General features: G+C 40.7%; 1 protein-coding gene across 2 annotated transcripts; it reads right to left on the bottom strand.

The window, feature by feature from the left end:
* Positions 1 to 21,144: 21,144 nt before the first annotated feature.
* On the bottom strand, positions 21,145 to 46,267 carry PRDM1 (PR/SET domain 1). 2 transcript variants are annotated; one of them, XM_065401738.1, is made up of 6 exons: positions 46,016 to 46,267; positions 38,808 to 38,927; positions 33,761 to 34,010; positions 22,521 to 23,623; positions 21,992 to 22,120; positions 21,145 to 21,720 (listed from the first exon to the last, which is right to left on the bottom strand). In XM_065401738.1, exons 1-6 carry the CDS (start codon positions 46,196 to 46,198, stop codon positions 21,145 to 21,147), a joined length of 2,361 nt encoding a protein of 786 aa, XP_065257810.1. In that variant the 5' UTR covers positions 46,199 to 46,267. The 2 variants fall into 2 exon arrangements, with proteins under 2 accessions (XP_065257810.1, XP_065257809.1); XM_065401737.1 differs by lacking the exons at positions 38,808 to 38,927; positions 46,016 to 46,267 and adding an exon at positions 34,229 to 34,237.
* Positions 46,268 to 60,948: the final 14,681 nt, after the last annotated feature.

Here is a 60,948-nt window from a genome sequence, read left to right as displayed (position 1 = left end):
CTGTCTCTCAGGGGTGCTTTACATCCCTCCTTGCTGGGACAAGGGACAGTCCTGGAAAATACCCCAAAGCCCAGCAGAGGAAGCACTGAGCCTCCCCTGATGAGTAATGCACTCAGTAAAGGGAGCCCTGATAGATACCCCTCGATAGTCCTCCCGCCACACACCGCCGTTGGCAGTTGGATGGTGACTTGCTGGTGGAATGAGAGGACATGACATGATGAAGGGGTCTTTACGGCTGATGGTGGAGGCCAGTTTCTCCAAGCTGGACAGGGGAAGCAGCAGGGCAGTGTAAGGGAGGAAGTGTAAGAGAGATAAGTACAACCCATAGGCCCAAGTCCTCCAGGAAGTCGAGGGGGAGAAAGAGGCCCCCCATCGAGATGCCCTTCTCCACTTCCTCCTGGGTAGTGGCCTCCAATGCCAGGAAGATGACAAACTTCCCGTACATCTTGGAGGGCCCCACTACCCGCACCAACACCTGCATGTAGTTTTATATTGGGGCAAAGTGGCTATAGGGTTTCCAGGTGTCCGGTTTTCAACTAGAATGCCCGGTTGAAAAGGGACCCTGGCAGCTCTGGTCAGCACTGTCAACCAGGCCGTTAAAAGTCTGGTCGGCAGAGCAGCGGGGGCCCGGGGCTAAGGCAGGCTCCCTACCTGCCCTGGCTCCGCACTGCTCCCAGAAGCAGTCACCAGGTCCCTGCAACCCCTTGGGGCGGCCAGGGACTGGAAGGCTCCGCGTGCTGCCCTCCACCCCCACCCCAGTGCTAGCTCCGCAGCTTCTGTTGGTCGGGAACTGCAACCAATGGGAGCTGCGGGAGGTGGCACCTTCAGGTGCAAAGGCAGCGCGCACCGCACAGAGCCGCCTGGCTGCCCATGCGCATAGAGGCTGCAGGGACCTGGCAGCCGCTTCCTCAGAGCCGCAGTAAGCGCTGCAAGGACTCCGCACCCCAACCCCCTGCCCCAGCCTGGAGTCCCCTCTCGCACCCCAAGCCCCTCATCCCCAACCCCACCCCGGAGCCCACACCCTCAAAACCCCTCATCCCCAGCCCGGAGCTCCCTCCTGCACCCCAAACCCCTCATCCCTGGCTGGCCCCACCGCAGAGCACACTCCTCCAGCCAGAGCCCACACCCTCTCCTGCACTCCGAACCCCTCATCCCCAGCCCATAGCTCCCTCCTGCACCCCAAACCCCTTATCCCTGACCAGCCTCACCCCAGAGCCAGCATCCCCGGCCCAGAGTGCATACCCCCTCCCACTGCCCAACTCCCTGCCCCAGCCCAGTGAAAGTGAGTGAGGGTGGGGAAGAGCGAGCGATGGAGGGAGGGGAGATGGAGCAAGCAAGGGCAGGGCCTAGGCAAAGGTGTGGGAGTATGGGTGGGGCCTCAGAGAAGGGGCGGGGCATAGGAAGGGGCATGGGTGTTCGGTTTTGTGTGATTAGAAAGTTGGCAACCCTGGGTGGCTACCAGGAGGCAACAGACATCATGTCTCTGGTCAGAGCGGGGAAGAAACCCCAGCTGCTGTTTATATTACACGAGGAGGAGGCAGTGGCTGGAGGGGCTACAGCAGATGGTGAAGGGGAAGCAGGTAGAGATGTGGCCACATGCCCTGGGGACTGACATGCAGGCACCCTGCAGAGCTTGTGGCAGGGACAGCAGAAGGAGCATTATGGGCAGGGCTCTTGCCCTTTTTCCTGCCTTGGCCCTTTTTGCTGACTGTGGGGGGCACGTTGGCGGTGGTAGGAGACTTGGCAGCAGAGTCCCTACCTGTGCCTTTTGCTACCACCCTAGTGGGGCGCTGAGATGCTGGTAGAGGTGTTGAGGGAGAAAGCTGAGGTGGGATGATGACAGTTGCTGGAGATCCTTCTCCCTCAGTGTCCCTTCTCTTTTCCTCATGGAAAAAGCTGCTGGAGAAGAAGCTTAGCAAGTGGCTGGGTTGGGGGTCTGCCATCGAGGGCTGGTGATGGGAACAGCTACCAGAGGAGCCAGGTGTAGGGGATAGAAATGATAAAGGGGTTGGGGTAGGGGAAAAACAGAGGCTAACCATTCTTACCTTCTGGGCTGTGTGTGGGGGGAAGAGGGTGCAAACAGAAATTGAGGAGGATTAATGGAGCAAATAAAGAAAGGTGGGGAGTCACAGGAGGCAGTTTTTTGGGGGAAACCACCTCCTTCACTTGCACTGGGATTGCAAACTGCACTGATATAAATGTGTGTGGGGGCGGGGAGGTGCACTGAACAGTGGATCAGACAAAATGGTGGGATCAAAAGTGCAAGAAGTATGTAGGTGCACAGGGCAAGTGGGGCCAGGCAGGGCAGAGGAGGCAAGCAACAAGCAGTGAAGGGGGGGCCCTGACTGGGCAGGAGATGCAGGCAACAAACAGCAAGGTGGAGGGCAGGGGAATCTCAGGCAACGAACAATGAGGGAGGGCAGGGAGAGGAAGCAAGGCAGGCAACAAATACAAAGGCAGGGGTCACTGGGAGGGGCAGAGGAGGCAGGTAACAAACAACAAGGGGGAAGCTCTGCTGCAGCAAGAGAAGCAGGTGACAAATTATAGGAATGAGGATAATGAGGGGACCACATGAAATGGGGGAAGGGCAATAACCTGCAAGGGAGTGGGGGACCACATGAAATGTGGGAAGCAGTGAACTGCAAAAGAGAGGCAGACCATGCAAAACTGGTGGTGGGGGGGTTAGGAGTGGTGAACTGTAAGGGAGAGGGGGACCATGCAAAGCTGTGAGGGGCAGCAAACTGCAAGGATGGGAGGCAGGCAAGGGAAAGAGAAGGAGGTCTACCAGTCCAATGCAAACTGAGGGGAAGAGGAAGGAAAGCCCAAGGCCCAGGGGCATATGCATCCACATGCACTTGTGGTAGAATGTAGCAGCAATCCCCAGGGGGGTGGGTGGAGGCAGGCAGCCTAGCAGGCCAAAGGCAGGTGAATAGTTAGAGCAACAAGAAGTCCTGGCAACAGAGTCACAGATGTCAGGGAAGGGAATTATAGGAAGTAAAAAGCCGGGTCTTATGGTTAAGGCAGTTGAACGCTGTCCTGGAGGATTGGATTCTGTCCCTGCTTCTGTTGAAGAGTTCCTATGTGATATTCTGAAAATTACTTAAACCAAACTTTTCATGGGTGTTTGCTAATTTTCTGGATGCCTGAGTTAAGATGCGGGGGTCTGATTTGCACCAGTTGAGCACCTGTAACTGAAGTCAGTGGGAGCTGTGCTTTGAGCATAAAAAGTGCTGCATAATAATAAATATTTATTCTTAATCTCTGGACTTCAGTTCCCCAAATGTGAAATGTGGATAATACCACCACTTCATCCCCCGGGGTTTTGGAAAGATAAATTAATTCATATCTGTGAAGCATTCAGGCAAGGTGGATAGATTTTAATCACCAATTTTAATCATGATTTAAATTGGCAGGCAGGAAACCTTGATTTAAATAATTGATTTTTATCTTGTTGTGGGTTTGTATTTTTTAGTCCTTTTCCTAAAGAAAGGTTGATTGTCATTGGTCAGTGACCATTAAAACATGTTGGTTTGCAACTAAATGTAGCTTTTACATTGTTTGGTTAGTCTTTTTGCTAGCCAGGAGGATACACTATATCTATTCATTTATTTTAGCAATTATTATATATCTTAATTTACATTTATTCAGATTCCTGATCTTTATATTTTTATTGTTAGAAAATGAATGATGCATTTCTTATTTACTAGATTACATTTTTTACTTCTGATTTGTGTCAAGGTCTATGTCAGGGGTCGGCAACGTTCGGCACGCGGCTCGCCAGAGTAAGCACCCTAGCGGGCCGGGCCAGTTTATTTACCTGCTGATGTGGCAGGTTCGGCCGATCGCGGCCCCCACTGGCCGTGGTTCACCGTCCCGGGCCAATGGGGGCGGCGGGAAGCGGCGCGGGCCGAGGGATGTGCTGGCCGCAGCTTCCCGCCACCCCCATTGGCCCGGGACAGCGAACCTGCCATGTCAGCAGGTAAATAAACTGGCCCGGCCCGCTAGGGTGCTTACCCTGGCGAGCCGCGTGCCGAACATTGCCGTCCCCTGGTCTATGTGGATGGAAATTCAAATTTAGTTAAAAATGCACAAAACCATCACATTAAAATAGTTAAATAAAACCTAATAAAAACATCTTAACTATGCTGGATACATAAGGGAAAATTATCTGAAAGTTTATCACAACACGTATTGCATTTAAAACTCACAGATTTATTAAATAGAGGAAGTATTATCTGTAGTTAGTGAATTGAACTGATTGTTTCTGGTTACCATGTCCTTCAAGATTTTAGAACTAGTAGATCTCACTCTCTCGCACCTCTTTTTTTATTCTGCAATTGGAAGAGAAAAACAAGCTTTTTTTGCCTTTTCAACTCCTGTTGGCTTCTTAACTTTAAATGAACTAGTCATTGAACTGAACTAGTTGAATAAACTCAAATGAAGAAAATATCTCTCTGCACCTGCAGAAGAAGCTATTGCTATCCAAAGCTGATTTAGCATTTCAGCAAACTCTGGTTCCAGGTGCTTAGCCAGTGACTTCCACTGGGTGAGTGGTTTCAATTTCCTTTAAACTTGGCAGCAAACATGTAGTGCTTAATATTATTTTTTTATTTAAGTCAAATGATTTTAATAGATAATAAATTTAGGACTTAACATAGGTTGTCATCTTTTCAAATTTAATTTGTTTTAAATAAACCTGTGTTTAATTTAAATTTAAAAAATTCAATTTAGATAAAAAATGTGATATAAATATTTTTTTTTAAAGTCAACATTCTTTTTATCTATATTTATCCATCCTGCATTCAGATACTATAATGATGAATGGGCCATAGAAAAGCTCAAGAGGAAATGAATAATTCTGTCTTCAAAAAGGGTTTAAATAGTGTGCCGTAAATAAGGCTTAAGGCCAAGCACTGAACAATGAGGATAAAAAAAAAATATTGAATAGCTTCTCATTAAGTGAGCTCCCTCTGTTCTGTGCACTGAATGAGGCAGGGATCCTGGGTGGGAAATAGTATTTGTTCATATAATTAAAGACTGTATCATAATGCATATGCACAGGCAACCTTAACTCTGAATTTTCTGATTATTGAGTGCTTGATTTTTCAACCTTATGTTCTTTTAACTCTGTGTGTGTGTGTGTGTGTGTGTGTGTGTAATAATTTTCGCTCTCTGCACTAGATATCTAGAGAGGAACATCTTTTCCAGCGTCAGTTTACTTCTAAGCTAAGTGAAGTGACATCCCACTCGGTTTTAGCACATTTTATGGGGGCCCAGCCTTTCAATAGTGTATAATATTTCTGGCAACAGATGAGAGATAATATATTATGTTTAAAGCTGGGATTAGTTGTTGACCAGCTGTAGTTTATATGAAAAGATATTGAACGCTTTTCTTTAGATAATGTCAGTTTTTGCCTGGAACCCACATGTAGATCAGACTAAAGAAGATGAACACTATACTATCAGTCCAGTCCCATAAAACTATAAATCTCTTCTAATGTTTGTTACTATCATCCTCTAACAGGAGACTGTATTTAAAAGGTTCAAAATATTCTAGTGGAGGTTGTTCAGTACTGAGCTTTCATTGTTTTTATAAAAAGATAAAAACTGAACTGCCATTTCTAACCTTCTATCTGCATTTAAGTGGTAGATTAGTTAAGCTCCTGCAGAAGTTATTGCATGCAGCCTAAGTGGTAAATGTTGTTTGAGCTGCAGAAAAGGAAACAGCTCTCCACAACTTATTAGTTTCTGCAAAGCAAAGATATCTCTTCAGCTTCCCACACCATCAACCTGAGTCCTAAGTAGATATGGGCAAATACCACAAAAAAAAAAAAAAAAAAAAAAAGTCCTGTAAGTATTCGTTTGAAATTTAAATTAATCTCCATGAACTGGATTTATGTCCCTCCTATGTTTCAAAACTGCAGGCCAGAACAATTAATTAATCAGGCAAGATCTGACTATCCTTTGCAACTGGAAGTGTTATCTCTTACATAATTACTTTTTGGGAATGTGAGGAGAGAAAATTGATATTTAAGCTCTGCACCCAGCCAATGGATTTTTCAGTACCCTATTTTTGTTAGGAATAGTAAAAATATTTTGCAGTTATGTGGCGTGTTACATCAGAGGATCTCAAAGTCTGGTTAGTTTAGCCTCACACTAGAACTTGCATGAGTCTTTATACCCATGCTACAGAGGAGTACAGTAATGCACAGGGAGATTAACTGACTTGTTCAAGGCCACACCGCAAGTTAATGGTGTTGCTGATGATAGAACCTAGCAGTCATGACTGTTTCCTCCTGACCCCTGTCTTACCTCTAATTATTGAATTTTCCATTAAAATATTTAAGCCTATAAGTCCACAATATTGTACATATTTTGACTACAGGTATGCTCAAATGTAATCAGTAAATTACTGCATAAATGTTCAGGTTCAGTGGAGATGTGAACTAGAGATAGCGCTGATTGAAAATCCCAGATCTGAACTCTCTAAGCTTTGGGGAAATTCAGATCTGGATCTGAACTTTGTGGCTTGGGGCTGTGCCTACTAGTGTTTATGGATTTAAAGTTCTCACATGTTTGAGATGTTCCCTTTTTAATGTTTAGAACCTTTTACAAAGTGTGAGTGTGTGGGAGGGAGGCTGATCCTGTTAACAAGGTACCAAAGTAGGACTTGGGACAGCTATGTTTAACTGGAGGCTTTACCACAGCCTTCTTGTGTGAATTCAGGCAAGTGATTTAGGCTGGTATTTTCAAAGGAGCTGAAAGGTGTTAGGTGGCTGGGGCTCTGTGAATTTGAATGTGTTTTGGGGATCAAACTCCATGAGCTTTTCTCAAAATCCCAGCCTTAACCTCTGCCTGAGTTCCTCCTCTGCAAAGCTGGGGATATTTGTCCCCTACTTAACAAGGGTGTTGTGAGGGTAAATTCATTTCTATATCTGAAGAGCTCAGATGGTATACTGACAGAGCCCACTGTGTTCATTGGGGGAAAAGGGCTCTAAACAATAACTGAATGCTCGATACAATTCTCCAGGAAGCACAAGCAACAAAAGCGATTGTTCAGCAAATCATATAGTCAGTTCTGACTTTTTTTTTTTTTTGGCAGCAGGCTGGGGGAACATCAACCAATTTGGACAGAGATACTCTATCTAAATATTGCTGTTAGCTGTTGATTTTTATTTCTATGAAGTGTGCGTTTTTACTTGAGAAATAACACATTTATTAGTGAGACTCCTGATGTATTACAATATCTGGCATTAAAGACCTAAAGTAAAGTCAGGTAGAATATGGGAGGAAAAATCCTCATAGATTTTGGTTAAATCCCCTTAGTCTGCTGCAGATTGTGGAGGAAATTCCCTGCAGATTTCCATCATCCCTACATAAAAGTGCTCTGGGCCCTCCTTCAATGTGGCACTTACTTCCCATTAAAGTTAATGGGACTACAGATGGAAGTAATGGTTTCCAGTCTCGAGCTCTTTTACTGTAAACACTTCAGGGTAGGGACCTTTCATTTCAAGAGTCAAGCTCATAAATGCAGGAGACAGCTTTCTCAAGGGTGACTGGAACCAAGTCCCACAGGAACCAAGGACCAGACCAAACCTCACCACCTTCTGCTCCAAGTGCAAGACATGTGTCTTCCTCCTTGCCTTCTCTAACCTAAACATGTACACTTAAAAACCCCCAAACCCTACCATAAAAAAACAGTCCATTACACACACAGTTCTCCCCCTGGGGAGAGCATGAGTGAATGAACTGCTTTTGACAGATGCTAGTCACACCACATAATGCACTGCTGGAAGGCACTCTGTGATGTGCCTGTGGTGTGAGGGTGGTATAATAGTTTACACAGAAGAGATTAGTATTTCCATAAAGCACCATGCATACCTCTAGTGCTATATTTTAAAAATGTAGTTTATTTTGGATACAAATATATAAGCAGGGAGTTAACGTTTGGGATAATAAACCCCTGGAGACAGATTGTGCCAGGCCTTGAAGAGAGTGGAAGTGTGTGCAAAAGCCCGTCTCCCCCTCCCCTCTGCATCTGAAGAAGTGAGGTTTTTCCCCACGAAAGCTTATGCCCAAATAAATCTGTTAGTCTTTAAGGTGCCACCAGACTCCTTGTTGTTTTTGTAGATACAGACTAACACGGCTACCCCCTGATACTTGTCCCCCTCCCCTGACATTCCCCACACAGGGGCCAGATATCATTTCAGTTCCTGTAAGCTCCCAAGTGCCAGAACTGCTCCAGGCTAGCACCCCAAGGTGGAGCGACTCTCTCACAAGGGGGTGAGGAGATGCATGAGCCTTCCTCCTCTTGTTCTCGTCTACAGGGTTTCCTCTCCTTGCAAATGGCACGGCACTTGAGCTCCTCAGGTCTAATGTCTCCTGGAGAACCCATTGCACCCACGCAAAGCTATGGCTTAAAGCCACAATTTATCCCTTGATTGCTCTGGGGCTTCATGACAGGAAAGTATCTGGTTTCCCTTGCCATTGGCTTAGAGTGGCCTGCAGGGAAATTTCTTGGGAGGCCCACAAACCCCACCTAGCAGTGGCAGTCCAAACAAAGATCCTATTTCTCTGTGGATCCGCATCCTAACTGGCAGGGGCTAAAATGCTCAACAGACCACAGATCCCCACTGCTGGGAAAAAAATAGCTCAGGAGGAGGTGGGGCTGGTGTCCTCTTTCCCCTCTTGTGTTTGAATTTAGCAAACTACTGTGCTATGCGTCATGAGGTGGTATCTGAGACACTGTACTACATTCAAATCCAAACCGCAGCAAACAGTTGGAAGGCAGCATGCCAAACATTGAGGGTATGTCTACACTTCGCCTGGTGCCTTCCAACTGTTTGCTGTGGTTTGGGTTTGAATGTACGGAGATCCCACCTCATGATGCATAGCACCGGCCCAGGAGAATCACGGTGAGAAGCAGCAGTAATGCATTTCTAATTCCTTTATCTGAAGGGAGAAAAGACCAATTCTGCCTCCAGGGGAATGGTGGTGGGGAGTTAAAGCATAGGTCACTGCTGCCTTGCCCTCCCTTGATGTGTCCTCTTCTCTGCTCTTCCTGGAGCTCTTCCCTCCCAGTGCAGCATTGCTGACCTATCTTTTACGTTTAGGTGCCTCTTCTCCTCAGATGTACACATAGCGCATTGTGAGGCTTCCTGTGGGGATGTAAAGTAGAACTGAAATGTCATTGGTGGAGACAGAAGGATCTTTCAGGTCCTGAGCGGAGAAATTGGAGGGAAGACCTCTTTAAGTATTGGTAAGTGTAAGTTATAATTTCTGATCCCCTGGGTGGGAGAGGTGGAGGGGGCGTGGGGAAGAGAAACAGTTTGGTTGTTACTTGGGTCACTTTTATGTTTAAAGAGCGTTGTATCTGTTTTGCAGTGTCAATAGGCCGGGTACGTTATAAAGTCATGCTATTTGTGTTCCGAAGTGATAAGACAAGTGCAAAATGCCCCCACAACTTTCTGAAAGAGAATCAAATTGAAACTTACCAGTAAAGTAGAAAATACATAACACCCACAGCTACAGACGTGCACTAATTGTTGCAATATAGGTTAGATGAGGAGTCTCATTCTGCAGCTCTTGGGTCCCATGAACAAAAAGATTTCTCTAAATGACTTGAAGCCCATGCGCTTTTTCCCTCTTGAACACTCAACTAATTTTTAACAGCTTAGTTAAAACACGAATTTTCACTTTTCATGTATCTGTGCCCCTTTCACACCTGGTTACAGTTTCCACAAAATGTTTAACTTTTTTTTTTATTATTATCAAATGCAAATAAAGTGAAAAACACCACCATCATTAGGAAGCCCCCTGCCTTAAATGACTTCCCCCAATGTACCCAGAACACAATGAACAGAAATTTTACTTTTTACTTACTAAATGATTTTACTTATTAATGATTATTAATTGTATTATGGTTGGAGCCTCACGGCCCCAACTGAGATCGGGGCCCCTTTATGCTAGTCCCTGTGAACACACAGAGTGAGAGAGAGAATCTGTCCCAAAGAGCGTATAGTCTAAGTCCACAAGACAGGCAAAGGGCAGGAGACGACAAGTATTCTCCCTATTTTAAAGCTGGGGAATCGAGGCACAGAATGCTTTGGTGACTTGCTTAAAGTCATACAGAAAGTCTGTGGTAAAGTTGGGAACTGAACCCAGCTCTCTAGAGTCCGGTGCACAGCCTTAACCACCACCTTCTCTCTGCTAAGAAACTGCTTTCTGTTAGTCCCTTGAATGCTCATTTAAGCAAGGTTTCGGTAAACTTAAATATATCATCATATCTGGCAAATGCACTGCATACTGCAAAGATTAAAGGCATAACCTTTCCGAGCTAAATTTTGTGCTCTAACTATTTCTAAACCTCGTGTCCCATTGCTACAACTAATTCCCAGCCCTGTAGCCACTAATGGGTTGGAATGCTGTAAGGAATCTCACTCAGTACTTGGATGAGGAAATTAAGCAAGGCTATTCACAATTAATGGAAAAAGACACAGAGGCCTAGGTTCAGATTCCATAGTGGGATGCGTTTTCTATTCATTGCACAATAAGGAAGTCATACTGGTTTGGCTTCCTTAGGTATGGTTATTTGGTCACACCTAGTTAGGTGGCCTGGAATCCCAACTATCTTCCCAAGTCCGACAAAAGAATGAGGGGAAGAGAGACTGTGCTCCTTGCTTGAGGTCTTCCTGCCTCTGTCCTAGAGGCAAAGACTCCTACCACAAGTGTGAAGTTGCAATACCCAGCTTCCTTGTAAAAAGGGCCAGTCCAGACATAATCACCTTGATCCTCAAATCAAAACAATTTAGGAAAGGAAGTGAGGAAGAATGGTGTACCCAACTGAAATTACAGGCAGGTACTTAGGGAGGCAGAATTATAGACACTGGGATTTAGCCAGAACCCTGGGAGTAACAGCTCTACTCCTGAAGCAAGTGCCACAAGACTTGTATAGTTATGATCCCAAGTGCTCAGGAGCTTGATTTGACAGACAGAACCTTCAACAGCACAGTGACCCAAACACTAGCCTAGGGCTTTAATTTAGTGGGCAGTGAGGTACTGTATCTACCAGTGAATACTGCAGGCAGATGTGGTCGCCCCATCTCAAAAAAGATATATTGGAATTGGAAAAGGTTCAGAAAAGTGCAACAAAAATGATTAGGGGTATGGAACGGCTGCCATATGAGGATTAATAAGACTGGGACTTTTCAGCTTGGAAAAAAAGACGATTAAGGGCAGATATGATTGAGGTCTATAAAATCATGACTGGTGTGGAGAAAGTAAATGAGGAAGTGTTATTTACTCCTTCTCATAACATGAGAACTAGGGGCCACCAAATGAAATTAATAGGCAGAAGGTTTAAAACAAACAAAAGGAAGTTTTTTTTCACACAATGCACAGTCAACCTGTGGAACTACTTGCCAGAGGATGTTGTGAAGGCCAAGACTATAACAGGTTTCAAAAAAGAACTAGATAAGTTCATGGAGGATAGGTCCATCGATGGCTATTAACCAGGATGGGCAGGAATGATGTCCCTAGCCTCTGTTTGCTAGACGCTGGGAATAGGCAACAGGGAATGGATCACCCGATGATTACCTGTTCTGTTCATTCTCTCTGGGGCACCTGGCATTGGCCACTGTCGGCAGACAGGATACTGGGCTAGATGGACCTTTGGTCTGACCCAGTATGGCCATTCTTATGCTCTTACCAAATGAACACCATCACTTCCTGAAGTTCACAGAGTTTCCCATCCAAACACTGACCAGCCCTGACCCTGCTCAAATTCTGTTAAGTCATAGGCCCAAGTGGCATTACTAAGACCATTTACAGCAGCACAGATGTACCGATACAGCTGTGCTGCTGTCAGAGCGCTCGTGTAGCTGCGGTATGTCTCCCGTGGACATAATAAAACCAGCTCAACAAGCAGTGGTGCACATGAGTTCTTATGCTGGCAAAACTTATGTTGCTCAGAGGGGTGTTTTTTCACACCGCTGAGTGACAAAAGTTTTGCCGACATAAGTGCTGGTGTAGACATGGCCTTATTCTCTTTGGAGAAATAAACATGCAGAAAGTTTCAATTTTTTCCTACTTCCTTTTAAAACTCACCCAACAAAGGTTTATTACATATCAGAAAACCATAGACTAGGGCTTCTATTGTTTTTTCCAATAACTAGATTCCATAATTGCTGAGTCATTTTGCTTTCATGTTATTTTTTAATCCAGTTTATCATTTCCTCATTCCATAATCTTGATAAATACAATTGGAAAGGAACTAATGCCTTTGCCCTTTGCACCACAGGCACAATAACATGCAATACTCAGTCACCCTTATATAAACATAACAAAATATTTTTATTGATGTTTTCTCTCTTATTTTTAAGAGATTTTAATGGTACTGAAAGCAGATAGACAGCCCTGGAAAATGAAGTCTTCTCCTAATCCAGGGGCAGCAGTAATGCAAGATTCCTACCACATTCTACCTCTAGGTGACAGGGTAGTTTATGTTCTGTGCCACTTAGGTCACTTGCCTCTCTGCTGAGCCCAGGTATAACAATTTGTGGATGGCCTTCCCCAAGCAAAATTGGGAGTGGTCCCTTCCCCATCCTTAGAACACACAACTTTAAGGTGCCCTTTCCTACATTCTGCTCTCTCTCAGTGAAGATGTGTGTTTTATTTCTTTAATTCTGTCACAGGAAGCCAGGCAGGAGAAGGGCAAGGTTCTAGGCTGAAGCTCTACATCTAAATGGAAAGAGAGAGTTTTAGGGATAATCTTTTCCTTATTGTAAGTGGAACGGGCAGCAACACCTATAGCTAAGGATGTTTTCCAATATAAGACCCGGTTTTCAGTTTAACCAATTGGACTGATATGTTCCGTGCTGGGTGTCTGTCTCAGGCTGAATTTTTTATGGAAAGTTTCAGCTAAAATAGTTCTGGGAATGAGGTTTGTGAAAAATACACTATTTTGCCCATTTTAATGAGAAGCTCTAGCAACTCTGTGCTATAAAGCAGGGGCTTGAAATTTGGCAGCGGGTTCCCCTGGTGTCAGGGATCTGCCTTTTTAACATTGCCATGGAAAACCACCCACATTTTGCCAAGTTATATGCCTTTGAAAAATCTCAGTTTGTACAAGCTCAGTACAGACTCGTTAGAGATCAGCAGCTAAATTCTCTGAAGATTCCATTTACACTGAGCATGCTGCACTCAGGACTTTCCCTGTGGTTGCCCCTCCTGATAACCAAGGGCTGTTGTGGCAGGGAGACTGACTCTCCTGTGCCCTCAATATTCCCACTACTGGTGGCCAGGCAGCAAAGAGGAGGTGGAAAAAACAGTCTGATCGGAGTGCAGAGGAGTGAGGCGCAGAGGTGGGCGAGGGAGATGATAGGTGCAGAAGATAGCTGCGGCAGGCGATGCGGTAGGGTCAGGGTGTGTGGGTAGTATTTCATTGAATGAGGCGATCCTGTGGAAAATATAGTATGTGATCATTTAAATAAACCCTGTATCAATATTCATATGCACAAGAGGGCTGAATTAAGGTCACACAGGCAACCTTAATAACGGCATTTCTTAACTTCAGTGCTTGACTTTGCAACCTTAACATTCTTTTAACCTAGTTTCTATTCATGTCATTCTAATAAAAGTGCCTTCCTTGTTCAGTGACTGAAGGAAAGTGACTTTCTGAGATTGCCATTATCATCATCATCATCACAGTGATACTTCCTGTTATCCCAAAGGCCATCCTGCCCCTCTTCAGAATTAAAAATGGGTACATTACATTAAAGGCTGAAAGGAGGGGCACACGTGGTACCTCTTCATGCCTGCTTACTGTTTTGCCCAGTCCTTTTGTTGTATCTTCTTGTGGGCCACCTACTTTCTTTTAAAAGAAAATCTTCTCTGTCCCATACCGCCATCCTTTCCGCTTCTAACTTTGCCTTGGGGGAGAGAAAATAACCCCAAAATGAAAACATCAACTCCCTAGCCTCAGCAACCAAATCAAGATCCCATTATCTAAGCTATGTCCTAATTGCTGGTCACTAGTCCCAGAAGAAGCTCTGTTTTGCTCTCTCTTGGGCTTCCCTGAGCTTCTAGGTTTCACTTCTCACCTCCTTGCCCCCCAGCTGCAGGTTTTTCTCTGATTTTCTCACTTGGTTGATGGCTCAAGGGATATTTTCCTTCTCTCTTTCCACACTCCCTGCTGTATGTCTGGCTCTTTTATAGGTGGGAGGTGCTCAGATGACATGCAGAGAGGTAACGTGTAGCTCCTTACATAGAGGGAGACTGCAGTATTGGGTGGCAGCAGTTCTTCCTAAGAATGGCTTGGCTCCAACTTTGTCTTCTGTCAAAAGCACTAACTAGTAATCCTCCCTAGCTGTAATGTCATTCTAATGGCTCTTGTTGCCCAGCAGCCAATCCAGTTTCTTCTTCCCAGTTGGTTGGTAAAGTTAACAGAGGCAGGCACTCAGTGCCTTTTATAAAGTCACCAGTTTGAGCCAGCAGCCTTCTGAGTAGCAGAAACACGAGGCATGGCTGAGTATTTAGAACTGTGCTTAGAGTTTGACACCTGGCTTCTATTCCATTCTGCCTCTGATTTGCAGTTTAACCATGGGCAAGTCACTTCACCTCTCAGGGCTTCCGTTCCCCATCTGTAAAATGAGTATAATTACGCTAACCAGCTATGCTGAAGGAACTGCTAACAACATCCAGTATGCTCTTTTGAAGAACTTTTCTCTTAGCCTGGTGTTTGTATTGCTTTTCAGGCCAGGTTCTTTTGAAACTGTTAATACTTTTGCTTAATTCCTAGTTCCTCAATGCGCTGGCCCTTATATTTGTCCAAACTCCGGTCAAGGGAAATGGCTTATGTAAAATTCCAGGCAAAATTGTAGCACACAGCTGCACAATTGCTCCCCTCTTTAAAATGGCTTCAGTTCCTCTTTCAGCTAGGTCCTTCATAGGCCCCACTATGGCTACCAAAAAATGGTTCTCTCCACCCTCAGTTGCTGAGTAGGCAAGTGTTTATAGTAACCTGACTCTTCAGCAGAGAGCATGCTTGGGCCTCACTAGGGTGACCAGATGTCCTGATTTTATAGGGACAGTCCTGATATTCAGGGCTTTTTCTTATATAGGCGCCTATTGCCTGCCACCTCCTGTCCTGATTTGTCACTAAGGTTGCCAACTTTATACTCGCACAAAACCGAACACCCTAGCTCTGCCCGTTCTCTGCCCCTTGTCCGAGGCCACGCCCCTTCTCTGAGCCCCCGCCCCCGCTCACTCAATCCCCCCTCCCTCTGTCGCTCGCTCTCCCCACCCTTACTCACTCGCTCATTTTCACTAGGCTGGGGCAGGGGGTTGGGGTGCAGGAGGGAGTGAGGGCTTCAGGCTCTGGGCTGGAGTGTGGGCTCTGGGGTGTGGCTGGGGATGAGGGGTTTGGGGTGTAGGAGGGGGCTGAGGCTGAGAGGTTCGAGGTGCAGGGGGGGCAGTGTGAGGGCTCCGGCTGGAGGTGCAGGCTCTGGGGTGGGGGCTGAGGGGTTTGGAGTGTAGGAGGGTGCTCTGGGCTGGGATTGAGAGGTTTGGAGAGTGGGAGGAGGATTAGGGCTGGGGCAGGAGTTTGGGGTTCAGGAGTGGGTCAGGGATGCAGGCTCCAGGTGGCGCTTACCTCAAGCTGCTCCTGGAAGCAGTGGCATGCCCCCCCCCCCCCAGGCCAGTGGGGGCGGCGGGAAGTGGCAAAGGCCGAGGGATGTGCTGGCTGCCCTTCCCGCAGCCCCCATTGGCCTGGAGCGGCGAACCACGGACAGTGGGAGCCGCGATCGGCCGAACCTGCGGACGCAGCAGGTAAACAAACCGGCCCGGCCCGCCAGGGGCTTTCCCTGAACAAGCGGCGGACCGGCTTTGAGAACCACTTAGCTAGAGTTCCTCACAGCCTTCAGTTAGAACCGTGTCATCGCTGTATTTTGCTACTTAGCAATTCACTGCATCTTGCAAGTTGTAAAATATTGAACCTCACCCCTCCCTTCTTTCCACATTGAGAATTAGCCTGTCATTCTTTATATTTTCCCCATCTCCTAATCATTTTAAGAGCCATCACTAGACCTTATCACAGCACAGTTGTATTTCCCTCATTGTCTCTTGTGCTTTGTATTATAATTATTTTATTAAAATTCTTTTGCAATTCTAAATAAATTATACCAATGTATTGTCCTTGCTCCATGATTATGTTTTCGATTTTTTTAAAGCATTCTAGCAAATTATAGGGACACAATTTACCTTAATGCCTCCATTCTGGTTAATCATACGCTGAGTGTTTAATGGCTAACACTAATTAGATAGTTTTATATACATAAAAAAACCATTTTCCACTTTAATGCCTCTGAATGACAAGTCTTAGGCCCCAATCCTGGAATGAGCACTGTGCCAGTGGACCCCCTATATCTGCATGGTGGCCCACTGACTTCAAACTAGTTACCTACACCTGAAAGGCTTTATAGCCTAATGAGAACTCATGGGGTCACTCTTTCCTTTTTCTTTTCTCTAGTTCAGCATTGCCAGCAGTAGAGGATGAATTCATTTCTGTACTAGAGTCTAGCCATAAGCTACAAGTCTCTACAACTCAGTAGTGATGGAAAATACTTTTTAAGGCTTTATTTAGATTGATCTTAGATATAGTTTGCTCTTGTCAAGCATTATGGAGTTAGGCACCTAAATCTAACATTTAGGCATGTCTGAAATCCTTAAAATCACTGTTCAACTGCTGCCTAACTGTAGGCTTCTGAAGCACCTTGGCATCTAAATTTTTGCCATCAGGGTCCCTAAGCACCTATGTTTTGGTGGTTGGATATGTGCACAGCTGCCTCAGTCCTGCTTCTACCCAGCAGCTCAGAGCCTGCCTTATTGCTTTGCCCCAGCAGCCCCTCCAACTACCTTGCCTACAGGGCATGAGCTAGTGGGTGTGCTCAGAGCAAGCTTAACTCCACACACAGGAGGAGAAGGTGACTTCCTCCCTTATAGCCTTTAACCCAGTAGCTTGGTTACTTACCTCAGATGTGGGAGACCCTGGTTCAATTCTTTCCTCTGATTGATGTGGAGCAGGCATTTGAACATGGGTTTCCCCTCTCCCAGGTTGCAATGCCTATGTTCTTTGGTGGTGTTAGCCCAAGAGCAGCTGGCAAAACCATTGGAAATCAGAGTTTTTTCCCCTCTAGAATATTTAAAATTGAATTTAAAATTAAGCCTTCTGTAAGGACTTTAACTGAGAATGTACAGTAAACAAGCCTCCCACTTCTTCAGTGGGAGTTGTATGTACTTAGCATTTTGCTAGGAAACACTAAATACCTCACAGGACTGGGTCCCTATGAAGCAAGAGGAAGGAAAAATCTGTTACCTGTACAGTTTGTTTCTTACACAGTTAATAACCCTTTTTTTTTTTTTAAGCCCGCTGTATTTCTGGTCACAATATGCTCTCTTTAATGCCTGCTAACTAGCTTCAGTTTCACCAAAACCAAATGCAACAGCTGCTGACTTCAGGCTAATGAGGCTGCGAGGTATAATGTGCATTGTCTTTTTATGTAATGTGGTTTATTAAACATCTTCTAAAGCTTACCAGTGTCCCCAGGACATAACTCTCCTGCACAAAGCAATGCCTTGCCAAGTAATGAACTATGATTTATGGTGGTAACGGTTATCCTACTTAAAAAAAAAAAAAATATTACAGCAATTGCTCTGTAGAATAAAAGAGTATAACATGCACCATTTGGCACATTTATGACAACAGTGCTCTGGTTTTCTTAACTCCACAGTTCACTGTTGGCAATATTTCAAATTCTTGAGACAGATGTTTAAATGAATTTAAAGAGGACAGTGAAATACTTTTAAAACATCATATTGTGTTGAGTGTAAGGAACATTATTTCTTTAACGTTCAGGTAAGAAAGGGCGCCACATGGCCTATTCTGTTTTAGATCTAGTAGTGGATGATGGAAGTAGCAAACATGGAATTAACTTTGTGAAGGATCCCCATGCTGTTATTCAGTTTTGGCTGAGCGAGCTCAAACTTTTTCTAGAATTAGCTCATAAGCGCATCTATTTTGTGAGATCCGCATTTGTTTTGAATGTAGTTCCCACCATGTTAATACAGGATTAAGTGGTCTCACGCTAACATTGTGATTGTCTCATTGTGGTCCCAGTGGTTACAGTTTCAGGCCAGAAATGATAAGCATTTGGAAAAAAATGTAATATTAAAACCCTGGTCCTGTCTCCGAAAGGCAGATATTGTAAAAATGCTTTCATCATAACTTGTGAAATTCTAAAGAAAAGAAAGAAAGTGTTATAGGCTAAAAACCAAGAGAGTGATTTAGTCAAGAAAATACTGTACTCAACCCTAGCATTGTTATATGTTGCATTTGAATTATAGAAAGAATCAGACTCTCACAAAAGGCAGAAGTCAGTATTATTCATGACATGATAGTTGTCAGTATGCAATGTGTTTGTGGCTAAGGGTGGGAATGTAGTCTGAAAATCAGTTGCGTGTGCAGACAGTGTAAGACATCGAAGACAAGTGAAGCATTAATAAAGCAATGAACATTTATATTTAATTTACATTTTGACAATTCGCACATAAATAACGATGTAAACCAGTACGTAAACATAAGATAGTTTGTTGTTCTAGCAAAGTAAAAAGCTTGTTAACTTTGGTCAGAGTCTTTCTTAAAAGAGAAAAAACACTGTTGATTGTTGCTACATTCACATGTAAAAGTTCTAAGGGAAGTGGAAAAAACAGTAAAGAGGAGTAACAATTCTTAAAGCTGATGCATATAAATCTTTGTAAAATTTGTAACAAATACAAAGAAAGCACTACAGGCAAATAAAAGGAGAAGTGTGTGCCCAGTGACAGTAGTGATACTTTGGTTTATCCTACAGTTAAGTACTATTTTTGAGAACCATTGCTACATTAAAAGATGTCAGCCTCACGATTTATAGGAACAGAAATGTAATGAACGTACAACTGTAGTCCTTCAAAAGCTATATTTAGAGACTTCCTCGGTTTGGGGTTTATTTATTTATTTATTAGTAGAAGGCATTAGAATGACATTTTAAAAAAAATCCCCAAACCCTGGCTTTATGAAGTGGTCTATTTAAATCTATAGTTTAATAAGAATATAAGTAGATAGAAAGATAGAATGTATACAGTGGTAAAGGGTGTAATAATGCTATTTATTTTTCTGCAAGTTGCATGTGACCATATCACTCTTAAGGGGCAGAGAAAAATGAGACGTTAGGGTCATTCTAAATAACCCAAATTACTTTAAATAGTTCATTCCACTCTTCACCATTGTGTATTATATTTATACCATACATGGTTGAGATTTTGATTTCTTTTGGTTTATTTTCAGGCTTTTTTTCAGTTAAGTTTTCTTGTTGTTTGGTTATTCAAAAAACAAACAAACAATCCAGCAAAGATATGAGGAGATCCAAGACCCAGTCCTGCAAACACTATGAAGTGTGTAATCCCACTGAATTCTGTGAGACTGCACATCAGTAAAGTTATTAATGTAAGTGTTTGGCAAGATCAGGCCCCAAATGAGCAACTGTGCATGTGAACCAGCAAGTGATAAATGCCTTAACGCAGCATTCTGATGTTGGGGTCATCAGACGATATGCAAAGTTGGATAACATTTGATCTTCACACTTAGATGAAAAATAGGTTTTATTACATGGTTTGGCTCACAAGTTAAGTGGTATAAATATATATCTATATACATATATGGTATAGTGATATAAATATATCTATAAATATACATGTGTTCTTTGCTACACCTCCAATGCCAACATGATATCTTTGGGCTTAGCAAAACAAAAAGATAAGAAAACGTGCATTCTATCTTTTCTGTGAACATTTGGTTTCTTCTCTAAAGTAGCAAAGCATTAGATAAAACAGCATTTTCTGCACCACTGGACACACGCAATGAGGTAATTGTTGTTCAACAACTTTGCCAATGCCCTTTTCATCTTTAATTAAATTAACCACAAAATGTACAAACACAAATACTGAAGAAACTCTGAATCGTACAGGAAGCAAAATAAAATTTAAAAAAAAAAGGTGCCAGGAAAGGACTTCATTATCTCCTTCTGCCCAAGGAAAGTGTGTGTGTGTGTGGGGGAAATAAAAACAAAAAAACCCTATTTCTCAAGGAATCTGACCGTCTTTTGATCCCCAGAAGACTCTGGCAATAAAATCTCAGCCAAATGCTCCTTGTAGGCAGCACATTTGGGATATCTCTATGTTTGACTTTTAAACTGCTTTTGCAAAAAGTTTAATAGTCGTTTTTAAAAACAGCCACTTTTTCACAATCATGCATTGCTTTGGGTTACAAAGTCACAGAATGTAACATGTGTCTACTATTGTTTTCTAAAAGCCTCTCTGTTGTATTATTTATGTGAGGCTGGGTGTTTGTTATTCCACATCTGTTATGGGTAGTGCTGCAGGTAGAAGAATCTCTCTACAACTCACAGAAAGGCAGGTACGGTTTTCTTTCCCCTGTTTACTGCTAGTCACATTTTGGGGGGGGGGGGGGGGGGGAGGAATGATTTTGTACATCTACCTGCTCCATGAAAGTACACAGCACTTTTCAACCCATTCAACATGTCAAATACCTACCTTTGGCAATAAAAAAAAACCTCATTTTCAAAAACACTGGTACATAGACACATTTACTGAAGTAATGTTTCCCCCCTAATCTTAGGTTTTTAAAACAGATGTGCAGAGAAAAAAATTATCTACAAAGAATGGCCATAAGACAAAAATATAAAGATTTATATTCAAAATTACAACGAATTTTCTGGTCATTGTAAACGTTTGCTAATTATTGCTTTTAGAATGGTAAATTGCATAATAAATTATGAAGTACTGTCATTGAAAAGGTAATTATGGATTGATGATTGTCTTTAGTAAGTGGGGAGGCAATACATAGTCCTTGCCTCTTTTCATGCCCTGAGAATACAGTAACTTTGGAGTTCCTTCTTTCAACTGGAGGATGAGGGAAACTACTGTAAGCCAAGATTGCTTTGCAGCATAGAAACTATGTACAAGCAATTGCTACAGGCATCCTGACTTGCCAAGTCATAAATAAAAATCACTTTCCCCTCCCCCAAAGAAGTCTTAAGGGTCCATTGGTTCAACTGTTTCTTGCTTGACCTTTATAGGTAACAGAGGTAGTGGATGACCATGAGGCAACTTCATAATTGACATGTCTGAAGATTCGTAAAGGTTACATCCTGAGGAGATAAGTCCATTTCCCATGTTCCTCTGCAAAGATACTTTAAGACTAGCTCCTTCTATCTCTCTTCTGAGCATGGTCAGTATTTCTTTTTCGACAACAGATGCCATATCGATATTGTCCTCCACATCTTCCAACCTGTCAGCACTGTCACTGATGTCGAACTTCTCAATCTCTTCATTGATACGATTCAGGTCCTCCATTGAGAGGCCAGAGGCAGGGGCTACAGGGCAATTGCCTTTCAGATGGACTTTGAGGCTGCAGAGGTGAATATAGCTCTTGTGGCAGTGGACACACTTGTGTGGCCGTTCCCTGGTATGGAGACGCTTGTGCAGCTTCAGGTGTACAAACTGGGTGAATTTAGCAGGGCACAGCTTGCACTGATAAGGCTTTTCTCCAGAGTGGAGTCGCAGATGGGTCTTTAGATTGCTAGTGCTGCTGAATCGTTTATGGCAAACCTAATTTTGGAGGCGACAGGAAAAAAAAATGAGTGAGTGAGTGGGAGGGTTGTTTTTGTTTGTTTGTAATTGCAGATAAATAGGAAAGCCTGGCGTGTTGAAAAAGCCGCTTGCCACCACTGCATCTTTGTTTTAAATGTGAAAGTCTAAACACCCCCAAATTAACTTTTTAATCTTGTTGAGTAGCATTTGGCCTACAGCTTGTCTGGCAGATGCTGTAGCAGGCAAAAAGTGAAGCTGATGATTTCGCCGTGCATGGAACACTACATACCTGACACTCATGAGGCTTTTCTCCTGTGTGTACCAGATAGTGCTTCTGGAGATGAGCCAGCTGAGTGAACCCTTTATTGCAAGTCTGACATTTGAATGGTCTCTCTCCACTATGTACTCTGAGGTGGACCTAATGAGAAACAAAACATTTACTGTAGTTTCCAGTAACTACAAACATAGTACTTTAAAAACAAAAACCCTCAAACATTTGCAAAGTTACTAGAGGCATCCCACAGGCAGAACACATTGCATGGAAATCATCAAGTTACTTTTTTTAGGCCACTTCAACGTTAAAAAAATAAATATATTTAAAAAAAAATGAAAACCATCACGTTTACTACCATGATATCATGGTGATAAGTATAGCATGAAACCTAGATGAATTGGTTGTCTCTTAAAAGAAGGAAAGCATGGGTGCTAGGTAAGTTACAGGGGAAAAAATAAGCTTTCCAACCATGATGAAAATGTAATATATTTTGTTAAAGATGGGAATGTTTTCCTTATAATTAGGCTGTTGCCTTAATGCCTACCTTCAGATTGGAGAGCTGGCCAAAGGTCTTGGAGCAAACATTGCATTCATACTTGATCTTCCCATTCTGCTTCTTCAGTGGATATGGAAGGGTTTTGTAACCAGTCACATTCCTCTTACTTTTAATGAGATTCATGGCTTCTTCACTGGTGGCAGCCAACACTGCTGAGGTAGGTTTAGGTTGCATTATGTGTTCTGAAGTGGCTGCTGTGCCAGCTGTGGGGGACCCACTGGTGGGGCTGCATGGTTTGTCTTTCATGCTGGCAGCAGCGCCTGTGATGGAAAAGGCACTGTTAGGTGCTGGTATGAGAAAGTCTCTTGGATGATCGGGTTGTAGCAATCTACGGCCTCCTTCAGGTGGCAATGAACTTGGAAGAGGAGCTGGGTTCAGCATGTGATGGGAAAGGCTTCCTCCGTTGAGTAGGTTGCTATAGAGAGGATACATCCTTGGGAACAGATTGAAATTGTTGATGCTATTAATATTGTTTAAAGCGCTCAGATTATTACAGCTCATACTGTACGGAGGTAACAGGAATTTTTGAACGTGGGAATTATAAGAGGATAAAAACGGTGAGAGATGGCTAGGGGGTGCATATCTAGGATAAGACCCCAATCCTTCTGAGCCATAGGGTCCATTCAAGTATGGGTAAGATTCTCTGTGTTCTTGAGAAGTAGGTGCCAGAGGAGAAACTGTAACCCCTGGACTGCTGTGTGGGCTTGAGCTTTTTAAGCTTTGGTCTGGGCTGCTCCTTGCTGAAGGACTTGGTGTGGTAGAAGACTGGATGGGTGAGTGAGTAATGTAGCTAGGTCTTTCCATCCCATAAACTAGGGAAGTTTTCAAATAATCTTCTGGAATGTGAGGTCGGATTGGATAGACAACACGAGGAAAGAAAGACCTTTCCGGGCTACAGTTTTTTCTCAAGTCATCCAAGTGTTTTTCTGGAGTAATTGGTGAAATGTTAGTCTGGAATAAGTCCTTTCCTTTTGAATGGTTGGGTTCAGTTTTCAGGATTTCTTTCACACTATGCTCTCTCTTTGGGATACTTTTCTGATAAAGCTCATTTTTATCAGTGCTTTGCTGCTTTGGATTAACGTGGCTTTGTGCTGAAAGACAAAGACAAGGCAATGATTATTTAACAAGTCAATATGGAACAACATTCCTCATTTTTAAGTACAATCTACCTCTACAAGCTTGATCAGAAGGTCAGAAGAACAGGTGACTCTTGTCAGTACAATCTTTTAACTCATCCAAAAAAGTTAGCTTCTGTGCAAAGGAGGACTACTTTGGGATGTAAAGAGTTAACAAAAAGCAGGACAGATATACACTGTTAATATAAGGGATATCCACAAGTATACACATAGCTAGAGCAGTCTGATGATGATTTGTTCTGAGAGTGGCAGTCATCAATGTTCAAACTGATTTATCCTCCCTCCGCATGAATTTGAGTAGATCCACTATAAATTCCCTTCATACAATAGATTTCTAATAACTGGGATAAACGAGCATTTGTTAATAACATGGATTTAACAGAAAGCCTTTGGCGAGCTTGAGCTCTCAGAAACGCTTCTCCTTGGAATAGCAAGGCATGGCAAATCAACCTTTGCCAAACCACAACAGGCACTTCACCAAAAAATATGGGACTGGCTAGGATGAAAGCCTTCTTCAGAAAGAAGGTATTCTACATCAGTAAACAGACCATTAGTCATTCAATAGTAACATCTACAACAAAGCAGGCTATTTACTGCAGATTTTCTATGGCATTCAGTGTGTGCAAATTCCTTTACTTCCAGCTGTACTTTATAAAGACTACACGAAAGTAGAGCAAAGGAAAGCAAGATTCATGGCTCCAGCCTAAGTCAATTTTTTCCCCTCTAGAAATCTACATTTTGAAACAAAATACTTGCTAGTGTCCATTTAAATCTGTTCAGAACAGCCATTTTAGGTTATCTACTCTCAGAATCTCTTTATACCTCTCCAGACATATGATATATAAAAATTACCATAAAAGATATCTTTAGTAGAAAGAATTTTGCTTTAGCTAATCTCCTAAAGTTAGTAGTTATATAACCATACAGTGATTGTTTGTATGATGTTTTATTACAGGATAAACCATAAGAGAAGCTTTATACAATCATGACTAGGGCTACTAGGTACAATGGTAATATAAATAATAATGAGAATATATTCACAACTGTTTGTGTCTATGTTTTTGCATATCCAATGGTAAACTGCTATCAATTGACACTAGGAAGCAGTGCTATTTGATAGTATTGCAAAGTTTCTACTTATTGACTTTTTTCTTTACTGATCTGGTCAGTAAAAAACTTTACTTATTTTTGGTGGATCAGCTAAAGCCAATAGGCAATATACTAAGAGCCAGTAAGCATTGCCCCTTTTGTCATAGGTTTGTTGTCTGAACACTAAGCATCATTTAGTGAATCTATAATTTGCACTATTACACTGTGAGGCAAAAAATGATCCTTTACTTAAAAATACTGGGGTTAAAAAAAGGACCTTTCAAAGTCTTATTCCACTTAGAACAATTAACTCTCAAAGTCAAATCTTCATCAAGAGGCACGAGACTAGCATCAGGCATATATGTGGTTTTCAATGACAAGTCCAAAAATATGAGCAGCTTTTATACCTTAAACATTTATTGAAAGTATAGAGCTGTCCATATGCTTAAGCATCAAATGCTTTAAATTGGAATACTATCTAGAAAACACAAACAGAAGTACAGAGTACTTTACGATCAACCAACTTCCCAATTGCCTTTCTAGATACCAGTATAATTATTCAAGGTCTCACAACTTCCTTAATAACAAATAATAATAATATAATAAACAAGGAACTCTCAACACTTCACTCTTTAAAGGTGTACATTGCAGTTGTGTGAGTTAGTGGATCTTCGATGAGACCCTAAAAAAAAATTAAAAATAAAAAAAATGGAGGCCTTATCTATTATGTGAGGACTTTTAACAGCCCAGGCCACTTTTCATAACAGCATGAATTTTCCTTTTTCTCCTTAGCCAACATTTCTGGGAAATGCCTCAGGCAACTAAGAGCCTGGCTTATCCCTGTAAAATAGCAGTCATCCTATTAAAATAGGAGAGAGAAAATAACGACCTAGAGACAGCTTTATTTATTTATTTTTAAAGTCACAAACTCTATTTTACTTGAAATGTTGTCTGTCTTGGTGAACTAGTAATCAGTTATATAACCTCCCCTCCCCCCCGCCCCACCAGAATTTTAAGTCTTAATATAAATATATTAGTTTGCTGGGTTCAAGAGCTCCCATGTCTCCCTAGTGGAGTTCTAGGAGATGTTATCTCTGTCTTATTATCAGTTGCTCCTTGCTGAGCCAGCAGCACAGAGCAAACATTCAGAGTGACACTATCAGAAAAGATACTGATCGGGGTTATTGAAAGCTGGTAGAGGAGAAGGGCTTGTGAAGCCACTAGACAAAAACTAAATATCAGCTTATCAGGCCCATATCAGTAAGGCCTGTCAAGCAGGAAGTTAAAATTGTCACTTCTGTTTTTTAAAGAAAAAAGGTAGAGGAAGAAGAAGAGACAGCTCTGCTGGAAAAATGACATAGGAACCCAGACTGTCTCAGCTGAAGGAATGAATCTTCCTGTGTGATGAGATTAAACAATTAGGGTGTGTAAGGTACGTTTGTTATGTGTAGGAGTGAACTACAAGAAAGACTATTCACAGAATGTAATTTTCTTTGCACAATAGTCCAACATTGTCACTTGACAGACTGAACTTAATTGCCATTTCCTTTCAGGGATCTCAATAATACTTTCCCTCCTACTAATTTCAGTGTGTAGACAGGAGCCTCAACTATTTAAGGAGTATTTTCAAGTATAATCATGCCAGACCTCTTCAATTTGTATGTTATCTTTCTCTCAAATTCTTATTTGCCTTTTCTCCTTGTATATGCTAATCTCACCTGAACATACCTCTGCAGTGGGGGATATCGGACAGATGAAACACATAAATAAGTACATCAGTAGCGTGTAAAACGAGTGTAATGTGGGGAACTACATAAAAACGGCCATACAGGATCACACTAATGGACCATCTAGCCCAGTATCCTGTCTTCAGACAGTGGCCAATGCCAGGTGCTTCAGAGGGAATTAACAAAACTGGTAATCGTCAAGTGATCCATCCCCTGTCACCCATTCCCAGCTTCTGGCAAATTGAGGCTAGGGACACTTCAGAGCATGGCTTTGCATTCCTGCCCTTCCTGGCTACTAGCCATTGATGGACCTATCTTCCATGAATTTATCTAGTTCTTTTTTGAACCCTGTTAAAGTCTTTGCCTTCACAACATCCTCAGGCAACAAGTTCCATGGGTTGACTGTGCGTTGTGTGAAAATATACTTCCTTTTGTTTGTTTTAAACCTGCTGCCTATTAATTTCATTTGGTGATCCCTAGTTCTTGGGTTATGAGAAGGAGTAAATAACACTTCCTTATTTACTTTCCCCACACCCGTCATGATTTTATAGACCTCTATCATATCACCCCTTAGTCGTCTCTTTTCCAAGCTGAAAAGTCCCAGTCTTATTAATCTCTCCTCATATGGCAGCCGTTCCATACCCCTAATCATTTTTGTTGTCCTTTTCTGTACCTTTTCCAATGCCTTTTTTTTTTTTTTGAGATAGGGCGACCAGACCTGCATGCAGTACTCAAGATGTGGGTGTACCATGGATTTATATAGAGGCAGTATGATATTTTCTGTCTTATTATCTATCCCTTTCTTGATGATTCCCAACATTCTGTTAGGGTTTTTTTGACTGTCGCTGCACATTGAGTGGATATTTTCAGAGAACTATCCACAATGACTCCAAGATCTCTTTCTTGAGTGGTAACAGCTAATTTAAACCCCATCATTTTATATGTATAGTTGGGATTGTGTTTTCCAATGTGCATTACCTTGCATTTATCAACACCAAGTCCATCACCCAGTTTTGTGAGATCTTTGTTACTCTTCACAGTCTGCTTTGGATTTAACTATCTTGAGAAGTTTTGTATCATCTGCAAATTTTGCCACCTCACTGGTTACTCCTTTTTCCAGATCATTTGTGAATATGTTGAACAGTACTGGTCCCAGTACAGACCCCTGAGAGACACTACTATTTACCTCTCTCCATTCTGAAAACTGACCATTTATTCCTACCCTTTGTTTCCTATCTTTTAACCAGTTACTGATCTTTGTGGACCTTCCCTCTTATCCCATGACAGCTTACTTTGCTTAAGAATTCTAATAGATTGATGAGGCATGATTTCCCTTTACAAAAACCATGTTGACTCTTCCCCAACAATCGTGTTCATCTATGTGTCAGATAATTCTGTTCTATACTACAGTTTCAAGCAATTTTCCTGATACTGAAGTTAGGCTTACCAGCCTGTAATTGCCGAGATCACCTCTGAAATCTTTTTAAAAAATTGTCATCACGTTAGGTATCCTCTAGTCATCTGGTACAGAAGCTGATTTAAATGATAGATTATATTCCACAGTTAGTAGTTCTACAATTTCACATTTGAGTTCCTTCAGAACTCTTGGGTAAATACCATCTGGTCTTGGTGACTTATCAGTTTGTTCCAAAACCTCCTCTAATGACACCTCAATCTGGGACAGTTCCAGAGATTTGTCACCTAAAAAAAAAAAATGGCTAAGGTTTGGGAATCTCTCTCACATCCTCTGTTGTGAAGACCGATGCAAAGAATTCATTTAGTTTCTCTGCAATGGCCTTATTGTCCTTGAGTGCTCCTATAGCATCTCTATCGTCCAGGGGCCCCACTGGTTGTTTAGCAGGCTTCCTGCTTCTGATGTACTCCAAAAAAAAATTTTGGTGTTACTTTGAGTCTTTAGCTAGCTGTTCTTCAAACTCGTTTTTGGCCTTCCTAATTATATTTTTACACGTCACTTGCCAGAGTTTATGCTCCTTTTTATTTTCCCAATAGGATTTTACTTCCACTTTTTAAAGATGCTTTTTTGCCTCTAACTGCTTCTTTTACTTTGTTGTTTAGCCACGGTGGCATTTTTTTGATCCTCTTACTAGGTTTTTTAATTTGAGGTATACATTTAAATTGAGCCTCTATTAAGGTGTCTTTAAAAAGTTTCCATGCAGCTTGCAGGGATTTCACTTTTGGTGCTGTACCTCTTAATTTCTGTTTACCTAACTTCCTCTTTTTTGTGTAGTTGCCCTTCTGAAATTAAATGGTACGGTGCTGGGCTGCTTTGGTGTGTTTCCTCTTCCCCCCCGGATGTTAAATGTTATTCTGTTATGGTCACTATTACCAAGCAGTTCAGCTATATTCACCTCTTGGACCAGATCCTGTGCACCACTTAGGACTAAATCAGGAATCGCCTCTCCTCTAGTGGGTTCCAGGACCAGCTGCTCCAAGAAGCAGTCATTTAAGGTGTCAAGAAACTTGATCTCTGCATCCTGTCCTGAGGTGAAGTGTACCCAGTCAATATGGGGATAGTTGAAATCCTCCATTATTATTGAGTTTTTTAATTGTTTAGCCTCTCTAATCTCCCTGAGAATTTCACAGTCACTATCACCATCCTGGTCAGGTGGTTGGTAGTATTCCCCTACAGAAAGGCTCCTATGTCATCCTGGGCAAGCTGGATTGAAACCTAGGTTGAAGTTGATTTGGAGGTTTGTAATTTTTATTCTTGAAAGTACCCATAAATTGAATTATTCCTTACCAAAGTGGGTTTTTTCCCTTTAAGCATTGGTGATAACACCTATTGTACTCATACACTATCACACATCTATCCAGAGTCTCTGGTCTGAGACAAAATAGTTGATCGGTTTGTGACAAACAGGAACCATAGGATTGCATCATTAAGTTACTGAACTGACAAAAAGATGCTCCTCTCACAGGGGCCTGAGCTAGCTCCCACTGAAGTCAGTGGAAAGACTCCAACCTACTTCAATGGATATTGGATCAGGCCTTAGAACAGTAAGAGACGGAGGCAAAACTCTTTTTAATACAATGTTTAAGAAAGGCTATGTCTGAAGCCCCTCAGCCCCCTCCAGTTTGTGTGTTTGGGGGCCTATTTTCACAGCGAGCTGAATAGCTGTCAGTTTTTTGTTCTCATTTATGCCTCTCCTAGCTGTAGCTTCAGATAGATTTAATAAAAACAAAAGATCTGTTTTTTCTAAAAACTTGAAAAACCGTTGTAGGCGGGTAGAGTCATTTCAAGAGTAAAATGCTACTCAACACTTCGAGTGGTGAAGTTTAATTATGCCAATTCACATTTTCGATCTAAATTAAGAACCTCCTTTGCTAGTAGAAAGAGAACCTAGAAGTTCTGAAGTAGGCAAAACAAAGAACGTTTCCACTCAAACCGAGAATGGAGACCAACATTTACAAGTATATAATTTGATCATCTGTTTTCTAAATGGGTCCAAGACTGTGTGACTTGATTTTTTAAAAAAAGTTTTGCATAAGGAAGGTCTTTGAAAGAAGCCTTAATTCTTAACATTTTAAAGGGGCACTACTACAAAGTCAAATTTAGCCCAAAATTTAGGTCTCTCACAAAACCTAAAACCTATATAAAATCTTTCCATGACCTTTTTAAGATTCCAATTTTTTTTTTTTTACTATTTCCTCCCAACCCAAACATTGTAGCACTGTCCTAGTACATTAAAACCAGAAAGTGAAACTGACCATAAACAAATGGGAAAATAAGTATTTAACTGTTTTAAGCAAAGAGAAGTACAAAATGTAAGAGAGCCAGGATAAAGAATGAAAATGAGATTAGATTTTTTTTAAATGTTTTGTTCAAAAGTTAACATAGCACAGGTATGGATTTCTTTTTAACCCAGCCAGTGTCCCTTTAACATTTCTTTCTCTGTTAAAAAGGCTTTTGTTAGGTTTGCAAATTATATCCCCAAACCTTTCAGACAGGTTTGTCAAAATAGGGTGTCACCTTCCTGTGTTTGTCTGATGGGACAAACTTGTCAGGACAGCAGGCTATTGCATCATCTTATGATGCAATGAAGGACATTGTATCACAGTCATGTCCTGATTCAATGTGATTCTATTTTGGGAGAAGTCAAATAAATAAATACATAAATAAATAAAAAACAACCTCAACAACTCTAAAACTGAGATGCTCCACAGAACATGAGGGACCACACTCAAATTTCCTGAATCTATGCCAGTTATATTAAAGCATGATAGGCTTTAGACTATTAGTAACTGTCAGGATTCATTTGGAATCATTATTTAGTAAGTGCAGTAGGTTTGATGAAATAGTGGAAATTATTTTCTTGGTCCACAGAATGTAGAAATCATGTGTCACCACACCTAAAACATGTATTGCACAATGGTTAATAAAGGCACTATTTGAAGGTGATTTTCTTTGTTATTACTCATATCTTGATTCAAAACAATGTCAATAGATTAAGAAAAAAGGAAGATGGAAATACGTAAATGGTAAGATTATACTTCCTCCCCCTAAGACAAATCAGGGCCCTGATCCTACAAACACCTTGTATCTCCTTGCAAACACTTATGCATATGATCAACTTTACTACAATGAGTAGTCCCACTGTGAATAAATGTTTGCAGAACGGGGGCCTAAGGCTTGATTCAGGAAAGCACTAAAGCACATAATTAAGCATGTGCTTAAATGCTGTCCTGAATACATACTCCTTCCTGAATTGGAGCCTAAATTAATTAACTTGAGAGGTTATATTTGAAGTTAAAAATATATGTCCTCATGGAGGCAAGTGGGTGTGTCTATGTGTGTGTGTTCTATGTGGTGGTTCTGATCACTTCCTTCAATTAAGGGCTTCAGTTAAGCTATAGGAAATTCTTTGATTATTTTAACACTGGAGATGCTGAAAGTCTAAAATCTACAGCTTGTGCAGGGTCTGAACAGTCCAGGACAAGTCCTTCTGGATTTTTTCTAGCTTGGAGACTGCCACTGAGGTGTCTCTGGAAGGCTGGAGAAATTGGTGGGTCTCTGTTAATTTTAACTTGCAAGAGCTGGCAGCTGAGGAAGGGGAAGAGGAAAGCTAAAGCACCTGTTAGAATTAGTGCTGGTATAGTAGTATCTTGAAATTCACCTATCTTTAATATTAAATCTGGAGAAATATCAGTGCTGGAACTAGGGGTGCTGCCACATCCTCTGGTTTGAAGTAGTAATAACAACCCAAATACATGGTTTCTGCCTTCAGCACCCCCACTACAAAAATAGTTCCAGCACCACTGTATCATTCACAATTCAACATTATACCTTCAATGAACAGACCACAAACATCTTATGGTCCAATGGAATTTTTCTAAGAGTTTGTGAGAAAAGTTGTTGAAGCTTCCAATGACAGCTCTATACCTATTGTGAAGGTTTTATTGCCTAACTGTAGGCCTCCATGCCCAAACATACTTGTCACAGGGATGGGGGAGAGTGTGGACAAGATTTGATTTAACAGGGGAGGGCCAATGCTAACAGTGGAAGGAAGCCAATTTAAAAAACTAAAGGACTTATGCTCAGTTCTCTGTATTGCTAAACTGTGGATGTGCAAGGCAAGGAAAATCTCTAATTTAAATACAATTAATAAAAATGATAGAGAGTTTATAAGTGTCAAAAATCAGAAGTCTCTATGTCCATCCACATGCCAATACAGGATTGTTCTCTGTAGTCTATTTTCAAGTACACAGAACTGTTAGGAAACAGTACACTTCCTGACACAGCCAGTGCCTTCCAATCCAGGTCTGAAACCTACTTTTACAGAATTGTTTCATAAAGATACAGATGCTGAATGCTTCCAGACACACACAGTGATCTCGTCAATAGTCAGAGTATCTGTCAGCACTTTACAAATATCTTGCTGTATCAGTGGGGAGTACATGTAACATAAAAAACCAGCAGAGATGGAAAAAAATGGATGCAGAGATAAATTTTGAAATGTGACTAATTATATGTTTGCAAACTACTTGTACATGTAAACCAATGAACCTCTAATGTTGTTGACATGTCCCACTCATGTCACATGGATAGGCCTGCACAGTTCAGCATAACAGGAGACCAAATTGCATGGTAACTAATGAAATTACATTTGAGATAAGGTTATAGTGAGCAAATTAATGTTGTTTGAGTAAGGAACAGAGGAACTTCAGATCCTTAGTACCTAAATAAGCATTTCTAGTGTTTCAAAAGAGTAAACATGCTTTGTAATCACTAAGGGGTTGGGAAGCAACTAATGAAAGTACAAAGGAGGAGAAATGTGTATTGGCAATTTCTGACCAGTCTGTGCTGTATACAAAGATGGGGACTGCATTTTTATCTTGATCCACTCCTAAACTAATACTGACATTTTATAACCCATTCTCCATCTCCAGATAGCAGTGAACCCCATTTCATAGAAACAAAAATTATAATGCATTAATTTTTATAACTCCTACATAGACATAGGCATATTATATAGGTTAACAGAAAATTAAATCTACTAAGGGTCTGATTAAAGCCATTTGGAATCTTTCTGCTGCTTTCAGTTAACTCTGGATGAGATCCTAGTAGTGTATCAAATCTAGGGGTAAAAGACTAAAGTTGGAGATGGTCAGAACACACAGCTTTAAAAAAAAAAAAAGGAATGCATCTTCACACCATTAGCAATTTTGACACACAAGGAAAGAAATTAAAAAAAAAAAGTCTTTCTAGCATTAAGTTAAGCAACTACACTATAACCGATTTGAGACAGAATTGAGTTTTGTTGTTATCAGAAATGAAGTTAGACATAAAGGTTAGAAAAAACTATCAGTTCAACATACAGTTTGGAAGATATGCACATGGCCAAGGTCCAGTTCCTTGCACAGTAAGGACAGTCCATTTGGAACCCAAATATACATCCCTTTGTGTACATTTTCACAGCAGAATTTTTTTAAATAGACCCATGAAACCTGGAATCTCTAAAGTCTCAGCATGTAGCAATGTCAATTATTTTTAAGAGAGGGGTGGGGGAGAGGAATTGTCCATGTAGGATTTCATCAGATAATTCTCAGATTATAAACCAATAACTTTAAATTTTTAATAATCTGTTTGTATTTAAACAGCACAAGAAACTCTGTTTTTAAATTCCTTCTGTCTACTCCAAACCACCTACTGTGACACAACAGATGATTCAGCTATATAATTATACAACATATTATTAGATCACATAGGCAGAAGAGACATTACTAGCATTCTTTGTTTATACTGTAATCCACTTACTGAGATTCATCATCAGCTCTCTGGAGGAAGGATAGTGCAGTCTCTCTGCAAAGTCCGGACAATACCACACAAGTAGTTCTTGGTTGGCAGGGATGGGCTTGATAGTGTAGAAATAGATGTTCATTCCATTCTGACAAGCTGCCAAATTCTGTTCCTGAACAGAATGGGCTGGGTTCACATAGCGCATCCAATTGCTCTTGTCCTCATTAAATCCGTCAATGAAGTGATGAAGTTCACCCCTGGAATAGATCTAGATGAGAGTAGAATATTATGAATATATATCTATAGTGTATACACATACACAGAGTACATATGGTAAATAAGAGGGTTAAACAAAAAAACAACAACATGATCAACCAAATAAACAACAAAATAAAGAGAGAAATGGGTGTTCCCTTTCCAAGTAAGACATTCTCGGCATTAAGAGTAATAAATCTCACTTTAGATTAGGTACGCTCTCCCAGTTACCTTTTCCATTTATGTTTAGTCAATGTGTTGCTCTATTAATGTGCACACATGAAAGCCACAGAACATGAAGAGTTGTCTGAAGTAAGTCTACCTTAGAGATCTTTTTCTGCTGCTATGATCCAACAAGTGTGTGATACTGTTGACTTCAGGTTTGACTGTGTGCTTGCATTAATGCTTTGAGTCACCTGTGTATAAGACTGACTAGCTAGGCTACGTCAAACACAGTCTCTTTCTCCGTTTTTTTCTATGGCCTCTGTACTTGCAGTTTCCTACCACCTCCGCCCGAAGGTTTAAACTATGCAAACATCCTCCCCCTTCGCCCCCCCGCAACAGTCCTAAAGTAACACTTGCTCACACTTGGAATGTAGCCCTTTTCTGGAAAAGCTGGGTGGGGCTAAGGTGAACTTCACCTGCTATAACTGAAGACCTGGCAAGAGGCCAGCATTTGACAGTCTATGAAAGTCACTTTTCCTCTCAATAGACATGTTTAGACATGTACTTTTAAAAAAATTACACAAAACTGCTTGGCAACATGCACAAGAAAAAGACCCAATTCAATGAGTGAAAATGTCATTTGTCAAAGTTATGAGAATATGAAAATTAAGTGAAAATCTAATGAACTCAACAAATATGTACTTTAGAATTAAGATCGCTTATTTGTGGAAATAATTAGTTCAGTCACTACTTGATGAAATAAGCCATTTAAGAACGCCTGAGTTTCACAATAAGTTATCGGGTAAAAGTTAGTCTTAGACTGTGAGCCATTTGGATTTTAGATTGGAATCTCTTTGAGGCAGGAACTCTCTCTTTCTAAAGAACAGACCTAATATATTTGATCTCATCAGTGAAATACATCTCTCTGTCTCTATGCGCATACTACTTTCTTTTTCATTTGAACAGTAACTGCAAGAGTCAACTGAGAAAAAAAAATAAAAAAGGAAAAAGACAGGCTGGCCCTTTAATGCAGGCAGTAAACACCAGAATCACTTTCTTTTAAGAGTAACTTCCTGTAAAATGAGAAGGGGGAAATACATGTGGCTTCATCAAAGAAGCTAGTGAGAGATTTTGCGGTGTGTTTGTTATGAGAAAATGGAACAGAGCCGGGTGAATTCTGCTATCAAGAGGAGTTTTCAAGTTTCTTTGTTTACTCCGATTTGCAAACTTCCAGGAACTTGGGGTTCCATTGCTGTGCACTTCTACTAGAGACGGAAGCTGCTTTCTAAAGCTACACTGAAGGTCTTCCAGTTACCCGTCCATAGATAGTACAATTTACTGTACTTCTTTTAAAAAAAGAAATATCAGTATCGTGAGGTCACATACACACCCCCACAAAACCTTATTCTGCCATCTCACCAGATTTCCATATATTATCAAGAAGATTAAAAATGTGCTGACTCATAGTACAGTTACAAGAAATGATGTCACTCTGAGGTTTGCACAGCCCTCACGTCCCCCTTCTCCTATCTGTGTGTGTAATTTGCATGGAACATTTATGTTCACACAGAGCAGATGTTCCTGTTCCTGCCAGCAAAATCAGGATGCCTTTTATAGCATGTGGGAAGTTATCTCCCACAGCTTCCTTTGCATGTGCAAGACTGTTTCAGTCCCTGAGGAAGGAATTCATTTGAGTTATGGCAGTGTGTCTGTACTGAATCAAGAGATTATAATAGTAAGTGTAATGACCCTTAGAAGACTCCTATATTATTTCCAAGAAGCTTTACATTAAAGCAAAGTAACATCACAAAAATGAGGTCATCTTTCTTACAGCAATATGACTAAAGTCCTGGAAAATAGTTAAAAACCTTTCTGAATATTTGCTGAATTATTCCCCACGGGTAATGTTACACAAGTTATTATTCCTTTCTCCTGGTGTTGGACTTAGATGCCTTTGTGGGGCTAAGTCCAACACTTAGATCCTCAAATCACCCAGTCAGTTACCACGTAAACCTATAGGCACCCAAATTCCTCATGTGCTTGACTTTCTGCTGGCAATGTCTCATGGCACCTAAGTTCCTGCTGCTGGGCATGTGTAAAATTGCTTGAAGCCTGATACTGCTGAGCTGCTTGGCACCCTACCTCATGCCTAAGTCAAAAACCAGGCACTTCCCCATCTGTGGGGCCAGATAGGCATTTTCAGACCAGGCCTACTGGACAGGGCCTTGCACTAAAGACAGTCAGCAGTGACCAGATGGGGAATTTTTGTGGCTGGCTGGAGTGCGGGTGTCCTAGAATGCCCAATAGTTTGGTGGCTAGAGTACTTACCCAGGATGTCGGAGACCTGTTTTCAAATTCTCATGCTGCTCAATTTGAGCAGAGACTTGACTCCAGGTCTCCCATATTCCAGGTGTGTACCCTGACCACCAGACTGTTGGCTCTTCTGGAGTAAGGGGTGCTCAATCTCTCTCCTCTTGGAGCTGTTCCACTTGGTATAAAATAAATTAAATATTCGGTTCAGAAAGAGAGCAAATTTAGTCCATAGGCCGGTGTTCAAGTTCAAGTCCCTGCTCCAAACCAGGCACAGCAGGTATCTGCAGACAGGTCTCCCATGGCCCAGGTGAGTGCTCTAACCACTGGACTATTGGCTATAATGGGATAGGGTGGGTTACTGTCTCTATCTCTGTTTTTTTCGTGAGAAAGGTCTTACCTGGCTTAGGTGCCCAACTCCAGAAGAAGCCTGAGTGGAGATAGACACCTAAAATACCTTCCCTCTCCTCAGCATTTCCTATGGGCGAGTTTAGGCAACTCCTCATTCAGCTTGTTTGTATCTGTGAAACCATTGTTTTAGCACCTAACTCTTCCCATGGATTGCACAAGGAGCCTGGCCACCTAATTCAGGATTGAGAGGATTCCACTGGGCAGCAGGGCATCTAAAAGTTAGCTGTTGCAACACTTAGCGTTGCCACACCTAAGTCCCTTCCGGGACCTAGACTCTGGAAATTAATTACAAGATCTTGGTCTCACAAGTGTAAAAACACTCCTGCACCTTGTGTGAACGTTCATGTTAATTATTATCCATGTGCCAATGAGTAAAATTCTGTGGGAGAAAGCATAAGAAAACCCAAATAGGGTAATTACTTAACTTAATTTTTCTAAGAGGCCTCAAAAAGAGCTATAGAAAAGATCACTAAGGCTATGTCTACACTTACGGCAGCATGTGGAGTATGTACCATGCATGCCCCCCAGTACAGGTATAAACAGCAATGTAGTTGACAAGGCACTGCTTAGGCGAGTAAAGACATACCAGAACATTAGGGTATGTACCGTACATGGCTCCCTACGTGCCCAAGTCGTGCCTCCCACGTCTACACTGCCTTCTCCCAGCTAGAGTTGTACACTGTCGCATGTAGCTACAACACTACAGTGTGGAAGTAGCCCACTTTCTACTGAAGTGTGTAGCTACACATACCATATACACCACTGCCAGTGTAGACAAGGCCTAAAAGTAAAGTTATGCTTTTATGCACACATAGTGTAGCAGTAGTCTTTCTATACAAAGAATGCATGCAAGTGCCAGGACAATTAGAGCAAACCTGGGGCCTACTATGAAGCCATTTGATTAAGCTCCCAGTGGCAAGGCTCAGATACAGAGTACAAAAACTCTTCCCACTCACCCACATTTGCATCAAAACCTGTGACAGACTGGCTTAGTGATCTGAGGGCAACAAGTTCAGTTCCATGGAAGGGGATGGAGCAGAATGGATGATGTATACAGAATTGGTAATGTGTTTGTGGAGGAAGTTGGGGGGATTAGTTCATTGAGGTTTCCCAATTAACAGGAGAAGGAAGGAAGGGATGAATGAAAGGGATGGCGGGAGATAAATGGAGGGGGGAAGGGAAGGAGACTATCCTTACTCCCCCAGGGTGCCTAAGTTATCAACACAGAGTGCTCAGTTAGCACACACAGACTCCTACTCCATACCAAGCTGCACTACCTTATGAGCAGTAAACATCACATTAACATTTCTGCCTGCCATTAGTGGGGTACATGGACATGATGAGGCAGCCAGTTTGCAAACATTTTCTCAACTGGCCCTAGAAATGTCTGTTAATTTAAAATACACATATTGAAGAGATAAACACTGTTTTACAATAGTTGAATTTGAAACATGCTTAAAAAGTTATTCAGATTTTAATAATTCCAGCATAAAAGATTATATAATACGTCCCACTCACTCTCAAGTATGTATTAGCTAGAAATCAAGAATACATGACATTCTTAGTCTTAAAGACTTATTACTATTTCCCTGTGTAGAAATGCAAATCAACCTACCCTGGCAGCAAGCTGCAGAGCTATTTCTTTATATGATCAAGCACTGATGTGTTGCAGAAGACAAAGCCAAGAGCTGTCGTGCATTTCCCTCACGCTCCACCCACACCGTCCCCATTTCCAAGAGGGCCAGAGGTTTACTCAGCTTAGTTCACCACTGTTCACTCAGAATTCTGTTCATATATGGCAGAGTAAAGAAGTTGCCCCCTGCACTCACACAGGTCTGAAACAGGAAGTGACCCAGCTTTTCAGCTGTACTCATTTAGTGATCTGATTACTGCATCAACATGGAGCTGTTTTTTTCCTGCTTACCCGCCAAAAGTATTTTCTGTTTGCATTCTTGGGAACTGTATCGTTGGTATAGATCTCTCCTACCAGGGGTCCAAAACGTGTTCCTTTCGGGATGTACTCTTTACTTACAACTCCAGTAACCTGCAAGCAGAAGAGCAAATAATCAGCCCATCTTCAATAGAAAACAAAAGTCACTCCTGTTCTTACTAAAAACCCCAAGCCCAATATATTTTTGATGCGAGGTCAGCAAAGCAGAAATAAACTAACAGCTACATTGACATCTGATATGAAAAACTCTGTCAACTTACAGTTTCTTGCTGAAAAATATGGAGGCCAGTAGTGAATAGAGCTTCAGGTGCATAAATAATGAAAAACTGCCTTATGGAAATTTGTTTGTATTTGTAAGCAGAAACAGAAAAGAATCACTGAAAGCAATTTCTTCTCTTAAAACAAGAGGTCAGGTGTTTCAGAGTTAAGAAAAATCAGCAAGTTAAAGAATTCTAACCTACTGACACTAATACCACTTCCAACCACTTACAGAGTAGCTTTTCTTATCAAAGGTAAATGTCAAAATTCTAGTCTCAGAACCCAATAATATTCAATAGTAAGCACTTCAATGTGCTGAAGCCACCTCTCTCTTGTAGTTTTCTAGTAAAATAGGTTCAGTGCAGTCTCTATTTCTAGATAAAAATGAACCCCTTTTATTGCTCTGGTACCTTGCTGAATGGCTGAAGAAAAAAAAAAAAAACCATCCAAAACCTACAACTCTTCCGTTACCATACAATGAAAATCGACTATCAATATGAACTGACTTTGGGAAAGTGTACTCACAGATTACTGTCTTTAAAAGAGACAGAGGTTCCTGTAATATGTGTTACGTGGGTCTGGTCAAGGAAGTGTAGGTTTTTGGTGAAAATGCTCTGCTGTACCAAGTTTAAGATACATATACTAGCTGTTCAGCTTCCTCCTTGACAGTAATTATACTAAAAAAGTCACTGACCACAAATCAGGAAGCAATTCATCATTATTCAGAAGAACGTGCCTTTGAGTAACCCTTTACAACACACTGCTGAGTTCTTGTTTTTGTCCTTCCCTGTTCTCCACCAGTCCTCTGAATTTTTGTGCATTTAAACAATGTGTTATAAGCAGAATAATTTTGTAAACCAAAAATCAGGACTTTACAAGACTGCTTAAAAAGCAGGGAGGGGAAATAAACAGGCTGTTGGTTTGGTAACCTTACTGAACTTTCATAGTAAAGCCAATTAAACATATTCCTCTCATACACCTTACTAGGTAATAATTCTCATTATGCCAGCTGAACTCATGAAACCATAGAACTACAGCAGAGCCTTGCTGATTGGCACTAATAATTGGAAGCCCATTTTTGATTCCTGAATTCTGCAAATTCACAAATAAACAAACATAGCCAAATAAATTAAATTATGTACTCTGTTCATATGAGTAAGCATTTAGGTTTACTTGAAGCACTTCATAGTGCTCTAACAAATATTCTGCATTGTACATGGTATTTTGTAAAAGTAACTATGCCTTGTAACATGAAACCCAACCACCGTTTCTGCTGTTAAATCTTTGCTGAAAAATGGGGCTATGCTTGTTTTATTTGTGTGTGTGTGTGTGTGTGTGTGTGAGAGAGAGAGAGAGAGAGAGAGAGAGAGCGAGAGCGAGAGCGAGCATTATTGGTTTGTGTATTAAGTGAAATGAGAATTAGTAAAGTTCTATTGTACATTGTCTATGGATAAATATTCCAAAGACAGCTCATTTGACTTCTTGATTGGAAATGCAGACAAATAATTAACTCTTAGCAAAGTTTTATGTGAAATGGGAAACAGAAATGAACAAGAAATACTGAGGAATCAAGCATATCGTCCATTGGGAAGAGGATTGGTGATTATGTGATAGATGATAATGCTGTCTTGCAAGTGTTTTGCATGTGTTTTAGTGTGCGCGTGCACACACACTCAGATTTGTGCATCTGGACTGGAGAGAGAGAGAAAAAGGGACTTCCAGAAATTTTCCTACACCTACCACAAGTTGAAACATGTTCAGTGGCCCAGTTTTATTTTTATCCTTGTACATTTCTCGTAGAGAGCTGAAAAAGGCAGATGTTCTTTCTCATCTTCCCCATCTACCTTCATTTACATCCATCTGCCCTTTCTAGAAAAGTTCATAGCAGTGTAACTGTAAAGTATATTTTAGCTCTTTCACAGTTTTAAAATGTCTTGGTCTTAATTAAAATATCTAATGAAATTCTCAGAATGTCTAGAAATCACTACTGCTTGAACTAGTCAACTTGAAACATTTACTATATTGGCTTCTCTGACACAGCAGATCCTTTTTTTTATATGTACTATACACAACATTTGATTCTTTCCCAATATATAAAGCATTAATATGGTTTATCATCCAATAATTAATGGAAGATATTTTAGCATCATATATTTTAGAAGTGTGTGTGCGTGTCTGAACACACTTTTTTGTTTTTTTAACTATCTACCTTTTGCCACCTATGGTTTCTGATCAGAGTGTATAGTATAAATTATGTCTCTAAAGGCTCAACTGTTATGAACAAGTAGCATTAAACTCAAAATCACAAGCCAGCAGAGGAACATTGATGACACTAAGACAACTCTGGGTTCTAGATCTCATGCCAGACAGGAGGCTGGACCAGTGCCATAATCAAGATCAAAGAGACTCTTGCCATGCCATAGTGTAGTGGGATTTAGTTACTGTACTTTGTTGTTTGTTGGTAATCAAGGTTACCAAGGACTGTAAACAAATCAGAAAAAATGCTACAGATCAAAAGCAAAAAGGAAGTTGGGCCTTAGTTGCCAAAAGCAGACACAGAGCAAACATTTTAAACTTCTGTCCACAAGGTGTCCTTCAGCACACTCCTTGTGAACTGTGAGGATACTGTCTGAAGCTACCACATCTTGTGGATGAACATGAGTCTGATAATGAGCTCTCCTCTCACAAGTAAGCTACAACTAAAAATGTTAAGGATTTTTAAAAATCTTTGGATCTAAAATTTAAAACTTTGCGACAAAACAAAAATCTGCTTTCAAAATGTTTTTTTGAAATATGTTTCTCTCTTTTAAAGCTATAGACACTTCAAATCTCTTAATACTGCCACAAACACTTATCATTAATTCCATTATCATCAGAAAAACAATATTTCTACAACAAAAACCAGGTTTCTCATGTTAGACTTGTGATTTGAAATATCTTCTATGAGATGTATATAAGCCATGCTCCTTCAGTACTAAAGTGAGTTAAGACACTTTCACCCCATTTAGTGTGTGATAGGATGAACACAATGCTTGCGTGCTAAGCTAACCAGGTGCCAGCATTTAGAAGAGCAGACAGCTGCCTCCTTGCAAACAACAAGCTGCAGAATCTTCAATGGTCCTGTCCGATATTGTCTGCAAGGAAAGCACTGCTGTGTTTTGATTGGTGCATTATATGTAGATGTTAAAGAATTGCTTTTTATACTCTGCTTGAACTCAAGTTTGTTCAAAAGGCCATTTAAATGACAATGTTCACCTAACCCAGGAAGGAAACACCATTGGAACTGACCAGGGTCCTAATGAATTACTGCTGGGGCAGGCTGCTGTATGCCTTCTATAAACACATCCGTGAGAAGTTGAAAAGCTTCAACACTTTCATGCTTCATCTACCCCCACAGAAGCCATTCCACTAGATACTTTATGGGCAGCACCGACCTCCCTGCCATTTCAGCATATCCATCTTTGTCAATGGACTGGGTCACAGAGCACATCCTGACAAGTCATGGCTCCCAGACAAAAAACAGTATTCCTTAGATTCTCATTTTGATATTAAAAAAAAAAAAATTAGGAGCATTTACACTCCTTTGTTCGGGGTGGGGGCAGTGAGGTAACCAATAACACATTAGTTGTGAGAAAAGGGGATGCCCTTAAATAAATCTAATAAATTGTATGTTTTTTTCACCCCTGGTTCAATCTATTACAGCATATTTTCATAATAATTGTAAATGTAAATCTGGAATGGTGGTTCAGTTAGCATTTTGTTTTGAAACATACAAACACTTTTATTAAATTGACTGGAAGAAAACTGCAGCTGAACCAAGACCTGCAGCTTGCGATTTATTTTTTAAAAGTGGTAAAGTGAGAGGAAATGCTTTGCGATTATATCCCCCTTAATTATCTAAGATAGAAATAAAACACAGCTTCAGTGAATTATCTGTAAAAGGGCAAGTGCATGAGGTTAGCGAGGTGTATATTTAAAGCAGTTTATAATAGACTTGGTCAAAACAGTCGGAATCCAGTACTAATCCCTTTGAAGAGTAGCCTTATTATAGAAAGTACTGCATTAAGGATCTTATGCCACAGGTAATGGATTCTGTGAACTCCTCATAATTTATCCTTTTCCAGATTCAGTAAAAACAACAAGATAAATTGTGTGTTGATGGTCCCAAACTTCTAACTGATATTTTATACTAAGAAGTGCGGGGGTGGGGGAGAGTGTGCTAAGAAGATTGAGGCAGAAGGAAATTTCCTGAAAAACTGTTTAAAAATTGTTATCTTAAAAAGATTAGTCACATGTAATATTGGAAAATAGATCATTTTATTCTTCATACGTTTTTCATTAATTGCTAACGTGGAGAAAAGAGCTAGCTGCCACAAAAAAATATACAGCTGTCTTCATGTAAATCTAACAACTCCAAATGTTAAGAGCAGAAGCAATTCATTTTTAAAAGATACTGATGTATATCGTGAGTTCATAGTGAAAAATGTGTCCTTCAAAAAAAAAAAAAAAAAATCCCTGGGCAAGGTCCAAGAATAAACAAAAGTATGATGTGTCATGGAATCTCTTGCCATTTCAATAACAGTCTTTAAGGAGGAATTACTGAATTAGCAGAGCTACGAAATGCATGAAAAGGAAAAATAACCCACAAAAAACAACACCCCCCCCCAATAAACTAACTAACTAACCAACCAACCAAACAAACCCCACCCAAGTCTGCACATACAACACTGTAGTATTCCTAGTCCCTTAGGACATAGGTTACAAAATACAGATCTAACCATGAGAGCTTTAATTTTTCATAAACCATGTACTGTATGTTTTTGTCAATAAATTTGCTCAGTGCTCACATCTTTCCTCAAGATAACTTTGGGAAATGATTGCACCTTTAACAGTGAAGACAACTCAGTCGCAAAATCCATAGGTCCATGTTCACATGCACATGCACACACACACAGAGCCCAATTCTTACCTCCACCCTTTGCAAATCCGGAATAACTATTAGAGTTACCCCGGGTGCCACATCAGTGTAAGATCAGAATCAAGCTCCCTTTATCTTCCCTTCTCCCTCCCCCTATAAGGGTCCGATCCTTCAAACACTTATGCACAAAAAACCAGGTTACTAAAATTGAGGGCAGAAGAGCAAAACAAAACCTTAAAAACAGTCGGAAAAAGAAATGTTTAGAGCCAAATTAATGAAGGTACTGTGATGAAAGTGACCGATGCGATCTGCAACTATTTCACTATGTTGACAAGTGACTAGTCAAACCTATAAATGAAGCTTTAATAGATGGGGATAATCAGATTGGCTCTTTCATTCAGAGCTGCGGAATAAAAACCAGAGGAATCAAAAGTTCCTTTTGTTTCTTACTCTATGTGCTGCTCAACACAAGCCAAGTACAATGGGGAACTTTGGTAAACCAAAAAAAAGGATGTTCTGTATTGAGACCCTCTCTAGTACAATAATCCCAATTGGACTTATTTTATAAGAAAGAATTGGAAAAACTTTTCAACAAATTAAAAAAAATTACAACTCAGAACGATCCCAAACTGCATATTCATGTCAGCAACCCAGAATGAATATGGAAATGTGTTAATCACAGAGTTACAGCTTCACCTCCCAAACCACAAAAATATTTAACTAAAAAAAAACCACAATTTTTTTTTTGTTTTTTGCTTTTCTGGTTTTTTAAGCTTCCTTTTCCCCTTCAGATTTCTAGAGGATAACCTTTCTCCCCCCACCTTGATGTTTAGCCTTAACCTGTTGCCAAACCACTATGCATTCTAGCCTGCCCTGTAGGGCCGAATTCTGCTGCATCGGTTTATTTCAGTTGAGGATCTGGCCCTATTTCTATACACAGGATTAAACAAGCGAATGCATCTTCACAGTACTTGTTTTGGGAGGACACGTTTGATAGTTAGACAACAATGAATTTACATTCCTTTTTAGCTCTGTGGTCAGTATATTTAGCCATAGTAGTAACACAGGTAATAGCTGCTCCACCACAAATCGCAGGACAAGGAGAAATTAAGGGTTGTCCCTAGGATTATTACCCTGTTGAACATCACACCTAGCTATAATAGCTAGTGTATATGGAGTAAACACACGACCAATTGCTCATCCAGGCTCATTTTTTTCCAGCCCTTCTGAAACAACAACAACAACAACAACAAAGAATGTACCCACTCCAGAGATAAGGATACTTGCATGTCTAGCTACAAGTAAAGGTATTGCCCCAGATAAACAATAGTTAATTTAAGGCATGCAGACACAGGATAGTATTATGTGAATCTTGCAATAGTTTTACCATCACTTCATTAATAGGTAGGCCAGAGTTTTGAGAATTTAGGAAGTTGCAAATAAAGCAAGTTCATTAAAAAAATAAAGTATCAGAGGGGTAGCCGTGTTAGTCTGGATCTGTAAAAAGCAACAAAGAGTCCTGTGGCTGTTAGTCTATAAGGTGCCACAGGACTATTTGTTGCTTTTTAAAAGAATAAAGCAAGTTCATAAAAGAAGACAAAAATGATTAAACACATTTCCAGGAATTATATTTTTTTCCTTTTCAAAGCTATTGTACAACTGAGGCACTTTAATCTCTAGGTCAGAGGCAATGGATGGACTGGCCAACAGCAGTCTAGAAACTGGCACACAGGACGACCCACGCTTTAAACATGCTTATGCAGTTGCCTGAAGATTTAACTGTTTGCTAATTGGTACAGAAACCAATTTTAGGATGTGTGGCTTAGCCATGGAAGTGATGGATTATTTGTTTACAGTTCCTTAAAGAATTATAAGGATTTGTCTAAAATGCCAGTGGCATTTTTTTAAGGTGGTTAGAGTGTGGAAGCATAATGAACCGGTCACTTTCCAAAGCACTGTGATTTGGCTGTCGGGCTCCAACCTTCCCCAGCAGATGGCTGCTTACCTCTTTGCAGTTCGATGTATATTTGAAAGTCAAGTTCCTTGGCAAGGACGCCTCTGCCTGAGTTATGGTGCTTCCATCATCGCTGGGATCCCAGGGGTGATCATTTACAATGTATGTGCACTTCTCTTCAAAATCAGCCTCTGTCCACAGAGTCATGTCAGCATCCTCCATGTCCATTTTCATTGCCCACTCTGTCCCTTTCACCAGCGTTTGGGAACTCACAACGTCCGAGCTACACTGTGCGGCAGCCTGGAAAAGAAGAAAAAAATCTTTTAATCCTCATTGTCCTTCAGTTTCTGTGGTTTCCTTTGAGACAGTGTGACTAATACAGCAGTCTGTGGCACTTTAAAAGCGTATGCAGTACAGTTGGTACAGCTGAGTAATAGCCAAAAAAAAAAAAAAAAAGGCAGCATAAAACTATGTTGCCTTTACTGAAGCAATGTCTTAAAATGCCAGCCTTGGTAATAATAAAATAATAATAATAATTAATAATAATAATAATAAGGGAACCAAAAGAATGGGGGGAAATCCCTAAGATCGGCATCTGCATTACCTTTCTCAGATCCTTTTCTTAAACACCTCACAGCAGAAATTCTGCAAGGCCAATACTGTGCCCAAGAATATCTGGGGTCATGGCCGCGAGACCACTCAGTGCCTGTGGAAAAGCTGCCTCAGAAAAAGTGTCACAAACAAGGAGAGGAAGAGGAAGGAGCTGCTGTCTGCGTCTGAGCGAAGCTAAAAATGGAAAGCGCATGTTGGAAGAGCGGAACCCAGCCTAGCCTTTTCCAAATGGAGAAGCCTGAACTTTCCCACCGGCTTCCAACACACAAACAACTCTCAAAACAACCTGGCTCCCTTCTGACGTCCTCTTATCCTTTGGCATGGAAGGTTGAAAAAGCCGACATCCTGCCAACAGTGTTGCAGCAACAGCTTTTCACAACTCACTGGAACACATTCACTTGGACCAAAACAAAAAAATCCTTATGTTTCTTTGTCTTGATGACATCTCACAGAATTATATGCTTAAGGCACTAGATAGAATCCTTGTGAGAAAATTCCATCTAGTCCTTGACTGCCTATTTCTATTTAGGACAGACAATATCAAATTCTCAGATAGGTATTACAACATCATCTTTCTGCAAGATAAGTAGAACTAAAGAATGCAGTCGTTGTTTAAACTGGTAGTTGTAAATGGTTTTCAAATCCAGGATCAAAAACTCATTTTTCCTTTAAAAATATTCAACCATTATGGAATGTCCTCCCTTCACTCATCTACCTCCCTCCCCCAACCCAAAAATAATAAAAAAAAGATTACAAGATAAAAAGAAACATTCTGGGAGGAAAGGACAGAGAACTTATCCCTGTCAATCTCTGACTCCTAGTTAAAATAAAACATCCAGTAACCACACCAAGACTTTCTTTCTGGATAATGTAGATTCATTTCAAAAAATGTTCTTTACAAAGTTTACCCCATTTATGCTGCATCACAACATTTAATTTTTGACATATTTTTACAATAATGCCTCCCACTAGCTTTATAGAGTGCAAGAAACTGGTTCTTTAAGTTTTGGTCTAATTTATAGCCAAATCAAATCATCAGCTAAATATTTACGGACTGTGAATATCAAGATGAAAATAAAGACTAATATCGAAACTCCAGTGAACTGACAGTTACATCTAGAAGTGAAAGGGTTAATATCTAGGTCTTCCAAATCAGCGCAGAAAAGGTTAACAAGATATGTTTGCTATTTATTCTAAGTGTTTAGATTAATATATTAACACAGCACTAAAAGGTCAATAATAGATCCAAGGGGGAAAAAAGGAATCGAGTTCCTTACCAAGGTAGAGTCCACAAATGTTTCCAAACAGAAGCTCCACGTTTAAGATAAGTCTCGCTCATATCTACCGAGTAAACATTTCTTCTTCCTTCCACTGGGTATGTTAGAGTAAGACTGACTCACACCTAGAGAGTTAACTCCTTTTGCTTGTGCCTCTCTCTCTCTTTCTGTCAGACAGGTGCTGCTGCACTTACTGCTTTTGCCTCTCACTGGAGGGCTGAGTGTTACAATACTTTCAGTCTCTGTGTTAACTAAGCAGCCTCCCTGTTTCAGATTTCCAATTAGCCACTCATTTGATTTACTCACAGTCAGGGCTGCCAAAAGCAGGGGGTGGGGCTATACCTGTAACTCATACGGAGATTAGCCAAGGGGAATTTTTTTCTTTCTGACAACATTTCACAGAGTTTTTCCTCTTACTGCATATGGATATTAGCATTCCCTTGGAGCCAGCCTTACTTTCACATGAAACACACATATGACTTTAGTATTATTATGGCTCTCTCATCTAGTTTCTACTAGAAATTTACCCCACTATTTTGAACTGTGAGGTCTGAAGGACACAGCTAATTTTCCCATCTAGATTAATTAAAAAAGAGATGTCATTAAACTAGCAATTAAAAAGTCCTTTCCAGGTTAGAGAATATAAAAATATCATTTAAAGCTTCCAACAAATAAATCTAAACAACTGTGGTATTTTATTTGATACAATTCAGGAGTCTCACGATTTAAATTATTTCTTACAAAACATGAGGGCTACAAGTAGGGTGACCAGATGTCCCAATTTTATAGGGACAGTCCCGATTTTTGGGTCTTTTTCTTATATAACCTCCTATTACCCCCCACCCCCGTCCCGATTTTTCACACTTGCTGTCTGGTCACCATAGCTACAAGTTAATTCTATGTTTAAATCTCTTTACATGGATATTTAGTAAGGAAGTTAGGAAAAATACATCAATTTTAAAAAAAAGATAGCCGCTTCCTCCATTCTAAGTAATAAATGGGGAAGCTTATTAAATAGCTACAAAACAAAACATAGTAAAAAAAATTCATGCACCAAATTTTAAGTACAATATGTAAAAAAAATGCAGACAGTATTCAAGTGGAGTGTGCTGCTAGTGGAAGAAGGATTGGTATAGTAATTAGTGGGCCCTGAGCCCTTGTCAATTTTTTCCTTCTCTCCAAGTCAGTGTGTGACTGAAGGAAGGACATCCTGTGATGATGGCATACAATGTCCTGTTTGTTTATTATTAAGAGCATTCCTGCTTCTCATTACAAAACAACCAGATGCCTTACTTCCTTCAAGTGGTCCTGTCTCTTCAGTGAGGAATCCTCCAGATTGGAGAAACAATGATGCACAATTCCATTTATAGTCAGCCACCCTATTACAAACACCAGTTGGCTCACTGAAGGGCAAGTCTCCTACTTTTCCTTCTTGCCTCACATCTGCAGACATATTTATAATTTCTTTCCTCTTACTAAGGATGCAGCATGTTTTACTTCCCCCTCCCCCCACAAACACATATTTATATGTTTAGGCCTATGCGGATGTTTCATATTTCTTTTCAGAAAAATACTATTTTGTGAAATCTCAAGTGTGTACACACCTCCCTCTACTCACCCCACCCCCCAGTTCTGCTAATAAAAAGAAGGGTGAAAAGGATTATTTGCCTCTCTAGGTTTTGCAACGCTGAGAATAGTATATCTGTGTAAAGACCTTCCGCATGTTCTAATGCAGAAAGGCTCATGCCACTGAATGTAAGTAGGGCAACTGCTGTGAGCGAGTGTCCTGGCTTAACTGCTACCAGTGTGTAATTCCACAAGAGAAGTGGCAAGGGCACTGGTGCTGATGGGTATAAATGTAATTGGATATATAGGGTATAACCAAGGCACATCCAAAATGAGGTCTAGGAAAGCTCTGAAATAGGAAGAGGAGAAATCCGGCCTACTTGATTGGGTTAATTAACTGATGCTGAGTCACACCACATAGAGCAGAAAAACAATGTAGTCATACTGAAGTGGTTCTTTGCACACGCACACACACGCACACAAAATAGTCTCACTCTGAGATGCAGATGTTTCAGTGTTTTCACTTCCTTATCAGCATAAAAAAAACCCCTGTGTGTTCCAAGGTAACCCACACACAATTCAAGGGCTGATCAACTTAAAGTTAAAGAAAACTGGGGACAGGTAAGTCTGCCTCAAGGAAATGAGGCTACTTTTTCAGTGAGGAAGAGGAAGGAGAGAGATTGAATCAAACCAAATATGTATTTGGATGACAGGAGGATGCCACCAATCCAAATCAGTTTTAATCCACCTTCAGAGATGATGGAGCAGGCTGGAATTTATGGAGCGTACGCACTTCAAATAGTTTTGTGGCACTGAGCAAAACAACCCTGAAATTAGCTCCAGGTGTTTTAGCAGAGCTAAGAAAGGCTTGAGAGCAGAACTACAGTAGTTTAGGAGATGGGATTTCACTTTCATGTAGGTCTTGTTCTAATGATCGGGAATAAAACTAAATAAGCTTCTCATGTTAAGGAAAGCAGAGATGGACATAAAGACGAACAGTAAAGATTCTGTATTAAAGTAGCAAGCATGAGGAAACTTTACCATGAAAAAAAAATAGACACTGACCTTCTGACCTTCCTCCCTACAGAGACACATAAAAAGACATCTTACTCGACTGGCAGTTTGCTGCTTTTGTATAGAAATCGTTCATTGCAAATTCCAGACAATAGCAGCAGCTACTGCTATCTCAAAATGTTCATTTCAAAAAGAACATTTTTAGTCATATTTTCATTTTTTCCCCTCTCGCTCATAGAAAACCTCAATTACCTTATTAATCAGCATTTCTCAGGCAGATCTCTCTTGCAGCAGCTCTGAGCCTGGCAACAAATCATGAATGGCCCTAACAGCTCTGATCTCAGAAATCCCCATCCATTTCCTTTGATGCTATCACCACTTCAGCTCAACAACAAACTGATGCTACTCAGCTTCAGCTGCTGCGTTATTTTCTCTATGCCTGTAAGATTGTGTAAGTGTAGAGGAAAGAAGGAGGGAGGGAGAATGAGTCTGAGAAGCTGGCTCCAGTGGAATAAACTTCTTTAGAAAGTTGAAGGGGAGATAAAAATGCACACAAGAGATTAAAGCACAGTCATTTTCACATCTTCCCCTTCCTTACCCAAACAAGGTCAGGGGCAGATTGACCACATCAATAGAGTAATAACCAGACCCAACCCCATTTCCCACTTCCTGTATGTAGACATCTTCACACCGGTAAACATTTGGGGACCAACTGTGGTCATTACTCTGAAGAAAATAACTGGGGTCTTTGGACCACTACACATTTCTTATAAGTTGCTTTAGAAGTAAGGCCCAAAGAAGAATTTTTTCCACATTCGAGTTGCTGTTCCTCTTAGGTTTTCCCACTCAGTTTTACCTGCATTTTTGAAAACCTGACCAGAAGCTGATACAAAGGAAAGAGAAGTGGTCACCATGCAGTGAAATTTGCAATCGTTAAAATTAAAACCTGGTGCTCACACTGCATACTGTCCTGACCTTGCAGAAGCACACTTATAGGCTTCAAATATGATCTAAAAGAGGCTCTTTCTATGTCCTAGACTACTTTAGTGTGATGCTGCCTACAAGGATAGAAATTAAATTTCATTTAAATCTACATGGAGTGTTTTTGCCAGGAAGTTTAGGGTGGTGTGTATTGTAGCTGGGAGGCTTTTGAATTAATATATACAGCTTTCAGGGATGGCCTTTAATTACAGAGCACCTTGGTCATTACCTTGTAAGGCTTCCAAATTCCTTCCCTTTTATTTCTGACTCTTCAGTGCAATAGCAAGAGAAGCACTATTGGGTATGCTCTCAGTTATAGCTTGGTGCAAGATTGAATCTCTCTCTTTATTTCAGTGTTCTTCCACCTGTTTTTAAAAATCCCCCTTTAAAAAATTCAAATTAAAATATTTTATTACTTTTTGTTCTCACTTGGGCTTTATTAAAAGCCAATATTGTGCAGATTACTTAGGATCAAGTCAAAACAATCCTCGTCAACCACTTATGGGAAAAGGTTCCTCTCTTGAAGCAGAAAGAAGCCAGAATCAATGCCTCAGAGACCTTCAGTGGGGGAAAGAGATCAGCCTGAATGGAACAGGAGTACTTGTGGCACCTTAGAGACTACAAATTTATTTGAGCATAAGCCCACGAAAGCTTATGCTCAAATAAATTTGTTAGTCTCTAAAGTGCCACAAGTACTCCTGTTCTTTTTGCGGATACAGACTAACACGGCTTCTACCCTGCAGCCTGAATGGGGCTACCTTTGTAGATCTCTTTCCTAGTGGAGGGCAAGAATTAGCTGTGAAAGGCATCCACGTTGTGTCTGTCTGGTGTGGGTGCACTGGAAGGGCAAGAAGATGGACTGGAAGAGGCTATCCCTCTGTAGTTTTCCCTTCTGCAGACTAGGGCGAGGGTGTTGGGGAAGAAATCTCAGAAGAGACCATGCCATATGACTTCTCTTTTAGTTTTAGGATGGGGAGAGGGAAATAGAGTTCTGGGTGGTGAGGGAGAGAAGGAGAAAAAGGATTGAATGAAAGGACCCACCTCCATATCCCATAAGGGAGGGAAGATGTATCACAGAGGAGGTATCATACATGTGGGTAGGGTGACCAGATAGCAAGTGTAAAAAATCAGGATGGGGGTGGGGGTGGGGGGGAAATAGGTGCCTATATAAGAAAAAGCCCCCAAAATTGGGACTGTCCTTATAAAATTGGGACATCTGCTTTTATTTAAACTAGTGCTTAGGCAGCCAGATACTGTGGGGACAGACACACTAGAGAAAAAGAGCCAGATCCATTCTTCTTGCAGTGAATGGAGCTATGCTAGTTTATACCAGCTGTGGATCTGGTCCACAGAGTGTGTTTCAAAACAGGTTAACAAAACAAAAAATACACACCGTGAAGGAGCTTAAAGTAGAAATAAACTCATTTATGGCTGAAGGGATCTGAAGTTGCAACTATATGCTTAAAACTGAATGGCAACAAGGGCTCTGAAAAAGATGGACTTGCACTTGCTATTCACTATAAAGCATATAGTTGCCTCTTCATATTCAACAGTGGTAAAGTGAGTCTTTTCATTCTTGTGTACTTGATGTGTGCAGGGTGGGGAGGGAAGAAGAATTCATCTGCTATTAAACACAACAAATAGTTGACACCTTATCCTTCTTTAAATGTTGTAATGTTTACTTTGCAAAACCCAGGAAAGCTTTTAGAATAGAGAGAGCAGAGAGACTCTTAAGCCATGTGTCCTTGCTTATCTGCTCTTTATCAACAGGCTATTGTTTCCTGATGGGACTCTTCGAAGTAGGTGGAACAAGGGGGTTAATGTTCAATAGGTATCTCTCAGTGCCCCTAAAGGAATACTGCTGCTGACAGAACAGCAACACTAGGCTCTCAGCTATTTCCTGCAGAATGCAACAAATCAAAGAGAAAAACCAAGGGCTGAAGCTATTTAAAAAAAAAAAACAAAAAACAAAAAAACAACTAGTTTTAAAGAAAGACATTGTCCTTCGGAGAGATAATCCCACAATAGAGAGTCCATTAGAGGTATTAAGGCATTGGCTGCGGCCTGATCTACAAGAAGGGCTCTGTCCTGACAATAGACAATTAAAGCCGATAAATCTGCACTACTTGTTGCTGTTCTAATTCCCCGTAATTGTATGCTACTTGTCCCAGCCTCCTGCGCACAGGGATGAAGCATGCTTCTTTAATCTCCAGAGTACCTGACCTAGTTCCTATGTGGTCTTTTCAGGACCTGTTTTCTTCCCATCTGGACCTCTTTCCTCCTCCGCTTCCCCTCCTCTAAACACTGAGGAGGGTTAGTGTAGAGGGCAAGAAAAACATCAGAACACAGCACCCAGATCAATAATTCTGAAGCTCCAGACAATGCACTAATCTGCAATAACAGCTAATCATGCTCAATTTGGCACACCCATGATTAAACTCTACTTTTCATTAGGCTCAACAAGCGGAGCAGACGCACACTGACAATTCAAATCACTATATCAATCTTAGCTGCCAAACCTGTGGGTATTTATGTGGGCTTCAGAGATGCTCTTTGTATCTACTATCTTGCTTATTTTGTTGTCATTACCAGACTGAATGCCTTGCCTAGATTATTCTTTTCCTCTGAAATAATAGATGGTACAACTCCTGTCTAAGTTTCTTAAAAAAAATAATAATAAAAAAATTGTTCTTGTTGGACTAGATGCCAGAATGACTGAATAAAATCTACGTCCTGCATTCTGCAGGAGGTCGGACTATGTGATCAGAATGGTCCTTTCACAGTGTTGCTAACTCTCACAATTTAATCATGAGTCTTATGAGATTTGGCATTTTGCTTAAAGCTCCATGTCATGTTATTACATGAGACTCTTAGATATTTGTTTAAGTATGCTTCTAGTCCTCCTGTGGCAGAGAAAAGTTTGAAAATGTGAATGCTAATGACTCAAAGAGGAATGTTGAAAGACCCCACATCAAAACAAAACAAAACCAATCCCCGTGAGTTTTCAGCCAATCTCATGAGTTCTTTTAGGCCCTGACATGGTTTTTGAACACTCAAAGTTGGCAATATTATTTCTGTCTTTAGAACATTCAAAGTTAACATCCCTTAAAATCATGTTGATGATAATCTTTCACTCACCCACACAGAGCTGGTTTCTGCCCCACAACAATTTCATCTGGTAAAATATCTAGCTGATCCTCTCTTACCTCTTCACAAACTGCCCTGAAGGCCTCACTCAAGAGTTTTCCACATTCTATATGTAAAATATAACACTAAATTCCAGAACTCTTAGAGGCCGACCTCACACACTCAGGGGTCTCTGTCTGTTTAACTTTAGCTTATCATCCTTGTATTAATGCAAGTAAGTGTTAAAACTGGAGTCCAGGTTACCCTTTAAAAAACAAAACAAAACCTAGAGTGTGGATTGTATCAGCTGAATGCAGGAAACAGCTACTCCAATAATATTAATTAATTCCTAAAGCATTTGGAGCCAACTTGAAATAAGTCAGTAGAGTCCCTCTCCTGACAGCCCTTCCTTAGACAATTTCTACTTTTAAGATGCTGATGCTTTCCCTTTTGCTTGTAATCTTATACCTAGTTCAAAACATACCAGAGGCCCCCACAAAATAATTTATGTCATCCTAAACAAACAAAGCCTTTGAGATTGCAGTTTAGGATATTGCACATGTCCACTCAGTTTTTCATTTTAGCATATGTAGCTGTAACAAACAACAAAACACCCCACCAAAAAGCGGGACAGCAGCAGATTGCAATACAGAAAGCTCTCAATCTTTTGTTGCCCTGTACAATAACAATTTGGCTTTGCAAAGAAAGATGACGGACTCTTCTTATGGAAGACTAAATCAGTCCTTACACTAGGGGCCTACCAACTGCTAGAATGGAAACAAAATATTACAGATAATTCACTTTTCATGATAAAGCATAAACAGGCAAGCATGCAGCACCCAGCAGGGGCTCAACTGATAAAACTGTGTCAAACACAAGCCATTTGTCAACCAGCGAGGGAAGGGAGCAAGCTGAAAGATGGACTCTGGAAATAGATTTATCTGATGCAACACATTAACTAGTATAAATACTAAGGAAAAAGTAAACACATTTGTCCACCAGTATCTCCAGCAAGCAAAGAAAAGCCTCTGAGTTCCAAACCTACTCCAGTCACCCAACCACTAGACTGTCATAGCTGCAACAGTAGCATTTTCTTCTCCGGTATTACAATTCCATTTAATTCATGTCACTAAAAGAGTTTATTGAAAGCATACATTATGATTAAACAAAATCAGAGTGTGACTCCTCTGCTGTTCTAGTCTCCTCCCTTCACCCAATAATGCCGCCTGGCAGCAAACAAGTATGGTAACATACCCTAAGAAGAACATATAATTGTTATATAATAGTTTACTTACAGTTTTGCTCACTGGGACAGCCTTATCAGATACAGTGCTTTTACCCATGAAGGTCCCAGGGGAAAAAGTAGTCCTACAATACTATTCAAGCATACTTCAGAACTCCTCTAACAGTGTAATACAGGACATTCAAACTAATCAACACAATATCAAGCACTACAGACTTTTTGGAAGTTACTTTTCATTATAACTCATTCTAAACAATTACAATTATTTAATGAAGTGTCTCTTTGCTACAGTAATGGTGATAAGGAAAAATGGTTAAAGGAAATATGTAATGCCAGTATAGATCAATAGCTATATATAAATCAAACTAACCCCAACAACTCAGTAATATCAAGAGTTAATATCACAGCACATCATTTAACAGGCCTTTCTAACATGAAACTAATCATGAAACTAAGAAACTAACATTAAAATAGGTAGTCATAATGCTACACAATATTAGTTAACGCACAAAGACAAATGCAGCACATTTCCTTGTTTAGCAGTACCCCCATGTATCTACCTGGAACAGGTTCCCAGTCTCCAGTTCATGCATCCCAGGATTTTAGTCCCTATGGAATGTCTGTCACTCACTCACATGCACACCCACATACGCACCACACCCACGCTCTCACTCTTGCACACGCATTCTCATCTAGCCCTCCCTGAAACAGCTCCTAGGACTTTAGAATTTCCTCTTGCTAGCAGATTTCCCCTCCCCTTCACCCCGTGCAGTAATTAGGCTTAGCAAGAGCAATTAACAAAACAAACTCCTCTCATCCCAGTGTCCTGATAATTTTGATTGTCATAATGTTTTAAGATATGCAAGATGGTTTAAAATGAAGGTAAATTAAAACATTGCACAATACCCTTTTGGCACCTAATTGCCCCCATTGTTTTATATGAACAATAGGTCTTATTTCATACTTTAAAATACCTACTCTGAACTTAGAGCTTAAAACTGCCTTTGTTGGCTCAACTGTCTCATACTATTGTTTTCACTGATATATTCGTGTACAGTTGGCTTGACTATTATGCACACTAATACACATATGCTACATATCATTTTTTCTGTATTGAACTATCCGGTGACCCAAAGAATATAACGTGAGATGTAAAATACGGGTTGCAGTTTGAGTAGCTGTCCTTTTCCCTACCTGTTGACCTGTGGCACAGCACTGATGGCTAATGCCTCAAAAATTGTTGTGCTGGGTTTGCACCTGCTTTCCATTCACTTTCCACCAATACTTTAGTTGAATGAGTTGACTGTCAGGAATGTCACAAAAACATCAAATAGGGACTGATCTAATGCCCAGTGAAATTGATGAAAACCCCTCCTTTGATTTCCTTGGGTTCTGGATCAGGCTCATAGAGAATATTTGCCCAGAACAAATCTTGAATTGGTAAACGTGTATTTGAATTAAAACAAAATTCTAGAAGTGACGCTAATGCAATCAGGGAACAGAAACAACATATCAGTGTGTCCACCAAAACTAACTAAGACAGTTCAGATTTTGAATACAGTACATGCAACAAACTGTTCACAAATACCAGCAGACCAAATGAATTATTGTTAAAGTTATTTAGCTAAATTTTTGAATAAATGTGTGAAAACTGTAATCTGCAAAAGGAGAATTCATGAGCAGAATGAAAGACCAGAATTGAATAAGTGGTCTGTTATGTGACATTTTCTCAACTCAAATTTTATATAAACTGAATGAATATTCTAGATTCCAATTATATATAAACTGAATGAAGTAGCTATATTTTAAGATGCAATCTCACCAATTATTTAAACTACAGCAACAACGGAGATAAAAAAATTAAAGAACAGAAAGCTAAAGTCCTTTTATAAAGGATTTATTACTACACTCATTGCTGCAACTGTACAGCTTCTAATATGGTAGGTCTATTTCTCTAGTTCACGGATTTAATTTCCATTGGAAGTCAACATTATTTGCACAAAGGTATTTTTCTGAGCAGAAAGACATCAACAAATGTGATTTCAAAAGGTTTCAAAATAGAGCAGATTGCACAAACACAGGGAAAGAGCATTTCAACTTCCAGCAGTTAATTTTTCTCCTTCATACGCCTTCTTGCCTTGAGTCAATGTTATATAAAGACATGTAATGAGCCATCAGATTTGTAAAACAATAGCCTAATATAAAAAGCCATGTTATATAATAAGATTACACAAAAAACTACATTAAAAGAACATTATTAAGGATGCTAAGCACTCAAAAGTTAGGAAATGCCAGATAGACAGCTGCATGTGTAACCTTAATTCTTTGCATATATGTATATGATAGTGCTCAATTAATCAGCAGCTCTTCAAAATTTTGTTTTCGCCTTGCTACTCAATGTATGGCCTTATTTAACTGCACACTATTCAAACCATGCTATGAAGATAGAATTATAAATTTCCTTCTGAGCTTTTTTATGACACTCGTCACTTCAGTGGTTGAGTGCATCAAAAACATCAATGAATTTATTTTTGCAACATCCCTGTGAAATGAGGGAATATTATTCATTCTTAATTGAGCAAGGACATAGAGATAAAGGTAAAAAGTATCCACTAACTTTGGGTGCTCAATCTGAGATCCCTAAAACCTGATTTTTTAGAGTACTTAGCAATATGTAACACTTCATATGTTCAAAGCACAGCTCCCACTCACTCCATGAGCAGCTGTGAGTGCTCAGCACTTCAGCAAATCAGACACCATTCCCAGTTTCCCCTTCCTCACCTACAAGCTCCTTGTCCCCTGTCTTCTTGCCCAGCCACTCCCAAGTCCCCCCCCCACTCCGCCCTGGCTCCTCATCTAATAAATTTCTCTACCACATGCTGACCTCCACCTGTCCTCCCCACTCACATTCTGCATCCCTCCGGACTCCCAATCTTCCTCCCCAGGGCTCTTCATCCAATCCCAGTGATCCCTCCCTTTCAGCTCATTGCCTTAGTCTCTTTGTTTGGACAGTCCACGTTCCCCCCCTCACATCCTGGCTCTTTCTCAGATTTGTCTTCCCTCTCCCTCACCTCCTTTCCTCTGCTCCATTGGCTCTCAGTCTCCTTACCCAGCCAGTCCATGTGTCCCCTGGCACCTCATGCAATCTCAGTCTTTCTCTGCCCCCCTCCTCACCCCACTACTGGCTTTCAGTGCCCCCTGCCCCCCAGCTCCTAGTTTCAGTCTCCTTGCCCAGCCAGTTCTCCTCCTGGCTCCTGATCCAGTTTCTGTCCCCAGTGCTCAGTCCCAGTCTCCAGGCCCACCCAAACTCAGTCTCTTCCCAACTCCCAGGTCCCTCTCCCCGAGCCTGCCAGTCTCCAGTCCCAATTTCCATCTCTCCAACCCCCTGGCTCATTGTCCCAATGTATTCTCCTCTCCACATCTGGCTCTTTTCCCCTCTTCATTTGAATCAGGCAGCTTCCTCCTCCTCTACTCTGCCTGGGCCTAGTGAGAGTCACTGACAGGACAGAACAGTCTCCTTGCTCTCTGTTCAGGTGCCCGGACCAGACCCAACATGGTCCATATCAGCACAGAGGTGCAATTGCAGGGAAAGTCCTTGTCAGCACTGGGCTGGAGCATACCTGGTGCAATAAGAATCTTTGAGGAATTTAGCTGCTAAAATCTAAGAAGTTGCTACTGGGCATGAGTGAACTGCAATTTTTCAAAGGCTTATAACTTGGCCAAATTTGGGTGGATTTTCAGGGGGATGTCAAAAGGCACATCCCTGACACAACGGCCACCTCCCTGTCAAGTACCTGCTCCAAAGCATGGATACAATGTGCTTTTCTTTAGCCTTGCTCTGAGAAATGACTGAACCAGTTTGGCTGAAATATTCCCCCTACAAGCCCATCAGCTTGAGGCAGACTCCCAGCATGGAAACTTTCAGACCAAATGGTTAAAAATTAAAGTTATAAACAGCTGAAAGCAGGGTCTTACACAATGGGAAGTGCTGGGAAATCTGAATAGGTGGTGCTACCAGTCCTGTCTACAACATAGCATGTTTCAGATTATTTCCCCACCATCAAACACACAATTCTCTTTTTTATGTGAATGATAATATGAGCAGAATATACAGATCACATATAAGAACTTGGATATATACAAATCTAGTTTCCTCAGGCTACTATTCTTCTTTCTATAATTCCACTTAAACACACTAGAATTAGATGAAATGAATTCTAAAGTACCGCATGGTTCCATACACAGATATAGTAGATGAAGCTCTCCGCCCCAAGGAGTTTGCAATTTAGCGTTACAACCCTATAATGACTATTGTGGACTCGTGCACAGCCCCATTGCTCAGCATGGGCATAAGAACCAACTTGCATGAATCAAATTGCAGAATTGAGGCCTTAATAATTCAACCTTTACTTAATAGTCATAAAGTGTAGTCGTGCACTAATTTCTGCTTTCTTGTTTAACCAAAAATGTTTAAATATTCATTTTAAAAAGTTTCTTCTGTGTCCATGCCAGAGGATTCCCAATATACATCTAAAACCAGTAATATTTAGAAAAATCAGTGTCCCTGAACTGATCACAGAGGAAGGAGGTGCAGTCAAAGTGTTACTAAAGTAAGATAATACATTTCTTGAAATGAATGAAAATCCAGTAGCGCACATCTGTTTTGGTAAACCAGTGTCCTAAAATACCCAATTTTGCCATTAAAATGATTAAAAAGAGTTTCAAAGTTTAGTCTGAGATAGTTTATCCTGAATATTCCTCCTACAAAATTCTCAGCATTATTTCCCCACAAATCAAACAACTGGGAGTAAGGAAAGCTAGCATCCAGTCCTCATTTCTTCCTTCCCTCTTAGCCCACCTCCACAAGATGGCCACTTCCTATCCACAATCCATTTCAGTCAAGTCTGTACACAAAACAGGACACATCTTCTGGGCAAGCTCAAGACTTTACATGCAGAAAGCTCCCTTCAAAGCATCACTAAGAATCTGTGTGGGAAGTGTATGAAATATTCAAACCATCCTGTATTTTGTTTTAAATCCTAAATTTGCCCCATAACCCAAAATAAATAAGAACAGAGAAGTTAACATAACCTTTTTGACTCTTGAAATAGATGCATAAATATAAGCAGAACCACAAATGCAAGCAAAAACAATAAAATGATCTG

The sequence above is a fragment of the Emys orbicularis genome, chromosome 3, assembly GCF_028017835.1.
Source record: "Emys orbicularis isolate rEmyOrb1 chromosome 3, rEmyOrb1.hap1, whole genome shotgun sequence".
Taxonomy (NCBI): Eukaryota; Metazoa; Chordata; order Testudines; family Emydidae; genus Emys; species Emys orbicularis.
This window is presented reverse-complemented; position numbering and strand designations above follow the sequence as displayed.

Bases quoted from the DNA above. Each gene is read 5' to 3' on its own strand.
- PRDM1 (XM_065401738.1), bottom strand. From the start codon at position 46,198: ATGAAAATGGACATGGAGGATGCTGACATGACTCTGTGGACAGAGGCT. The intron at 23,624-33,760 runs GTAAGTGGATTA...TTTGTCTTTCAG, and splicing joins AGAGCTGATGATGAATCTCA to CACAAAGCCACGTTAATCCA. The intron at 21,721-21,991 runs GTATGTAGTGTT...CTCCAAAATTAG, and splicing joins AAAAGCCTCATGAGTGTCAG to GTTTGCCATAAACGATTCAG.